The sequence below is a fragment of the Castanea sativa genome, chromosome 6, assembly GCF_040712315.1.
Source record: "Castanea sativa cultivar Marrone di Chiusa Pesio chromosome 6, ASM4071231v1".
NCBI classification, from domain to species: Eukaryota; Viridiplantae; Streptophyta; class Magnoliopsida; order Fagales; family Fagaceae; genus Castanea; species Castanea sativa.
Window position 1 is genome coordinate 25,600,681 of NC_134018.1, and position 72,089 is coordinate 25,672,769.

At 38.0% G+C, this 72,089-nt stretch overlaps 2 protein-coding genes across 5 annotated transcripts; one reads left to right on the top strand and one right to left on the bottom strand.

Annotated features, from left to right (window-relative positions):
* Positions 1 to 25,430: 25,430 nt before the first annotated feature.
* Positions 25,431 to 37,877, bottom strand: LOC142641505 (tubby-like F-box protein 7). The gene is made up of 4 exons (XM_075815939.1): positions 37,373 to 37,877; positions 37,183 to 37,270; positions 28,068 to 28,197; positions 25,431 to 26,205 (listed from the first exon to the last, which is right to left on the bottom strand). Exons 1-4 carry the CDS (start codon positions 37,685 to 37,687, stop codon positions 25,629 to 25,631), a joined length of 1,110 nt encoding a protein of 369 aa, XP_075672054.1. The 5' UTR covers positions 37,688 to 37,877; the 3' UTR covers positions 25,431 to 25,628.
* Positions 37,878 to 46,454: 8,577 nt separating this feature from the next.
* Positions 46,455 to 71,950, top strand: LOC142641587 (polynucleotide 3'-phosphatase ZDP). Of its 4 annotated transcripts, none has more exons than XM_075816036.1 (10): positions 46,455 to 47,015; positions 47,119 to 47,175; positions 48,036 to 48,107; positions 48,270 to 48,326; positions 49,028 to 49,104; positions 62,524 to 62,605; positions 62,776 to 62,892; positions 64,205 to 64,332; positions 67,992 to 68,061; positions 71,544 to 71,950. In XM_075816036.1, the coding sequence occupies exons 1-10, from the start codon at positions 46,701 to 46,703 to the stop codon at positions 71,589 to 71,591; spliced, it is 1,023 nt and encodes a 340-aa protein (XP_075672151.1). In that variant the 5' UTR covers positions 46,455 to 46,700; the 3' UTR covers positions 71,592 to 71,950. The 4 variants fall into 4 exon arrangements, 3 of the variants coding, with proteins under 3 accessions (XP_075672151.1, XP_075672150.1, XP_075672152.1); XR_012845428.1 differs by having other exon boundaries at positions 46,522 to 47,015; positions 62,524 to 62,629; positions 67,976 to 68,061; XM_075816035.1 differs by having other exon boundaries at positions 46,522 to 47,015; positions 62,524 to 62,629.
* Positions 71,951 to 72,089: the final 139 nt, after the last annotated feature.

The window sequence follows — 72,089 nt, forward strand, 5'->3', positions numbered from 1 at the left end:
GTATCCCTTGTTAGCCCAGTTGAGCCTATTGAATTCTTTTCTTGTTTAACCCAGTCAAGGATTACCCCCCCACACTGGGCTAGTTAGATGGTTACAAGGACCTCATGCTAGGTGACTTCCAATATTTGAGTCCATCAAATGAGTCTCTAATTGAAAAAAAAAATGATGAGAAAAAAGCCCAAATCAAATGACAAAAGTCATGGGAAATCAAGTCAAATAAAGCCCCAAGTGAAGACAGGACAAAAGAAAAAATTCAGCCCAAAACAATCAAGAAACACGGGCCAAAGAAAATCAAAATGAAAGCCCCAAAAATGAAATGGGAAAAATTCAAAAGATTGACACAAATTGAGGATTTAGTCAAGCATGAGAGGCACCCTAAAATGGTTCTCAATGAAGTGTAATCCTTGACTTTAGGACCCTTCAATGAATTTCACAGCCAAAATATCCTCCCGTAAACCTGGGAAACCCATATCCTTACATTACGGTCCTGAGAAAGTCCTTCCTGATTGAGGGCAACTACTTAGTCTACAGAGCTTATGCCAAATAATCACCCATGTGTGAAAGTTTTGAGCCTGATATCCTTCATTTCAAGCACCCAACTAACCACAAGGCCACGTTACAACCTAACGAAAGACTTCACTGATCATTGAGGATCGGTTGGTTGTGGGACATTGGACATTTGGTCAATCATTGATAATAGAATCATCCTCATATGCCAAGGCGTCACGCGTCAAAAAGGGTAAGGCCCTCTCCCAACCCACCTGAAGAGTTCAAAAAGCCAAACACATCATTCCAGTTCTCCCTACATAAGCATAAAAAGGGACACCCACTCATTTGATAAGCATAAGCACTTTGCTAAAAATCCTTGCTTGTAAGCATGTTCCCTATTCAGGGTAAATGATAGCCATCGAGCACATACACTCATAAACCACATAGGCAACATAGCCTTAGCAAGCTCCTCTTGTGGTACATGCATTCAAATAGATTTTCATGATCATGAATGAATTTCCAAAATTTGTGAACCTGGTTTTCAAAACCAATCGAAACAGAAGGGAAAAATGATTATCCTTAAAGATTTCAAATAACAAGGATTTCAAATCCTCCCAAACCTTTCAAGTCCAAAAAAATCCTTGAGGGTTATTCGTTTCTTCCCAAGGAATTTCTAGAAAAATGAGGTTTTAAGATTGCAACAACTTATGCAAGTCTCCCTTCATCATTACCAGGCATCTTCAAAAAAGACCTGAACTCAAAAGATTCAAATGCTTAACCCTAGGTTTTAAATACTAGGTAAGCATCATTGCCCTAAACACTTTTTGAGCTTCTCGAACTCATCCCAATAAAGGATGCCTGAGTCATACTCCAAAAATGACTCCCAATGCCAAAAGGTTGGCCCAGTCTCAATCCTGATACTGGGGCAATTTTATTTTTGATATTTTCAAACCATGGACAGTATTCCCTGTATCTAGTGCAATTCAAGATATCCACTAGGAGAAGGAGAAATCTCTCCCCGCGAGAGCTTGAATAGGTGCCTAGTTCGCATAGTACATCAAGACCACACAAAACTCAACATCCAAGCAGTCTCGGTGTAGATATGACCAAGAGTGTCAACATTTCCAAGAGGGGATCTTGCTCGAAACTTTGAATTTAGAAGTCAGTAGATCAAGTAACCCATTGTGGTATAATCGTCCAGCACGAGCTTAAACCCATGTCAAGCCGATTTGTTGATCTAGAACCACGCAAAACCCTACACTGGGGCAATTTATTTTACGCGATTCCATCCACTTTATGCTAATCAATATGTAAGAACAGGTCCGTCCCGCCAGGAACTTTTCCTTTCATGTCAAGAACCGCACAAAACCTACACTAGGGTAGTTTTATCTTGTGTAATCTCTCCCTTTGCTGTCTCCCTCAGTGGATTGATCACTATCAGATTGAATCAGTAAACCCGTGAGAATATAGTGCAGTGCAAGTTCTACCAATATCACACGTGTAAAGCTCGTTGAAAGGCGATTTTCAGAATTATACATGTTAAGTCCTACCTAGAGGCATTGTTTCACACATACAGTAGCAGCCTTTTGAAAGGCGATTTCCAGAATTATACATGTAAGTCCTACCTAGAGGCATTGTTTCTTGCATATAGTAGCAGCCCTTTGAAAGGCGATATCCAGAATCATGCATGTAAGTCCTACCTAGAGGCATTGTTTTGTACACACATCAGTAGCCTACTTGGAGGCAATGTTTAACACATACAGCAACAGCCCTTTGAAAGGCGATTTTCAGGATTATACATGTAAGTCCTTCCTAGTGGCATTGTTTAACGCATACAACAGCAGTCCTTTGAAAGGCGATATCCAGAATTATACATGTAAGTCTTTCCTAGAGGCATTGTTTTGTACACACATCAGTAGCCTACTTAGAGGCATTGTTTCACACATACAACAGCAGCCCTTTGAAAGGTGATTTCCAGAATTATACATGTAAGTCCTACTTAGAGGCATTGTTTCACCCATATAGCAGCAGCCCTTTGAAAGGCGATTTTTAGAATAATACATGTAAGTCCTACCTAGAGGCATTGTTTCATGCATACAGCAGCAGCCCTTCTAAAAACGACATCTAGAATTGTACATGTAAGTCCTACCTAGAGGCATTGTTTTATGCATACAATAGCAGCCCTTTGAAAGGCGACATCTAGAATTGTACATGTAAGTCCTACCTAGAGGCATTGTTTCTTGCACACATCAGCAGCCCTCTTAAAGGCAATTTCCATAATCACACGTTAGCATCCCTCTCAAAGGCGATTTTTCTATGATGATACATTAGCCCTCTCAAAGGTGATTTCCCAGAATTATGCATGTAAACACTACCAAAAGGCATTGCTCCTCACATATGTCTACGCCCCCTCAAAAGCGATTTATCTATAGTTATACATATAAGTCCTAACCAAAGGCATTGCCTTTCATATACATCAGCAACCCTCTTAAAGGCAATTTCCCAGAACTATGCATGTAAGTCCTAATCATAGGCATTATTTTTCACATATATCAGCAGCCCTCTCAAAGGCACTTTTCCTAAAGTCATACATCAGCCCTCTTAAAGGCAGTTTCCAAAATCATTATGGTGCTTGATATCCAACAACAGATCAGCACAATCTTCTATGCTTCCACGTTGTAGGACCCTTTCCACACTTCCACAGTGTAGGAACTTCTCCTCTCTTGTTCTAGGAATCATTATGGTGCTTGATACCCAGCAACGGATCAGCACAATCTTCTATGCTTCCATGGTGTGGGACCCTTTCCACACTTCCACGGTGTAAGAACTTCTCTTCTCTTGTTCTAGGAATCATTGTGGTGCTTGATACCCAACAACGGATCAGCAAAATCTTCTATGCTTCCACGGTGTAGGACACTTTCCACACTTCTACGGTGTAGGAACTTCTCCTCTCTTGTTCTAAGAATCATTATGGTGCTTGATACCCAACAACGGATCAGCACAATTTTCTATGCTTCCACGGTGTGGGACCCTTTCCACACTTCTTCGGTGTAGGAACTTCTCATCTCTTGTTCTAGGAATCATTATGGTGCTTGATACCCAACAAGGGATCAGCACAATCTTTTATGCTTCCACAATGTAGGAACTTCTCCATGCTTCCACAGCGTAGGAATCATTATGGCCCTTGATACCCAACAACGGATCAGCACAATCTTCCATGCTTCCAAGGTATAGGACCCTTTCCACACTTCGACGATGTACGAACTTCTCCACGCTTCCACGGCGTAGGAGTCATTTATCAAGCGTGCTATTCAGATATCCTTTATCTTCGCCTAATCCTATTTTGAGGCTAGCTAGCGGCGGTGTCATACGTCTCACCATCCCACAATCACCAAGTTCCTAAAGAATCCTAAGTTCCCAATCACCAAGTAAGTCCCCTTACTTTTGCCTAGCATTTTATTTTCTGCATCCATAGCATCCAACATTTGCATGTTTTTCTACCTAGCCCAAAAAAAAAAAAAGTCTAGCATGCGTTTCTAGTTGCATTGCTACTAACATATTTGCAGAAAAAGAATGAAGTTTTTGCCTAGTATCAAGAAACAGACAAGTCCAGAAAATATTTTAGAAGTAGTTGTAGCAGGTCGGTCCAACCAGGTAAAAACCGGTCTTGATCCATGAGTAGCCTCCGCACGCAATTTGGGGGCTACAAGATTCGAAATCACGTTCTTTATCTGACACCTCTCATTGCACTCAAGCTGTCAAATAAAGAAGGGGCAGCTATTGATACCGTATTTTGTCCACCCTCGATTTGCATGTAGGACTCCGAAAAATCCAAAATATTATTTTCTCTCCATGGGGCCGCAAGAACATCCAGAATGACGTGGCGCAACCCGTTCGGACACCGGAGCACTCAAAATGCCTCATTCAGCCAAAATGATCAAAACGCCCCTAGTCAACCCTAGGTTGACCGAAAGTCAAACAAGTCCAAAATCCTCACAAAACAACATTTTTCATGATTTTACATCAAACCCAAGCTTCTCGGAGATTTTCGGCAACTTTGACCAAGTTTGACCCGTAGTTAAATCCTGGTGGGCCCCAGAAATCCTAATCTTTTTCCGATCATCAAAACAGGTTAAGACCAATGCCATTGCAAAGATAATCAAATTCTCATTCCAATGACTATTCATGGGTCGAAATTGGAGTGAAAACATTTGAGATATTGAGAAAACTGTGAAAAGCGCATCAGCACACTTCCTGAGGTCATAAATTTTGATCCAAATTTTGGAATTTTAATTTCTTTAGTTTTCTAAAAACTAAACATCCAGAGCTTTCCAGGGATACCAAATTCGCCTCAATCAGAGTTCGGGAAGACGTCCAAATGCGCGTCCGAAGTTGTAACAAAAAAGTGCAACAGGACAAATTTGCCGATGTCACATGGCATCAGCCCGGCACACCTTGTTGGGCCGCGGGGCCCAACCGGCGCACCAACAAGGTGCGCCGTGCCTCGGAAAACATGCCAAGGGCTATAAATAGTCCCTGGCACCCCAGGTTAGACCAGAATTGAAAATTTGGGTTTTTAGGAGCTGTTTGGGCTTTTTTTGGGCTCTTTTCCTCTCTTCCCAACACATTTCTTCACCAAAAACACACAAAAAATACATCAAAGTTTCTTGATTCTTCTCTCTTCACCAAAAACACAAGGTATTGTTCTTACCCCTAATCTTCCTCTACTTGGTTCCATACCTTGGATTTGAGGTTTAGGGTGTGGATGTAGCTTTTTAACTACAATCCACAACCCTTTCTTTCCAAAGCTTTTTTCAAGCTTTTTCTAGCTCTTTTTTTCCTTAATAACATGATTTATTACTTTATCTAGCGTGTTTCTTGCTTTATCTTGCACCTAGAATGTTCTTAGTTTAGATCCAAGTTCTTCCATGCTTGTTTATATGTTATTTGTCTTGATCTACATGCTTTATGCTTTATGCCATGCTTTTCTATGCTTAGATCTTCTCTTTCCTATGTTTTTGATGTTTATATCCACATGCTTCCATGTCTCATACCATGTGTTTGTGCCTAGATCTATCTTTCCCATGTGTTGTTTAGCTAGATCCATATGTTTCTATGCTTGTTTACATGTTATTTGTCTTTCCTACATGCTTTACGCTTTATGCCATATTTTCCTATGCTTTGTCCCTCTTTTTGTTCTATGTTGATATTAGGGTTACATGCTCACATGCTTGTATGATGTTGTTGGCTATGCCTTGCTTGGATCTATGTGTTTATGTGTGTATTTCCATGCTATATGGTTAGATCCTTGTCTTCACATGCTTATATGTTTGGATTCATGTTCTTCCATGTTTATGTGCTAGGCTTGTACATGTTGATGTGTATGTTTCTATGCCTACTTGTCTTGACGTATGTCTTCACATACCTATATGCTTGGATCTACGTTTTCTACATGCTTTATACTATCTTCCATGTGCTTATGCGCTCCATGCCATGTTTGTGTGCCTAGACCTAGGCCATGTTTGTCATGCCATGTGCTATTATGGCCCTTTTGTCGCTTTTGTCTCTCTTTCTTGTGTTTTTGGCCTATTGGTTCGAACCCAATCAAGACCCTATGGTCTTTGTCATCGTCCATACACCAAGGCCCACATCAAAGGGTTTGGTTCATCCTATTTGCATATCTATGCTTGCTTGCTTGCTTGCTTCTATGCTTTATGCCTGTGTTAGCCTCTCTAGTTCTAGGCTTTGCCACACTTAACGCCCTTATCAGGTTTGTGGTTGTATGGTTACATCTAATGCCTATGAGGCCTTGTTTGGATGTAACCATTTGGGATGCATCACCATGACGCCGATTGTTTCGTGCATACCTTTCCCCTTTTCTGCTCTGTGCGATGATATGCTTACCATGCTTGTTTGTGCCACCCGTTGGCTTTCTATGCATCTTTACACGCTTGCTCACATGTCCTTGCATGAGTCTTGCTTGCTAGTGTGTCGTCCATACTTCAACGCAATAAAGTTATGGCATTCGATCCAAACCCACATTTGTCCCTCGCGGACACCACCTTTTTGCTTGCTTTCTTGTTTCTTTGCTTGTCATGTCTATCATGCTTATCTGCTTTATGCCTCTTTCATATGCTCTTTGCATCTTTTCTTTCCATTGCTTGTCTGCTGGTTTCTTGTCTTTGCCTTTGCATGTACACACATGGAGTGAGGACGCATAAAGTTAGGGCACAGTCTCTCAGGCGCAAGCAAAAAGGGCGCGGATGCAAGCATGTAAATATGAACCAAGCGGCTATGTTCAGTAGGTTTAGGGGTCTAGCCTCTCCCATTTGGTTATGTACTCTTTTAAACCCCCTTCCTTCCTCCATCATTTCTCTCTTAGATGGGTTTTATTAGGTATATCATGCCATGTATCATTCGTCCTCATCTCTAGAGTATGGCGACCCTTGTTTACTTTCCTACACTTATATTTTAGGCCATGCTCTAGGGATGTAGGCATTTACTTTCCTGCTCTGTGTGCTAGCATTTTGCATGATGTATGTATATGTATACCTGCTCACCCCTTCTGGTGTGATTGTCACAGTCCATGTCACCTAAGGCACAGCGATGCCTAATTTTCTCCGCGAAAGTAAGGTGACACGTCGTCGAATTTTCACAATGAAATCTAGTACTTTGCCCAAATGCCTTAGGAAAGCATAGATTGGGACCACACCCTTTCAAAAGCCAAATCTCAAAGCCCCTATGCAAGAAAAGCCCCGAAAGCCAATGCCAAAATCATGTTTTTTACTGTCAATCTTTGAAAATTAAGGTTTTATCAAAACAAAGGACTGTCCTTGGACAGGCGTTGTGGGGTGCCTAACACCTTCCCCACATGTAACCAAACTTCCGGACTCAAGAATCAAGATTTTTTGCCATCCGCATTAGATTAGGATAAATGACTTTTTCTTAGCCTAGGATCGGTAATAAAATCAACTAGAAACAAGTGACTAATCACACCTTAGAAAAACTCAATGATTGGTAGCGACTTCACTTACCTTTGGTAATCACCTAAAATTTCGCCAAGATTCCTGCCACACCTCCAAAAGTAGACAAATACCTTCCTTCACCAAGAGAGAGAAAGCACCCGAAGCACCGCGCGAAACCGCACAGACCATCATTTAGAGCGAGGCCTCCAACAGGCCCCGCACGCACGCGAGCCTCACCATGGCGGGTGGTCAGACAAAGGCACGATAGTTATCCATCTCGAGCCAGGCGTCAACATATGGTTCAATCATTGCAGCTCAACAACATGAGCAGTCTGCAGAAAGTTGCCTCATGCACATTTACAACAAGGAAAAACAATTTGTATTTAGCTCTACTTTACCTTCAGTCTGTACTAAGTTTGTACTTGTGAGGGACTATTTTGCAATGATTCAGTATACTTAGTTAAAAGAAGTTTCCCCTCAAACCAAGAGAAGAGGTGGGTGGTGAAGAAGTTTCCACATCTATGATACAATTGAAATAGAAGCATCTGAGCTACTAATTCTTGATTAGTTCTTTGCCAAAAATACTTTTCCCAAAAAAAAAAAGAGCATAGTGTATAGATCCAAAACTAGAAATAACTTTGATAAGCCAAGAATGTATTGACCCTTTGTGATAAATTAACCAATTGATTTAGCCAAGTTAATTAATTAATTCTATTAACATGCAAAACGCGTGGTAGCACAAACAAATCACCAACTAAGTTAATATGCAGCAGAAAATAAAGTTAACACGGTCATTTGTTTACGAATAGGAAAAACCTCCAAGGCAAAAACCCCACTGGGTGAATTTAAGATCACCACTCCTAAGAATCTACTATTATCATAACAAGCGGTTACAAGTAAAGGAATCCTAGTACCTTATACCTATGGTTGAACCCTTACCCCCAATACACAATTGGACTTGTTCTATAGTGATAATCTCTCATTTTCAGTGCACGGCTCCCAGTACGTGACTAACCAATTGATGCGTGAATCCTAGTACGTGGCTTACTCACCAACTTTAGCTAGATGTTGGCTGCAAAGTTCTTCAGTTCATCAACACGATGAAGATCATGAAACTCCTTAGTTACAAAACCCAATGACGTACAAACACAGCAGCTTCTTCAAGAGAAAGATGAACTATGGCAAATTCTGTCTCCGGTCATAGTGTGCATGAACAAAACTTTGCCTCACACTTGTGCAACCTTTGACGGCCCTTAAAATAATCCTTATATATGTTTAGAGTTATGAGAGAAAAAAGCCTAAACATGTATACACTGATTGGTGTGAAATCAGATCTAAAAAACTAATTTTCATAAATCTCGATAGATAGGTTATCTATTGAGCAGCTGTCGAGCATCGGGCTAAATCTGCCTTTTAAACCTCGATAGATGCTATTTGTCAAGCTAGCTATCGAGCTTTAAAATCCAACACTTCTTCACTTATTTCTTGGACAAATTTGCATGTTCAATACTTAGACTCGAACTCTTGTTCCTTGTAGTTTTTAAACACATCCTAGATCTACCCAATTACAAGTAAAGTGTGTTTTGTCAAAAGATTAGCCAATTTTAAAATGACGTATGTTCTTAACATGATTCACATATGTCCTAACAATCTCCCCCTTTCGCAATCCATGACTATCTCTCCTTTTCAATGCACGGCTCTTAGTACATGACTAACCAATCGATGCGCGAATCCTAGTACGCAGCTTATTCACCAACTTTAGATAGATGTTGGCTGCAAAGTTCTTCAGTTCATCAACACGATGAAGATCACGAAACTCCTTGGTTACAAAACCCAACGGCGTACAAACGCAGTAGCTTCTTTAAGAAAAAGATGAACTAGGGCAAATTCTATCTCTAGTCATAGTTTGCATGAACAAAACTTTGCCTCACACTTGCGCAACCTTTAACGGCCCTTAAAATAATCTTTATATATGTTTAAGATTGTGAGAAAAAAAAATCCTAAACATGTATACACGGATTGGTGTGAAATCAGATTTGAAAAACTGATTTTTATAAATCTCGATAGATAGGTTATCTATCGAGCAACTGTCGAGCATTAGGCTAAATCAGCCTTTTAAACCTCAATAGATGCTAGCTGTCGAGCTTTAAAATCCAGCACTTCTTCACTTGTTTCTTGGACAGATTTGCATGGTTCAATACTTGGACTTGAAATCTTGTTCCTTGAAGTATTTAAACACATCCTAGATCTACCCAATTACAAGTAAAATGTGTTTTGTCAAAGGATTAGCCAATTCTAAAATGACATATGTTCTTAACATGATTCACATATGTCCTAACAAACTTAAACTTACTTAAGCTCAAAATTTTAGCAATGCCATACGATTTAATAACTTCATACACTGTAGCATAACTTGTATTTGAAACCAAAACTAAAATCAACTAATTTATCTTCCTTCCTTTCTTTCCCACTAGTTTCTTAGCAACCAAACAAAAACCAATACAATAAGAATAGATTTAGAGCTAAGAATTTACTTCATACACTGAAATCATCCCCGTTTTCTTCTCATCGCCGATTCCTTGACTGGTCTAAAAGGAACACGAGCAAATACTAATATGCAAATCATTTAACTATGAAGAGATGTATATGTAATCGGTATTGAATCAAAGTATAGTACCATCTCCAGTCCTACAGTTAGGAGGATGTGTTCATGTCTGTTGCGACCTTCACGGCCGATCCTCAATGTGTGAAGCCTCTTGTGAGGGGTGGGTATCTCTGTCTGGATGAACTCCGTATGCACAAACTCAGGGGGGACATCACCAAGGGTAGGTCGCCCAGGGGTGGGCATGAATCTCATCTCATCTTTACCATGTCCATCTGTGGGGGCAGTGCCAGTGGTTGGTGGGGGAGACGTACGGGTGGTAGGCAACGGAGATGCAGTAGAGGATGTGGGTGAGCAAGTATCATCACGAACCATGGATGAGGACTAAGATGTGTCCCCATGGGCAAACCTATGGGATGGACTCGCATCATCATGTGCTATGGATGGCAGTGGACTAGCCGCATCGTAGCCCATGTCATAACCAATGTCCAAACACATCTCATCTACTAACTGACTTGCCTCCTCCATAGTGTGGTCATGCACGGGTGTGCGACACCGACCAAATTGACGGCCTCTATGCCCTCGACATCCACCTACTCGCCGACCATGTCCTGCAGCCAGTGCAGCCGATTCACTCGTATTGCCTGCAGCGCATGCATCGTCCAAGCAACCGACCAATCTCTTCAACAGCTTTCAAGGCACCAATACAGTCAATGTAGATCTCGAAACCTGGTTCTCACTTTGACAGAATCTTCAACAGTGATTCAACCTATCACAAGTATACAAGATTAGTGTTAGTAGGTTGAACTAAACTATGCGAAGTGAGGTAAGCCTTTGTAAACTTACCAAAGTGTCCCAGTACGAGGTCTCTTTTGTAATATGGCGTCGAGTACGGGCGGAAACCACACCATATACTCATCATTGTAGCTCATCTCCCCATGAAAGAGTGGTGCATCTGCAATTGTGGCATGCGCAGCCCATTTAGCAATATGCGTGGCATGTTCTTCAGCCCAGTTTTTGTCTTGCTTGCCCTGGAGTGTTATCTTGTGAAGTTCAGGTGAAGTATTGACATCGACCGATATGCCTTGCTTCATCCCAAACTGTCGGAGAACACGTTCGGGGTGATGGCCTTCAACCACCCAAAAATGTAGGAGCGGCACGATAGATCTCCATATGTGTTGGCCTGTAGTACAATATGCGAGCAGGGAACCTAACACATACTTGTATGGATCCCAGACAATCTGTAATGATCCAACAAATGCAAACAACCGTATTAACAATATAATTAGAAAAAATGTGTAACGAATGTGAACAATACATGCCAAAAATGTTTAACTCCAAAATAAAAAAAATGTTTATTCATTCCAAAGTGAATTGTAAGTAGAACAACTACATGCCAAAGTTGTCCCCAACAAAGGCACGATACCTGATTTGGTTGTAGCGAAGCAAGCGACATACGATAGGTGTGTAGGACGTGCATTAGATGTTCAGTTGTGCACTTAGCCCCTTTCCATCTAGCAAACAACACAAACATAACCTTCATATTAGTTACTTACATAATTCCCATGCGAAAAAGTTAATGCAGAAATGTAAAACGGTAACTATGTAAGATCCTACATACCTAACAGCAAGTGGACCTAGGGGCAGTGCCTGGTGTGGATGCCTCATCACACGATATATGTGTGGAAACTTGGCCCATGCCCACAACTACACCAATAGCAGTGCACCGCCAATCTTCTTGGCTGTCTTCTCTAATGCGTTACAGAGGTGTCTATATAGCCAACTTAATACTACACTACCCCAGCTAAAATTCTTTCCATTGTTGATTGGATTGAAAAAAATGTAGATACATGACTGAGAGTTGTTCGCAAAACTTGTCCATAAACAGCATACCACCCAACATCTCCAGTATGTGAAATTGAGCATACTGCTGCACAAGCAAGTCAGTGACGTTAGCTAGGAAAGGGTTGCTAAACTGTGACTCGAGCCAACACGCTTTTAACCTTGACCTACACAGCACTGCAGTGTTCTCACTAGCACCAACGTCTCTGCCTAACGGCCTATGGCCTAGCAAATCGGCGCAGAGGTCACCCCAATCGTCCATACTGGTAAATCCTACCACCAGCAAGCCATCTACAGGTACCCCCATTATAACCTCCATGTCTTGTAGCGTGATGGTCATCTCACCGTGGGGAAAGTGGAATGAGTGTGTCTCCAGCCACCATCTCTCCACCAATGTCATGATCAATGCATGGTCAAGGTCTATATTTGGGACCCGAAGTAGCCTATCTAACCCCGCATCTATGATATAAGCAGCAATCCGTGGATCTAACCCACCTTCGAGCACACCACTAAATCGGTAACAACAAGTCAGTACACCTGGCACTTCTTGCAAACAGAGCAGCATTGTATTAATCATAGCATTTTTTAAGCACGTAATAATTAAGCTTCAAACTTAAATGCCAATGCTAGGGACAAGTGCTTAGTAAGAAAAATCTTTCTAGTACATATATTGACTACGATTTTGGACAAGTGCATACCTCACCTGCCGAAGGAGCATCCCAAAGCAAACTTGAACGATGCTCAAGCTACCTCATTAAGACAGTACTCATAGAGGGTCCCGCTCGATGTGGGGCCATATCTGGCATAAATTAAAGGTGATTAATGGCCCATTAAGTGACTACTGGCCCATTTGGTCGAATGCAAAGCATAAACATTCTAATTCTTTTTTTTAGGAGCATGACACATAAGGAAAATTCACAAATTGAGTTCCTACTTTTTCTTTCTTTTTCTTTAATAAATTTCTTTTATAAGCTTGAATTTCATTCAAAAGAGAGTGGTTATATACCTTACAAGCAGATTCAATGAACTACTAGTAGATTACCCTTATTGAAACAAAAGTACTCATTACAAACATTTTACCCATTTTTTGGGTTCCTACTTTTGTATAAATAGAAATATGTGGTTTAGATTAAAGTTTGGCCATTTTTCATATAAATGGGAGGGTGACTATGTCCAGGGTATTGAAGCTCGTACATTTATAGCAATTCTTAAACAGTTCTGAGCCCCAAAATTCACAACATTCTGGACAGGGCATGTTATCCATAATCCATTTTGGATTCAAAATGGAAATCAATAACTTCTTGTACAAAAAAAGAAACACAAAGGAAAATAATCAAGAAGCAAGGTGCATTGGATAGCCATGAAAGATTTGCGGTGGCCTAGACAACTATGGTTGTGGTCCTATTCAATAAATCAATGGACCTTGCTTCTAAATTTAATCCCAATCCCAATTACCACAAATAACCCTAACCCCTAAGCCGTCCTAAACCAAATGGTCAAACAAATATAGAGAGTAAGATCATGTACCTTGTGATTCGAAATTGAAGATGCAAATCACCAATTAAAGACCTCAATATTGTCAACGTCAAGATTTGAGAGTGAAAGTACACCGAAGAGTGAGAGTGAGAGTGAGAGCGAGAGCGAGAGCGAGACTGAGGGGAGACTAACAGCGAGAAGGAGATTAAGAGCGAGAGTGAGAACAAGCTCAGTGAGAGCAAGAGGGAGACTGAGAGCGAGATTGAGAAAGTGAGAGGGAGATTGAGAGAGTAAGACTGAGTGAGAGAGAGAGAGAGAGAGAGAGATTGAGAGTTAGACGTGAGTGAAACGATGCGTATTTATGACGAGCCAAACCCAAGTTCATTGAGTATGGTGGACCTGCAACCCGAGCCAAACCCAAGTTCAATGAACTCGAGTATGGTGGGTATCAAGGAACTACAATACCCAAGTCATACTCGCGTTTAGGGAACTTGGGTACTGTGTATGTAAAATTACACGGTACTCGAGTCCTGGGAGCTCGAGTACAGGACACACAATACTCGAGTTTGAGAACCTCGAGTACCAGCTGGCATTTTTTAATGCCCAAAATCCAGCTCAGCCAATGTCATGGTGGCAGACTCACTAGGAACTCGAGTTCACTGAACTCAAGTACCAGATAGAACTCGATTGTATGAAACTCGAGTACTAGAAAAGTGGTAAATTGCTAAATACTTTCCAAACAGTGCTAGATTGCCACAAACTTTGCCAAAACGTGGTATTTGGCTATTTTCACCGTGATTTTGTATATCTGGGTTTTATGATTTGAGAAAATCTAAGAAGATCTACTACTAGATTTGTGTTCGTGTTCTTGCTAGGGATTGGTTTGTGTTTGTGCTTTTGTGTTTGGTTGACAAGAAAGGGCAAGAAAATGCGAAAAAATCTGGGCATGTGTTCTTATGTTTAAAATCTGGGTTTGTGTTCTTTAATGTTCTTGTTAAAGATGAACACAAATCTAAATTGATGTATTTTTTGAATTTTAATTTTGTTTTACCTTTTTATAAATTTTTTTAAATTGATAAATTAAAAAAAAATCAATTGGTTGTTGATGTGGCATTTTTAATACTATTTTAATGGCCATGTAGGCGTTTTGAGTGCCAATAGTGCATTCCATTAGCCATGTAGGATATTTCCATTAGGGAACTGATGATAGGAACTGAAACGGATAGTGTTTTTCAAAATAGGGACTAAATGTGGTAAAAATAAAAAGTAAGGACTAAAATGGGAATCGGGTCAAAATTTAGGGACAAAAAATGCATTTCCGCCATTTTTTTTAAGGACAAAACTTAAATACAATACTTTGGTGTTGTTCCTTAAATTCCCCTCTTAAAATTTAGCCATGTGGCTTTTTTCTCATGTGATAGATATGTATTTTTAGTTAAATATAACCACATAGGTAAATTTTAAGAGGAGAACCTAATTAACAACACTTAAATATTGTACTTAAGTTTTACCATTTTTTTTAAATCCTCTCTAGGCTCTATAATTAATTAATTATATCTTACTAGCTTGTAGCCCGTGCGCTGCACGAGATTTTTAAAGCAAACTAAATTTACTTAAAGCAATGGGAAACAAACTGTTTTCCCTTAGTTAATTATTTCAATCCTCATAAATATTTAGATTCATGATTTTTTTTTTAATTTGTACTTTCTTCAAGGCACTAAACGGCATGATGAAAAAGAAACATGAATAATAATGAAGACTATACTGCCATCAATCAAATACAATTAGTTCATATTAATCTTCTCCAGAAATTGCTAAATCCATCAACTCCTTTGGCTTTGGAACTAAACAATGTAGTCGGTGAACCATCCAAAACCCCATAAACCATGGCTACCCCTCCCTTTTTCTTGCCAGCAAACTCAAAGCAGAGTCTCTAGCAATACAAAACTCAATCTCTGGCTATATCTTATGCCCTTCCTGCTGGAACCCCATATACCATCCGAAAATCTATGTTACCATCAGTAGGAGTACAAAGGGAGTCATCTTAAACATATTCAAAGGGATTTTGAAGTGAAACTTGAAATAAAATATCCTAAACTGATTATCATAATACAATAACATGCTATAGAGATTCTATATTAATTTGAAGAAAGGCAATAAGACTTATAGCAAAACAATGACTTTTCTATCACAAAGACCCTTTCCCATCTTTATTGCAACAGTTGCTGCTACATCAGATGAAATCCCTACCTGAAACAAACGTGCTCTCACATTCACCACAGAATTTGAAAACCAAAAAGTCTAGCAAGTAGCAACTAAGAACTTTATAAATTATGTGTTTAACCAATAAAATGAGTAAGGAATTCTTTTAGTTGAGGATTGGAAAAACGGGCAACTATGGCTACCAAAACTTTTGAAATAAAACCTGAACATAATTAAATCAATGAGTTTAGCATAAAACTCGTAAAATGTAAAGAAAATAATATTATTGATAATTCGATTCTAACTCTATTTATTTAATATCATGGTGTTAACGGATGTGGTTGGTGTATTGGAATCTATTGGAGCCATTGAAATATTCACTTCCAACACAAAGCAAGTTTTTGCACAGTTGCATCGTCAAATATTGTACCTTGAAAAATTACAAAATCCATTACTAAATCTCCTTCATATCATGTTCTATTTTTTATGCATTCTGTTGGGAAATTTAGACCCCGGTTGATAGAATTAACAAGTTTTAAACCCAAGTTATTAATTAGATTTATTATGAATAAAACTTGTTAAAACAAACAAACATCAATATCATGTCACAAATAATATGCAGCGGAAAAGTAAATAAGACAAGATATGATGACTCAGGAAAACCAATGAAACTAACTAGTTTCACAATAAAAAACCTGGGGGAAATCTTCCCGAAAAGCAATCCACTATAGTAAAGAAAAGTTTTAGATCTAGTACAAAACATTTGTCTCTAGACTCTACAATCCCCATAGATGAACTCACAGCAGAAACCTTTTACCGCTTCAGAACCTCTGAACTCTTTAATATATGAACGCCACCTTTTTGATGCAAGGATCCCAGTACGTAATTCACTTCTTTGCACGAATCCTAGTACGTGACTCACTCACCAACTTTAGAAAGAAGAATGTTAGCTGCAAAGTTCTTCACTTCATTAACAATGAAGATCAAGAAGCACTTGGTTACAAAACCCTAAGGCACAAAGATGCAATAGCTTCTTTTAGAGAGAATAAGGCTCTAGTCACCTTTTTCATATATTCTCCTTGTATTCTCTTATATGACGGCCTCTAAAATAAGCCTTATATATATATCTAAGGTTGTAAGAAAAGAAACCCTACACAAATACAAAAGCAAGGGCCGAAAATCAGATCTGAAAATTCTGATTTCCGTAACCTCAATAAATACCTCGATAGATAGCAGGTGTCGAGCCTCATTAAACCTCGATAGATAGCTATTTGTCAAGCAGCTGTCCGCAGGTGTCGAGCTATCTGTCTAGCTTTAGTGAGCACCTTTTCTTCACTTGTTTCTTGATCCAATCTTCATGGCTTTAACACTAAACTTGAACAACATGTTCTTTGAAGTATAAAACACATCCTAAATCTAGCCAATTACGAGTAAAGTGCGTTTTGTCAAAGGATTAGCCAACTACATAAAATATGTCTTTAACAATCTCCCCATTTGGCAATCCATGACAAAACCACAACAAACAAATGAACATATGAGAGAAGTCATAAATCACTCAACTCTTACTCACTTATTAAATCAATAAAATTTATCCAAATATAAACTCTTGAAAAACTTTGCAAGAAGAGAGTTCATGGCATGGAAGACTTTGACAACCTGTATTTCTGAAACACTTTAAACAAAACACATCAAGGCATTTTTGTATGAAGCAGAAATAATAGATTGCATACAATTAAGAAACATGTGTATAAAGAGAGAAAAGAAACAACACATCTAGAGATAGGTGAAGAAAACATACATCATCACATATATATCAAAGATAAGCACAATGTATGTAAACATGGTCACAAGACCTAAGGTACAAGAAGAAGAAGCTAAAAGAAACTCGTATAACAGCATGGAGGTAAACACTCCCCTTAACTCGATGAAACACATCTCCCCCTTATAAGATCGTGTATTTTTCTCCCTAACTTGTAGAATCTTAAAAAGAAAGAAACCACAAATTCTCCACATTTTCTGCCCCTTTTTGTCATGATTGACAAAGGGTGCAAGAAGCTATAAAGCTTTACCCGAGAAACATAAAGATGATCAAGGGGGCACAAAGAATCCATAAAAATGCATGAATGTAATGAAACAAGATGCTATGGATGACAAGATCAAATAATTATGCAAAACATGTGAAAAACAATGCATGCAAGAGAATCTCGATGGATCGAGAGGTGTCGAGAAGCTATCGAGCATACCTCGATGGATCAAACAACTATCGAGAAGCTATCGAGGGGACAGGAATTTTCTCGATCGATCCACCTAGCTATCAAGAGGTGTCGAGATTGCAATAAAAAACCAACTGAAGATCTCAAAAAATAAGCTAGGTATTGAGAGGTGTCGAGATTGCTTAAAACAGGTTTTCAAAGAAGGGAAAAACACAAATATGAATGCAATCAAACATGCAACTCAGCCAATGATCCAACCAACATTTTAACCTCTCAAAAACATCTCTCAAACAATAAAGAATGACGCATTTAGCTCCCAAGAACACACACACACACACTAAACAAGTCTAACCAATTTTATATTTCAAAAACAAATTAAGACGATTTAGTGAGCATACATCAACACATGTAAACCTTGTGATGGCCAAATCACATTGTACCTGCACATGTATCAAGAGTAGCAAAGAATATTGCGTGTTATATGTGAAAAACATTGCAAGATTGCACAAATGTCTATATGTTTTGACGATTTGAGATATGAGAAAATCACTTTAACTCACACACAATCATAACTGTTTGATGGGGACTATCACCTTCGAGGTACATCCTATAACTCTCACATCTCCTAGAAAACATGCTTGCAATCATATTTAAAGCATTTTGTTCTTTTTGTTTTTTTTATTTTCTTATTATTAAGCAAACCATGCATGGGTATACAAAGGAGAGAAAAGAAATATCAAATTATGTTAAGCTTTTTGACATTGCACTTTTACTATGCCGAAGCATACAGATGTCATTAACATTGCACTTTTGCTATGCCGAAGCATACAGATGTCATATCATGATTGGCAAGGTAACAGTGATGAGATGGTTATTTATGCCTTTCTCTTAGGATTTTTTAGTTATTCGCGTTAAAAAAAGTGATACGAGTGTTAAGTACAAGAGATCACTTAACCTTACTCATCACAAAAAAAGAGCCACAAAGCTCACTTGCTTAGTTGTGCATAGAGATGCTCATCTAAGATACAAAAGATACAAAGTTTAGAGAACTTTGTTACAATGGCCATTTTAAGGTTCACAAGAACCAATGTACACAAACATACACTGTTTTTGTATTTTTCTGATTTTTCACTTTTTGTTTTTTTTATTTTGAAAAACCAAATAAAATAAAAACTAAACAACCAAATAAAAACAGATAAACAACATGAAGGCATGAAAGAAATATGCAAATGCATGAAGACATAATAGAAAGGTGCAGATGTATGAAAACATGATTCCAAAAGCATATAAGAATTCAAGCAAAGAGAGTCCTACTTTAGATAGAAAGAATTAAAGTAGAGGACAACAGAAAAGACAATTAAGTCTTAGGCTCCTTTCTCACTCACACAGCACGAGTCTTTAGCCGTGAAGATGAAAAGGCACATGTCCTAATATGTCTACTAAAGGACATAGAAGAATTAAGATTCTCCTGAAATTGAGTTAAAAAGCTCAAGACTTTTAATAACTCTCCAAACAAAGGTGTAGGTCCTTGAGAAGAAACCTGTGACTGTTTGGACACTTACTTTTGAGGATACAATCTAAAGCAATTAGGACAAATGTGTCCAGAAACACCACAATGGTGACAAATATGAGGTCTAACAAAGGATTTAGAATTAGCCAAAACAGTTTTGGATTTCATACCTTTATTACCTTTCTTGGATTAAGGCACAATGACAGTCTTTGATCCAGAAGCCGTGGAAGAGGAGGGGCAGGAGGAAACAGCATATCCTAAACCAATCTTATCAAGACTAGGCTTTTGATCACTCAAAACATCTTCAAGCTTTGCACTAGACATCCTCTCTATTTGAGTTCTAGCTTGACTAAGCTTAACCTCGAGATTCTTGACCTTCTCTTCTAATGAGGTATTCTCCACAATAAGAGTCTCAACTAACCTTGTAGTCTCATCTAATTTGACTAATAGATCAGTTTTTTCAATTTTTACCTCATCGAGCTCTTTTCTACAAAGATAAGAAGTCTTTTTAGATTTTATGAATTCAGTGCATAACTTATCATAGGCTTCCTAAAGGGTCAACTTCTTGAGTACTTCCTCATCAGAAGAATCCCCACTGTCACTAGCACTCTCCACAATCACCTTATCGGTTGAGGCAGCAAAGGTCATAACATGACTACATTCATCCACATACTCATCAGAAGAGTCATTCTCAATGTCACTCCAAGTAGCAACCAACCATTTATCTTCTGACTTCTTGGCATTTTCCTTTATAAGGTAGTTTGGGCACTCTATCTTCACATGACCAAAACCCTTGCACTCATGGCATTGGATAAGGGGCTTCTCATTCTTACCTTCCTAGAGGATTTAGATTTCCTATGAGGTTTGCCTTTAGCATTTTTCCTAAATTGAAGAAGCTTGATAATCTCATCAGTTATGAAGGTTAGATCCTCATCCTTCTCATCATAATCATCTTCCTCTTCATCTTCAAAGTTCTCAATCTCTTCCTTTATACCCTTAAGAGCCAAATTTTTACTCTTTCCACCTTTTTCCATTGAGCCTAATCCCATCTCATAGGTTTGAAGGTTCCCTACAAGCTCAGTCAAAGAAATTTGATCAATGTCCTTTACTTCTTCAATTGCAATAATTTTGGCATGAAATCTTTTAGGTAAGGACCTAAGGATTTTCCTAACAATTTTGGATTCTGCTATAAACTCTCCAAGATTGAAGGCAGAATTCACAATATCCTTGAGTTTAGCATAGAACTCATCAAATGTCTCATCCTCCTCCATTCTTATTTCTTCAAAACTACTAATGAGTCTTTGAAACTTCACAGTCTTTACTACCTTAGTACCTTCATAGGTGGTCTCAAGAATGGTCCATGCTTCCTTGGCAACTTCCGTGGATGATATTTTCTTGAATTCCTCATTGGTCACCCCACAAAACAAAGCATTCAAGGCCCTACTGTTGAAATTTGCCGCTATGATTGTTACATCATCCCAATCCACCGGCGCTTCCTTTGGCTTAATCCAGCGAACTTCAACAGCTTGCCATACCTGTTCACCTAGAGCCTGCAAAAAAAAAAACTTTCATACGAACTTTACAGTACGCATAATTAGTGTCATCAAATAAAGGAGGAACCAAAAGAGATTGTCTACGATCCATGACAACGAGGGTCAAGGATCACACTCAGGAAACTAATCCAATCAGAGTGTACCCGCTCTGATACCACTTGTTGGGAAATTTAGACCCCGGTTAATAGAATTAACAAATTTTAAACCCAAGTTGTTAATTAGATTTATTATGAATAAAACTTGTTAAAACAAACAAACATCAATATCATGTCACAAATAATATGCAGCGGAAATGTAAATAAGACAAGATATGATGACCTAGGAAAACTAATGAAACCAACCAATTTCACAGTAAAAACCCTAGTGGGAAACCTTCCCGAAAAGCAATCTACTATAGTAAAGAGAAGTTTCAGATCTAGTACAAAACATTTGTCCCTAGACTCTACAATCCCCGTCGATGAACTCACAGCAGAAACCTTCTACTACTTCAGAACTTCTGAACTCTTCAATATATGAACACCACCCTTTTGATGCACGGATCCCTATACGTGACTCACTCCTTTGCACGAATCTCAGTACATGACTCACTCACCAACTTGAGAAAGAAGAATGTTGGCTGCAAAGTTCTTCACTTCATTAATAATGAAGATTAAGAAGCACTTGGTTACAAAACCCTAAGGCGCAAAAACGCAGTAGCTTCTTTCAGAGAGAATAAGGCTCTGGTCACCTTTTTCATATGTTCTCCTTGTATTCTCTTATGTGAAGGCCTCTAAAATAAGTCTTCTATATGTCTAGGGTTGTGAGAAAAGAAATCATACACAAATACAAAAGCATGGGCCGAAAATCAGATCTGAAAATTCTGATTTCCGTAACCTCAATAGATACCTCGATAGATAGCAGGTGTCGAGCCTCATTAAACCTCGATAGATAGCTATCTGTCGAGCAGCTGTCCGTAGGTGTCGAGCTATCTGTCCAGCTTTAGTGAACACATTTTCTTCACTTGTTTCTTGGTCCAATCTTCATGGCTTTAATACTAGACTTGAACAACATGTTCTTTGAAGTATAAAACACATCCTAGATCTACCCAATTACAAGTAAAGTGCGTTTTGTCAAAGGATTAACCAACTACATAAAATATGTCCTTAACACATTCTATTAGAAATAGAGAGAGACTCGCCAAATTTTGTCACAAGCAAAAGAATTGTTAGTGTATACTACTGTAAGATAGATTGGTAAACAGCCTATTGGGAAGATTTTTGTTACAACCACTTGGGTATCACCATAACCAATGACCCTATGGAACAATAATAGAGAATTATGAATCAATAATCATAACAATTCATTTTGCAAGGGAAATCAAAAGGATTTTTTTTTTTTTTTTTTTGCTAATAATGCTTACTGTAACAGCATCTATTTCATTCCCTCTAATTTCTCCAACCAAGAATATGGTTGTTTTAAGTTTCTCGGCACAATCTATCAAACATTAAAGAAACAATAAAGAAAAAAAAATGTAAATAATAATTTTAACTTTGTATTAAAAGCTTAATTCAAATGATAGGCTAACCATCAGCATTGTGATAGATCCCATTGAAATATGTGGACATCCAATCCAGTTGAACATTGAGAGAGCTTCTAGTAGCTAGCTATGAAATATTCTTTTTTGCAATAAATATGCCAGTTATATTTGTTGTTTATGCAATACAATAAAATTCTAGTTGTAGAATTATTACAATTATATGTATGTAGTTTATACAATACAATTAAATTTTTGTAATGGCATATTACAAACCTTAATGAAACAAACAACACCTTAAATCTGCCAGGTTTAAAATGGTATAAAGGAATGTAAATGACACTATAGAGTTACTGGTAAATAAGAGAAAGCATCGTTGATAGTTCAAATGAACTTTAATGTACTTATAAGTGGAGTATAAGATCTTTTATATACTTAGTAGTGAGTGACCAGCAAAATCACTTTCACACTTGCTAGGGAAGCCCTCAATTGGATGTGGATGCCCAAGATTGATGTACTAATCTAAATAGATAAAAACTACATAAAATGTTAACAATTGAAATTGCCAATTAGTTATATGTAATAGAACTTTTTAAGAACACTGGTAATAAATACGCATAACAGAATGAACAACACATATTCATTACAGAACAAACAACATCAAAATTAAGTTGCTGAAAACCATAAAAGGGTGGGAAGATGAAATTTGAGATTTGATGTATATACAGGGTTGTATATAAAAAAGAAATGAACCAAAATAGATTGAATTAGAAAGAGAGTGCACCTGTATCAGACTCCACACCACACACTCACCTTTGCTGAACCTTGACAAATAAACATTTATCACCATCAGGACTTCTACCAACTTAAGCAAATATGAAACACACAACTTTTCCCATATATTTTTATTTTAACAAAAAAACACATAAAACTAACAAAGCATATCTGAAACCAATCCAATATGTATTCAATCTCTCAACAATCATCTCCTTCTGACCAAAACAATTTTTTTTTTTCCTAAACTCTGAACAAATAGAAGTCATGAAAAATAAACATTACCACTAAGCATGATAAGGCAATGCATATATTTACCATTACAAATAAACATTATCACTATTTGGATTGCATTTGATTCTACCTGGGTTTTACAGTTTTTTTGCAAATAATTTTTGAGGCTTTGGGAATGTCTTTTCTATTAATGTAGTCCTATTTGGTAAGTGCATTGCTTGTATTCATTTCTCAAAAAATATTTTTGTTAACTCTCACAGTTAGTCTCAAATGAGACTCAAATGCATGGCGCCTAGTCACACCACACTAAACCACATCCATTATAGCAAAGTAGGCACATAAGGTATATAGAGTCAATCCTCTTAAGAGTACGGATAATACACAGTTGTGGTGCATGATTAGAATACAATCTAATCGCAATATATCATGAATAGAATACACATCCTGCTCACATAATCATGATGCCACATTTGAAGATGCATTTTTTATTTTTATTTTTTCATTTTTGTATGATACCTAAGATTGTACCATGTGTAATATATTGGAAAAAAAAAATGAATTCAACAAAGTATTAAAATGGTCATACCCATAGTCTGAAGTTAACACCTAATTCTTCAAAAGAATGATACATTGAAGAAATTGAAAAGCATCCCCCAAAGAGATCCACATTACTTCTCTAAAAGACCTAAAAAAGGAAAAAGCCCAATAATCTATTGCTCTGTTTTGATCTTTAAAGTATCCAAAAGAGACCGGAACTCACTTAAGGACTTTCATTCTATTCATCTGAGTTTTAACCGGACACCATAAATAGATACCCACACATCAATTTAACCAAATACCCAAAACAAAAAACAAAAATCTAACTCAGACACCTTAATCAGAAATATAACCCAAAAAGTCAAATAAAAAACAAACCAACCAAATTATTAAAACCTGATCTAATTTAACCAAATACCCAAAAAAAAAAATTCTAACTCAAACACCTTAATCAGAAATATAACCCAAAAAGTCATATAAAAAACAATCCAGCAAAATTATAAAAACCTGATCTAATTTTATGTACAAACTGAAAAGTGAAGAGAAAAACTAACCGGTAGCAGTTCCAGAAGGACGATAGGCGTTGGGAGGAAGTAGGGCTTTATGTGTATTCTAAAGAGAAATTGAGAGCATTACGGACATATGGCAGTGGAAGTTTTTTATTTTGGTTTTTTTTTTTCTTTTTTTTGGGTTGATTGGGATTGATGCGGGGCTGAACAGACAGGTTTATCACTGATGTCAATTTTCAAACCATTTTAGGGTTTTTATGTCTTTGTTTTTTTTTTTTTGCCTTACATTGTAATGATCGGGCTCGAAACAATGTAATGATTGGGCTTTTCTACCACAATAAATCAAGGACAAAATCCCTAATGTTACTGCAAAAAAAAAAAATATATATATATATATATATAGAGAGAGAGAGAGAGAGAGAGAGAGAGAGAGAGAGGGATAATTTGAAACCAATGCATCCAAAGAAAGAGAATCAACCCATCTATTTTTTTTTTTTAAAGGATAAAAGAAGAACCTAGAAAATTAAGTAAGGGAAACTGCCGGTTTTGAATTCAAAAACACAGATATATTGAAGATTTAAAATTCTAATTCGAATAGGAAAAGCAATGGTGAGGATTTGCAATCTTTCAAACAACAAAAACAGTATTTGAAAAGGAAAGGAGTATGCTGACCTTCGGTACCCAAAAACAAAGACTACACCGGTGGAGGGTACGGTGGTCTGATGTTGGCAAAGGCCTAACTATCTTCTCAGATTTTTCTCTCCACCATCTATGACAGACCGAATCTCTCTCTATTATTCTCTCTCGGTTCTCCTTGTATTTCTACAATGTATCTCTCTCTAAACCATATTTTGGGTTTTTTTTTTTTTTCTTTTTACCTCATACGGTGTAATGAGATTTCAATCCATGTAATCGGTCTTTCCAACCTTTTAAACTGCATACATGTTAGTTTTTTAGAGAGTGTTTTTTCCTACATGGCAACGCCTCCTTAATTGCAAGAAAAGACAGATGTAAAACAATGTAAATTATATAAATAAATAAATAACCAATGCTTGCTGGCACTAAGATTGTCTACCACCAATATATAGATTACACAAAAGCCATGTCATACTCATACAATAGCAACATGTACATAATAACCTTCGCCACAAATATCCAGGACCAGGACACCACTTTCTTGCATATACAGAATAAGAGCAGAATATAATATTACTCACACGCCAGTTTTGTTCCAAAGCTGGTGAGGCAAATTGCAAATGCCTGGAAAGCTGACAAGGGCTGCCTATAATCCATGGTGAAGGTATCATCCCCTACCTTCCCAAACTGAAGGAGAACTGTTTCCTCATCTCCTTTTCCTCCTGGCTGACTTTGATCCGCTATTGCCACCAGTTGAAAATTCTTCACTGATGCTACTGTCACCCGACCATGGAAATTCAAGCACCAGCACTGCAAATGCTCATGCCACCTAGGAGCTTTATTCCTCAAAACTGTATATCCAGACATAGAATACTCTGGTTTCTTCATATTGATGTTGTCCAGAGACTTGCCATTGGAAGCTTCTCCAGGCAACGGGCACTTGAACGAGCAAACCATTCTCCTTGGACCTCTAGATTTCAGAAGGTTGAACTTGTAAGAGACCTGCCCAACCTCAAAGTTGCCAGCAGGAACTTGAGGGCTAATTTGCTTACTTGCAAAACGGCGGCTGCTTCTGCTACTTGAGGGTTTTGCACCACTGTGTGGTGGCTGGCTGTCATAGATTGTAAAATTTGTCCCAAGAAAGTCCGAGCTGCAACACATTTAGGATTAAAATGAGAATGTACACAGAAAATAGAGGCTACCACTTATTTCCTAAAGTAAATTAATTATGTAACTTAAAAGCAGAAAGTAGTTTCATTCCATTCTGACATCTAGTGAAGCACTTGATGGGAATCATAACTGGCAGCCCCCTTTGTAGATTTATATGAGGCAAGGGAAAGCTAGGTCTAGTGCTCAAGCATTAATTTGTGATGGAGAGCTCTCTTGAGACCTTGCTTAGTAGTAAGCCTAATCTTTTTAATACCAAACAACCATCAAACATATTCAAGATCCAATCTTTTGATCACATAAAATGTTTTAAGATGTGAACTGATTTTAATTGAAAATATTTCCAAGTGTTTGGTGCGACCTAAAATGGGGAAAAAAAAAACCTCATATCAGAACCCACCAACCACCACCAGATTGACACAAGAAAACCCACCCATGACCACCTACTAGATCAGCACAAGAAACCCACCCACCCATAAGAGAGGCACAATTCAACCCAACCACCCAGGAAATTGGTGCAATTCGACCTTGCCACCCACAAAATTGGCATCGCTGAGCTTGCCACCGATCACAAAGCCCTATTGCCATTGATCTTGAGTGTTGTTCTATTCACTATTTTAATACCAAATAGCCAGCCATCAAACATATTCAAGATCACTTCAAGAACCCCATCAAGAAATCTTTTTTTTTTTTTTTTTTTTGCTAATATCAAGAAATCTAATTTAGTGTTAAATGCTTAAAGACCTGACATCAAAATTAGTATCAAAGCCTATTAAAGTTTCTAGCTTCTAGCCTGTATTAGCACTCCTACAAAAATGGCCAATCTTAGTTGCCAACAAATACCATTGGCACAGATACGATTGGGGAAGCATACAGATAGGTTTACATATCAAAACACTTTGTCAACCTCTTGAGCTTTAACTCACTCTTATGAACAGTCATACAAGGGATTTCCAACGTGTTAAATAAAAATAAACCAAGATTCTACCACATTACAACCTCCGACCCACAATTTTATGTTCATCATTCCCCTTCTTTCTTGGAGGTGATGGGGAGTTTTTCAAACATAACTTTTTTATTAATTTATTTTATAGGTACATTACACACATCTAGTAGATCATGACCCAGAACCTCACTCTCCACCTTGATCTTACAAGGGGAGCGGATGGCATTTGAGATAGAGCTCATTGGCCAAACATTAACAATGAGGAAGTTCGAAATACATCAAAATAGGATGTCCAGTAAGAGCACCACCACTCTTTATTTTTGTACTACACAAATTACACATCCAGTCACCAATTTAAAAAATTCACCCAACAAAACTAACCCAGCAGATAGAAAACACAAGTTATATATTATAATAGCACAAAAGGGACTAATCTGCAAACCAGGAGATCCAGTTGAACAATAATAGAATGAACTAGTATGAGTTCCACAGTTGTTGCTAATCTCAAGTTTAGCTGCATAACATTAGCAGTTTGAGCTCTGGAAAAACAAGCAAAGTGGACAACGTTGAACCCAATGTTGGTTGTGTATTGCAAAAGACAACCTAGCATGTTTTGGATTTAAATTCTTTAAAAAATCCACAAATAGCCTCTCAAGCAGAAAAAGCTCAACCAGAAGATGCACACTTGTAGAATATCTTAATATCCCAATATTTATCTACTGAGAAACTAAGAGACTCTTTAAAAAACTGAAACTGAAAATCTAAAACTTAGCCTGCAGATAATGATAGCTGCAGTCAATAACACACACACACACACCAACATAGAAAAGGTGTCACCTTAACTCTTTAAATAAGAATTTCTTGCCCTTTTTTTGAAATAAGTAAAAAGAATATTTTACCTTAATTTTCCAACATAAGCATTACTTCCTTGAGATAGGTCATCGGCATCAAGTGATACAATAAACCCAGTGTGAGCACCGTGCCTATACCTCCGTGCTGCCAAGAGAAACTTTCCCTTATCTGTAAATGCTGAGAAGAAGAACAAAGAAATGATCAAATGAATGACAACTTCAAAATTTTGCAACTTGCAAATAGTGAAGGACCAATCACGGTGGAGCAGTATAGGTAAAAGAATTGACATAGAAAAACAACTGGTCATATCAAAACCATAGCTTTGGGACACCAATTATCGCAGTAAGAATAACGTCATAATATTTCTAACAAAAATCATGGAAATTGTGCCCATTATTAGTCATAATTTTACAATTACTACTTATAGAAGAATATATTCATAATTTTACAATCTTATAAATTATTTAAAAAATTAATCTTCCACCCATTAATAAATAGCATTTAAACATCATCACCTCTTTTTAGACACATCTTCCATTAATATAAAATTTTTTTCTATAGAATTCACTAGTACAAATTAAAAGGAGGTAAGATCTTTTTATAAGATATGTTTGGTTGCATCAAAAAGAACCGTAAAATGGGTAAAGACGGCTCCAGTTTGCATATGCAGTATAGATGCTTATTATACCAATTAGTTCACAGTTAAACCACAATAAAAAAGCCCCACATCCACAAACACAAAATTCCTATGTAAACACAATTTTAGGATTGAAAGGATTAGAATTCCAATTGTCCAATTTAAGTGCAGCTAAATGCAAATTTCCTTGTTTCCTTCCAAGAACTAGCTGCTCAAGAAATTTGGCATCTACAGTAACATTAACAAACTAATGCAGCATTATGTATTTTCACAAAAAAAAAAAAAAAAAAAAAGAGTCTAGATCTTGTCGAACCCTTATGAACATGTAGTAAAATTTCAATTTCTCATCATTCAAAAGGCCATTAAGAAAATATTTACGGTAAATCAAACTCACATGTGGTCCCACCGCTGTGAGTGTGACGCTGCATGCATCCAACAAACTAGATACCACCTCCTGAGAGGCAGCAGCTAAGATAGATCTAGACCAGAGGGAGAGAGCAGGGAAGGGATTGCTTCGAAGAAAAAATAAGAAATATAAAGGGGATTAGTTTTTATTTAAATTTAATATATTTTTCATATGTCTTTCTTATTATACGCAGGTGTGATGCAAGGCAGGTGGAAAATTAAAAACCCACCCCCACCCTGCCACTAAAACTTCATCAAAGCAGGTAAATGCCACCCAGGGCAGCAGGACATACCCATTAGTTTGGCCAAAATTGTTATCCCTAGAGCAAAAAATGACGCAACCTTTGTACATGGAAAGTATACAAGAGAAGCACCTACATAATATTTAACCTCCAAAATGTACAAGGTCAATAACAGAGAAATCGTGTCTTTAGTTTCACAACAGAGACTTCAACTCTTTTATAGTATCTAGCATTTCTCACAACAGAGACTTCAACTCTTTTATAGTATCTAGCATTTCTTTCACTCCATATACACCACATACTGCACAAAGAAATTGCATTCTAAATAACACCACTGCAATGCTTCCCAAAACACCCCTGCCAGCATGCCAATCCAAATTGTCTATTTGCATTAAGAGAAAGAGTGACGATCAAGGTCACTTCAGGTGCCACTAATCATGACAAAGCATAAGCCCTGTGTCTTTTAAGTTCATTGCTGACTTAAATAACATAATTAAGGACATGCAATAACCAAATTAAAAAAAAGACATCTTTCCAGCACCAATAGCTCCCACAGGAATTCCAATAATGGTAAAAGACATCGGATTCATCCTCCCACTCCCACCCCAACCCAAAAACAATGCTTGATAGATGCTTCTCTTCTTCTTTTTATTTTATTTTATATTTCATCAGAACAAGATGCTTCTCCTTTTGATTGCTCCTCAAAGACTAGCATTCAGGGAGGAGCTTCATCGTCCAAAATGTCATTAACTTAATGACACCTTTCTTTTCTAAAAGGGGAGCCTGAAATGGTGAGATTCCTTACAGAATTACGAACAGACATCAATGTGATCCAAAAAATCAACTATAGATCTACATGAAACCCTTCCCCCACCCCCAATCGTAGTATAATATTCAACAAAGTTCCTCAAAAAACCATTCTTAATATCCAACATTCATTTATCTTCATCTTCAAAAGTCCTACGGTTTCTCTCTCCAAATGGTCCAAATGATAAAATGAGGAGTTGCTTGCCAACAAACCAAGTTTCAATGACAACCAAACGGTTCTCTCCATGAAACAACCAATCTACATCACTCCAAAGGCTATATGATGCAGAATACAATAGGAAATGGGAGATAAAAGGAAATAAAGGACTGTACAAATCCTAGGCATCACCACCTAAGGGCATTTGGCATCAGCACTAAACACAGAGAACAAAGGAGGAGACATATTTGCAACTCATCATAAAATTATTCTTATTCAAAATCATCTCCCTTTCACCATTACAGGAGTACCAATTAAATAGGTTTTAGGGATTATACTTTTTTTTTATAGGTAATCAGAGAACTATTATCAATGAAAAAATAAGGAAGAGTACAAGTTGTTCATGATGATGAACAACAAGAAAAAGATAAAACAAACAGCCAAAAAAGAGGGTAATCAAAAATCTAATCTAAGAGAAAACATAAACTCAAAGAGAGAAGAATAATCAGTAAAACCCCAATAATGAGACCACTCAAAAGACTACGCTGGCATAAAACCTTTAACTCATCCAACATCTTCTTAGTGTCCTCAAAGAAACGACGATTTTGTTCCAACCAAACAATCCACATTAAGCACCCTAGAATCAAATTCCAAATATTCGAATTATGCTTCCCAAGCCACTGATGCCAACAAGATAACAATCCCGCCACCAAACCTGGCATAACCCAATGTATATCAAAAGCCTGAAGCATAAAAATCCATAAGGTATGTGCAACAGGACAATGAAGAAAAAGGTGGTCCACCGACTCTCCATCACAAAAACACATACAACACCTATTTGCCAAAGGGCGACCCCTAAGCATGAGATTATCTATAAAGAGAATCCGATCATGAGCAGCTGTCCACAAAAAGAAAGCCACTCGCTTAGGGACCTTTGGTTTCCAAACACCCTTCCAAGGAAACAAAGAATTCGGAGTACCCCGAATCGCATTGTAATAAGATCGGGTATCAAACTTACCATCACCTTTGAGCCGCCAACAAAGAGTATCTCTCCTATCACCCCAAGGAATATGAGTTTGGATAAACTGAAGTAGAGAATAAGATGCAGCTAGTTCCCAATCTTCAAAAGCTCTATAAAACCTTAAATCCCACACTCTAACAGTATCCCGTTCCGAAATCCACAAAACCTCAGAAATACAAGCATCCTTGGCAGCTGAACACACATAGAGCTTAGGATAGAGATTTTTTAAGGTATTATCACCAATCCACCTATCATGCTAGGGTTTTCTCTCTGAAAAACACTTTTTACATTCTGTGGATAATGAGGGTATATATAGTATGGGTAAAGAATTTGGTAAAGCACTTTTTCTTTTTGCCAAACAGAGAATTTTACGGGTATCTCACGAGATGGTCTTTCTCGTGAAGCACTCACAAATTTGATAGCCTGGCATGATTCTTCAGCTTCTAGTCATGTGCTTCACACATGGCCTTTCGCAGGTTGCTTTACTCGCGAGCTAGTCGCGAAATTCTTCTTTTGAAACTTGATTCTTTACCAATCTCTCACACTCATCCCTTACAAATAAACCCACATAAATACAGGGAAATGATTGAAGAAATTACAATCAAATTTGGCACGGAAGTAAAGTCAACAAAGGCTAGTTAGAAATCACAACTTTACAAAAATAAAGATCAAATAACTAAGAACTTGAACTAGAATTGCCTTAGAATTAAGAATTAAAGCTGGAACTACAGAGAAACTGAAGAAACAGAGTTTCTGTCCTGGTCTGAAACTAAGTTAAAGTTACATAAAAAATAAAATAAAATAAAAAACTGATTCTACTCTTACATAACAAGCCTATTTATAATCTTTTACTACTAGGAAATAAACTAACTAATAGTTACATCTAGGTAGGCTATCACAACATAAGTCAAAGCTGAAATTAATGAAAATATATGGCAGATCTGAGAAGTCAAAATAAGGGGCTGCCTGCCTACCCTAAGAGATCAAAAATGGTGGCTGGTTGTTTTGGCTAAAGGGGGGGTTGGTTGGCTGGCCTAAGGTAGAAGGTGACTACATCATACTCCCCTCCATAAAGGAAACTTGCCCTCAAGTTTCAGCTGGAAAATAAGGCTTCAAGTGCTTCACATTGAAGGCATTAGAAATGTTTAGACGATGGGGTAATTGGACTATGTAGGTATTGTCATTGATTTTAGTCAACCCTCTACATGGACCTACTTTCCTTTCTCCCAACTTGGAATAGAAGCCACGAGGACACCTTTCCTTAGTTAAAATCACCCATACGAGGTCCCCTTCCTTGAAAATTAGTTTCCTTCAATGAATATCAGCAGCAACCTCGTAGTTTGCATTGGAATGTTCAATTCTTTCCTTGACTTGTGCATGGACAGATTGCATAAACTCTGTCATTTCTGTTGCTCTTACATTTTCCTTCTTAGAAAGTGCAATGGTGCCAGGTCTAAGACACTCAAAGGTTTGTTGCCATAAACACTCAAAGGAGATGTTTTAATAGTCCGATTAAGAGAAGAGTTGTAAGCCAATTCAGCCAAGGAAGCAAATTCCAACACATTCCACAATGATTAAAGGCTAAGGACATCTTGGATGGATGGCTTCAATCCACTCAAGTACCTTGCAACCATTTGTTCTTCACTATCATTCAAATCTACCCTTACAACAAGTTGGTGAAACCCTTCCATATACTCCTCTACACTACCTTCTTGCTTAAGGTTGTGTAGGTCTTTGTAGAGTGATTGGGTGTAGTTGAAAGGAAGAAATTGCTCATGGAGCTTTTTCTTTATCTTCTCCCAACTCTTGATCTTTATTTTACCGCTTTGTTGGCGAGAAATTTGCAATTGTTCCCACCAAGCGGAAGCTCTCCCCTTAAGGCAGATAGCGACTAGCTTCAACGGTGTTAAGCCAAATCTACAAAGTCTTCCGGTTTAAGACTCCCTTAAAATTATGGAATTTCAACCTTGAAGTTATAGTCAAGTTTTGGCTCATTTCTTTCTACATAAGACCTACCCCCTTGGAGGAACTCCAAAAGGGTTCTCAAAATGTGAATGAGAGTCATCGGACTCATCATTAGCCTCATAAGGAGGCTGCATACGCTGCACTACCTCCAGAAGTGACACAATTTGTCTCCTTAATTCAGCAATCTCATCTCCTCTCTCTCTATATTTTGATTTCGTCCACCATTCCTCCCCACTGGAATGTTGGCTTCAACTCCTTCCCCAACATCCATTTGATTTCATCTTGTTCCACCTCTCCTTCCTCTCCTTCTTTGGGCCATTAGAAGCTTCACAATCTTCAAAAAAATTGTAAATAGTAGCAGCAGCACAAAGTGATCAAATCTGTGATATTTTGCAGCAACAGAGATTTGATTGGCACAAGGAACCTAGATCTGAATTCTAGGATCTTGTATGAAAAAAAAAAAAAACACAAGGAAATCTAGGGCTCAAATGATCAAATTAGTAGGGAAAAGAGGACCAGATTTGTGCTCTGATACCAAATGATGGAAATCGAGATCAAATAACCAAGAACTTGAACTAGAATTGCCTTAGAATTAAGAATTAAAGCTGGAATTACAGAGAAACTGGAGAAATAGAGTTTTTGTCCTGGTCTGAAACTAAGTTAAAGTTACATAAAAAATAAAACTGATTCTACTTTTATATAACAAGCCTATTTATAATCTTTATCTACTAAGAAATAAACTAGCTAATAGTTACATCTAGGCAAGCTATCACAACATAAGTCAAAGCTGAAATTAATGAGAATATATGGCAGATCTGAGAAGTCAATATAAGGGGCTGGCTCCCTGCCCTAAGAGGTCAGAAATGGTGGCTGGTTGTTTTGGCTTAAGAGTTGGGGGGGGGGGGGGGGCAATGGTTGGCTAGCCTAAGGTAGAGGGTGACTACATCACTTTGCCTCCACCCTCTCAATATGCTAAAAAGCTCAATAGATACACAAAAGGCTATCCACTTCCTCCACATCTCCCTAAAACCTTAACAATCTAACATATACAAAAAGAAACCCCAATTTACATGGTCACAGGCCTTCTCAATATCTACTTCTACAACCACTCCAGGTATCATGTCCCTTGATCTATTGTCAAGAAATTCATTAGCTATGAGAACCAAGCTTAAGATTTAACTACCTTGTATAAATGCATAATGAAACTTGGTTACTACAAAAGAAGCATTTAAATATTTCTCAAAGCTACAATAAGCATAAACCTCCTGAAAGAATACTAGAACCTTTCTCCATAATATCCCAGCATTTTTGAAAGAGAACAATGTAAAGCCATCAGGCCCTAATGCTTTATTCCCTCTCATACCTTTTATAGCATAAAGAAATCTCCTCTATCAAACTCCCTCTCCAACCAACCCTTTCTACTAATCGTGAAAACCAGGATATGAAGGCATAGACAAGGCTTGGTTACCTTGAATCAGCCATAAAGTTTCTTCAATCTCTTCTGTTTCTTTTATTACTTTGTCATGGGTGGTTCTTTCTTTTTCTTCATTGAGTCAAAATCTTTTGAATTTTCTGTTGAAGAAGGGGGTACTTTTTTCTTATTACGTATTTTTGAGAGAGGCAGAGATTCATTAAGATCAATGTTCATGGGCAAAGAGAGTGCAAAGAGATTGTTATCTATGATGGAAGACTTTATTTCCTCTGAGCCCCTTGGACACTTTGCGCGAACTGTTAGAGATGGAGAGACGGTCTTTATTCTACAATTGGGTTCCAATGCACATGGCTCTTTTCTTATGATTTCAAAACTTTTACATGGCCGTCGGAAAGGTTTCATAGTAATACTGGAAGGAAAATTGGGTAGTGGTTGGAGAGGATTTGGTTTTCACTTGAGGAAGGCTATTGCTCCGGGGACTCTTGCCATTAAACTGCCCCCAAAGAATTTACCTAGGCTTGAATATAAAGCCTCCAAATCTTTTGCGGCAGCAGTGGTGCAAGGCCGACGAGTTGAATCCAAAACACACAGGCAAGCAGCGGCAGAGAGCAGCCAGAACGATGGCAGTGGAGGACACAAAGGAAAGCATTTAATGCTGGATTTTCGAAATTCAAACTTAGCAAATCCTAGTATTCAGACCCAGGATTCTCGCGAGAGCAACCTTGGGAAGGAGAATGCGAAGATCAGGGCGAAGATCTCGCCTGTCTTTTCAGATGGTACTGAAGGTGGGGTGAATTTGGACCTCTATATTAGGTTGGAACGTGGGCCTTATGGTAAGTGGGGGATTAGCTAGTCCAAAGTTATTGAGGTGGACCCTTCGGTTGGCCAAGTTCCAAACCCAAAGCCCATTGACTACAATAAGCCCAGACAAAAACATGTTTTTAAATGGAAGCCCAAACCTTCCCAGCCCACTATTCCTCTCACCTTGGCACAATATCAGACCCACCCACACTCTAAGTACTCCTCGCAAGTTCCTCCCTCTCACCTAATCACTTCGGCATCAACAAAAGCTGGTAGCGATAAGACTAAGACTAAGCTAACTCCGACCCACATGGAACCAACATGCATCGAGAAGTTTCTCTCAGTAATCGACAATTTTGATGCCTTCGTGACTGAGCCTCTGTGTTCCGATGCTTCCATGGATGAGTCCCTGTGTTCTGATGGTGATGTGGCCTTGCAACGTGACATCCAACGGATCATCCATGAGCACATAGACAACGTCATCAAGAAATGGGGGAATTCCGAGTAGTGGGTTCTTGAATTACAAGATGAGAAGAGGGTGGCAGTCCCGATTCAAATTTCTTTGCCACCGGGAGATGTCGTTGTCAGAGTGGATGACTCGAATCAGTTGGTGATGGTACCGGGGGTGTCATCGGAATCTAAGGAGATAAATTCAGAACGGGAAAAAGGGGATGATGTTATTGGGGAGGATTGGGTTTCAGATATTTGTTCCGATGATGCTTTTCAGTTTACTAAATCTTCGCCACCTCTAAATGTTGAACCACTGGCTTTCTCTTTGCCTATGGGTGTCATGGATAATTATGAAGGGTCAATAACTCTGGATGTGGAGAAATTGCTGGGTAAGGACAATTAGTCAGAATGGTTTCAGGAAAAATTCAGTAGTTTTGATGATTTTCTTGGGACATCCCTAAAAGGTTTGGAAGAGCCAGCAACCAAATTCCTGTTGGCTGTTGAAGCTGAGTTACAGCAGAGAGCTATTAAGGAAAAAACTGAAAAAGCCGTGAAGAGCTCAGGGAGGAAAGGAATAAGGGAATTGAGGGGTTTATTTTGCTCTGTCAAATATAGTTCAGCTTCTTCAAGGCGCATTGGTAATGGTAAGGGAAGGGCTCTAATTATTTCCCAATGAATTTGAAGACTTTATCTTGGAATGTTAGAGGTTTGAATAAGAAGGAAAAACGGCTCAAGGTTTGTAATTTTTTACGTTCTTGGAGGGGTGAAGGAGAGAGTATGTATAATGAATAAATATAAATTGTTCATTGCTCCTAGTCCATCCAAAAGCATTAAGCTTAATCTATCTCAACATGCAAATTTCCCTGACAACACCTCCAATTGACACACTCCAAATCAAAAGGCCTTGTGCATTCACGTAAAAAATGCCTAACATCACCGTCAAATATTGATCACAAATGAAACAATCTAAAGAAACGTTGTGACCAGTTAGACTTTCTGACATGCCCGCGGTCCCACTACCACTAGCAGCTATTTTTGAAATGTGAAATAAGTCACTAAAAGACCAATAAACAGAAGAAAGCAAGTTTGTAACCAATGAGTCAAGTCAAGTATGCATTTATGTATGTCCTACTAGCTGAAAATCAATTTACATGTTTGAATTATAGGGCTTAATAACAAAAAAGAAGAAGTAAAGAAAAGGGGATCCAGAAATTTGATTTAACTTTTGTCCAAATAAATACTTACAGGGAGTGAGGGCAAGATAAAGGTAAAAGGTTGAGGTCTTCTTGTTACGTTTAATAAGACATTGATGAGGAATGTGGCGGGGTCCCGGCTGCATTTAATTTAAAATTGAAATGATAATAATAAGAATAAAGAACAATTGTGATGGTTGAGATATTATTAAAATTAAAATTGTGAAGAGAAGAGATGAGACCTGTTTGAGGCAAGAAGGGAAAGTGATTTTGGGAACAGCAGAGATGTGGGAAGGGGAAGGGGAGCGAACCACTTGTCTGGTGATTTCTCTCCAACGCTTACAGACGCAACCGCAAGCCACCACGTTTTGGCGGTTCGGCCACTGTTCCTCGCTCCTCTCCACCCGCTTTATTATCTCTCCAAGAAGCTCTGCTACCATGCCCGCCCACATTCCTTCTGCTTCCTCCTTCACTTCCTCCTCCACTTCCTCCTCCTTCAAACTCAAAAGCCACTTTCCCTTTCCCTTTCCCTTACCCTTTCCCTTTCGAAGAGACATCGTTCCAATCCAATTAATATCCCCCACCCAGACACACAGATAAAAGAACACAACTCAAATTAGAACGAACGCACGGACGCACGCAGTCGTCAGATGGAATATGATTCTGATTTCTCACCCCTGATCCTGAGAGAAAAGAAAAGAGAGAATTTCGGACTCCCGAAATGGGAAATGGGATCAGAAGAAATGAATTAAATGTTGAATATATATATATATATATATATATAAATGATATATATATACAATACTTTCACAACAAATCTTAGGTGGCAGGTTGTTACTAGTTATTATTGTTGGGTAAAAAAGTAATCTTAGTATTAGTTTCAAATTTGAACCAATAACAACTAACTACCAATAATTTATTATAAAAATGTTATGGACGTAGCATCTCATATATATATATATACACACACACAATGGAAAAGGACTAGAAAATCCTAAGAGAAAAGTATAAATAACCATCTCACCACTGTTGTCCGTCAATTATAAAATGACATTTGTATGTTTCAGCATAGTAAAAGTGCAATGTCAAAAACTTAACATAATTGGTATTTCTTTTCTCTATCTTATATGCCCATGCATGATATGCTTAAAAAAATATATGCAAAGATAAATTAAAGCAAAAAAAATCAAAATGTTTTAAAATATGATTGCAAGCGTGTCTTCTAGAAGATGTGGGAGTTATAAGATGTACCTCGAATGTGATAATCTCCATCAAGCAGTTATGATCGTGTATGAGTTAAATTGATTTGCTTATATCTCAAATCGTCATAATATGCAGACACTTATGCAATCTTGCGATATTTTTCACACACAACACGTAATATTCTTGGCTACTTTTGATACATGTGTAAGTACAATGTGATTTGGCCATCACAAGAAATACATGTGTCAATGTATACCCACTAAACTATCTTGACTTGTTTTTGAAATATAAAATTGGTTACACTTGTTGTGTGTGTGTGTTTTGGATTTAATTGCTTGACATTTTTCTTGATTGAGAGATGTTTTTTAGAGCTAGAATTGGTGTTTGGATCTTTGGACGAGTAGCATGCTTGATTGCATTCATATCTATGTTTTTCTTTTCTTGAAAAACTATTTTAAGCAATCTTGACGGCTTCTTGATACCTCTCTACAGCTAGGCTATCTATTGAGTTTTTCAGCTTCTTTTTATCGCAATCTCAATAGCTTCTCGATAGCTCCTCGATCCATCAAGAAAGTTTATGTCTCCTCGATAACTTCTTGATCCATCGAGCCCCTTTGCTGTGGAAACATCTGGATAGCTTCTCGATAGCTGTATCTGTTGAACTTTAAAGCTTGACACCTCTCGATCTGTCAAGAATTATGAACTTCAATTTAAAGGGTCAGCGCGATTTTAGCTTCACTTTTCTTGATCTCTCTTGATCCTTTCTGACCTCTCACATTTTCAAGCACCTCTCTCTCACTCCAAACCTCTTTCCTAGTTGATTTTTGGCCTAGATCAAGCTTTTCTTCTCTGGTAAAGGTCTTTAATCCTTCATTCTTCATGTATTTCATACATTAGACCTAGGTTTTTGGGTTTTTAGAAAAATTGTGGGGTTTTTCAAAATTGATAAGATTTTTGCACATTTTTGGGGTGGGTTTTGTATAATTGATCATGCATTGCATCACATTTGCATTATAACAATGTTTCGTGCATTTTAGATGTGTGTTTACTTTGTTGCAAACTTGCATGCTAGTAGGTTTGGATTGGGCAAAGCCCATGATGCTTTTAAGTTTGCATGTCACATGTTTATGCATTTTTCATGCATACGTACCTTCATTTCTTTATATTCATATATTGAATTGTTTTGGTGCTCTTCTGCTTGTCTCCCTCTCTCTTTCTCCTTCTTTCAGTCTGCATCATAGCACCTAAGCTTAAGTCAACTCTGTCTCGGAACCCTCTTTGTTCCGGGGCATCTTCCTCTGATCCTACTCCTTCTCATCTTCGGTTCCGTGATGAGAAAGCCCGTTAGGACTTCTCGGAAAACTTCTCTCAACGAGGCATTCATTCGGAACGCCAAGTCATTTTCTCGGATTTCTCCGATACTGACCTACCCACTATCATCTACAGTAGGGATTGGGAGTCACTGTGTGGCGTTCCAGTCAAGTGCACTTCCGTGATCATACAGGAGTTTTACTCCAATATGCACGAATTCGATTATTCAGTAACTCATTTTTCTACTCACGTTTGAGGTACGTGCATTGTGGTCACTCCGGATATTGTATCTGAGATGCTGCATGTCCCGAGGGTGGCGCATCCTAACTACCCCAGATGTAAGCGTCTTAAGACTGTGTCTAAAGACGAGCTTATGTCTCTGTTCCGTGAGACTCCTTCCTCTTGGGGTGATAATCAGAACACCCATTGCTCGGCTTTTGCTAAAAGTCCGAGGTTTTTTAATATGGTGATGACTTTTGTTCTACATCATTTGTCTCACTATAACTCTATCACAGAGCCTCGTGCTCGAATTTTGCTATCCCTCCTAAAGCATCTTACTATAAACTTCCCTTCTCACTTCATCATCTCCCTCATAGATGTATATAGGGATATGACGACCTGTGATAAGCTCATCTTTCCTTCAGCTATCACGAGGATTCTTTGCCATTTTTCTGTCTCATTTCCTATTTTCGATCATTTCCCTGTCATGTGTGCCATCGATGTGGCGACTGTCAGACGGAGTAAGGCCCAGCTTTGACCTAAGCGACCACAGACTGAGACGACGACACCTCCAGCTTCTTCAACTCCATCCACATCCGCTCCTTCTTATTCTACGGGCGGTGTGACTTTTGATGCGATCATAGCGCAGCTTCAGCGCATGGATGCTCGCCTTGACACTCTCAGCGATGAGTTGTGTCAGGTGAACACCCGTGTCGGTCGTATTGCATGATGACAAGCTCGCCTTTGTGGCTTCGTTGAGTCTTCCACTCCTTCTCTAGAGACTTCTGAGGATGAGGACAATGATGGTGGCTCTAATGGTGGTGGTGATGAGGATGATGGTGCTAGCTCCTCCAGCGACTTCTGTGTTAGGGTATTTTATTTTATTAAATAAATAAATTCGAGCTTAAAGCCCATGTTTAAAAATCTAATGTGATTTTATCATTTTTAAGATAAAAAACAAAAAAACAAAATCCGTTTAACATTAATGAAGGTTCAAGTGAGACTTTCTTTACGAGGGCTATGTAATATACAACTCTTACTATACATTTGTTTTATTCTCTCCTTCCAACTTAGGGTGTGTTTGTCAACATGTAAAATAATTTCCAATTGTAAAATATTTTTAGTTGAAAATATTTTACAGAAAGGAAAAAATTTTCATCTGTTTGGTTGTGTTCTAAAAAAATACCCTAGAAAAGTATTTCCTATGTTTGGTTTTGCATGTAAAACATTTTTCAGAAAAATTGTCAAAAACTTACCTAATACAAGCAAATCCAAGCAAAAACAAATCAATTGCAACCCAATAACAAATCATTGTTATTACCTCAACCAAATCATGTAAAAAAAAAAACTATAAAGCAACCTCAACCCCATAAAAACCCAGATCTTAATTTGAGGAAGTGGGTCTTGAGGGAAAAGGAAGGAGGAGGGTGGGTCAATGGAGGTGGGTCGGGGAGGAAGAAGGATGGGTCGTTGGAGTAAAAAGAGAGAGGAGGAAGAGAGAAGTGTGAAACTACCTTCATCGGTGGAGTGGCTTGCATGCACGATGGCAGGGCCATGGGTCGAGGGTTGGTTTTGGGCTTCACCGGCGATACCCTCTCCTTCCTTCTCGGCTTGGGCTTGGTGTGAGTGATGAGAGTGTCTTATTCGGGTTTACTCTTTGAGCGCTCTCTCTTTCTCTCTCTCTCTCTCTCTTTGGGTGTGTGAGTCCAGAAAATGATTTGAAGGTATCCATTTTACCGATCAAGGGGCGAATTTTACAGTCAAAGTTTACTGTTTTCAGTTTGAGTTTATTTTTCTTGAGCACCTAAACACACATCATGGTGTAAAATATTTTCCCAATTCCATTTACACTCGAAGCAAACGCAACCTTAATTTTCTCATAAAGGTTTTCCAATTAAAAAATTAATGCACCTTCATGAATTCATATTCCTATTGCAACTGTGTTTATGTTTTCGAATAAATGGACTCCATTTGAAAGCTATCTCTGAGTTGTTTTAAGACAACGCATGAAACTTGTTTTCGCACCAAATTCTTGACCTTTTATTTTAGGTCATGCAAAAAACTTGACCCAAAGGTGTGGTATTCTTGCGCGAAATAAGCCCGACTTGTTTTTGCATGTAAGTTGCCCAAGGTGTTTTGGTCCTTCTAGGCCTTAAAGCTTTGCACCAACCTCATTTTCATAATAAAACTCTCCTCTTAGCTTTCGTGCAACAAGCTTGACCCATCATACTCATATCATCCACACTTACAACTCGTTTAGGAGGAGAGAAATTAATGAAAAGAATAATTGTAAAATATTATTCCATTCCATTGTTTAAGAGTTTTATTGGAGAGAGTGGAAAGTCCATTCCCTTGTTTGAGAATTTTATTATTAAAACTCCGAAAATTCCCCTATATATTTAGTCATTTATTTTAAAATAGGGAGTTAATAGTAATATTATCATAAAATAATATAATTTATTTTCTTTTATATTACTCCCAAACATAATTACTTATCTTCTATTTTTTTTTCATTCCCTTATTTTAAAATATCCAAATAAAATTACTCAATTCAATTACATTCCATTAATTTCTTTTCCATTATTTTGTAATCATTCCATTCTATTCCCTAATGTAACTCCCAAACAAAGCCTTTAGGTCTCAATCCACTCATTTAGGCCTCATTTGGGAAGATGGAATGGAATGGATGTTGGAAATAAATAGTTTGTATCGCATACAAAACATACGCAGTGAAAAATTAACAGATCTACTTCATTCACAATTGATAACATGTACAATTTCATAATTTAAGAACAAGAAAGCGTACCTTGATGCGGTGAAATTCAAAACCAAAAATTAGAAGTACTTGGAAACACTTTTAATCTTCACTCCAATTCCACTTTCGCCTAAGAAGTGTGGTCTCTCAATCAGTTTACACGTATGTGTTCAAGGGAGAATAAGAGAGTGGCTTACACTCACATACACACCATTTTCATGAATTACCATTCATTTCAAAATTCTGTATGTTTCTCTCTTTATATATAAAACTGATTATCTAATTGGGTTAGCCTTTTGGGCTATTCTAATTGGGCTTTAGTATGTGACTTGCAGTGGGACCCAAAGGGAACAAATAAGACACTAGTTCCAATGGGTTTTGGACCTTTCTGTCAACTCTTGACAAGCCCAAAATTATTATTAATTATATTTAATACCACTATATGAATATTGATGATGCGAAGAAAATCAGTAGGCTAGATGCTTCGGACTTCAAAGGTTAGCGACTGTTTTGAAGGCCTGAAAAAGAAAGAACAAAAGATCAAAGGTGACCGGGGTGGACCGGCCAATAACCCTTCGATGCTAAATTAGTTTCTCTCCTCAACACTGGAGTTCCAACCTTTTTGGAATTGTAAAGACGTACCTTTATCTGGTCTGAATGAGTGTTTATATAGTGCGCTCTAGAAACGGTTATTAGATTTGTAACTTTCCCTATATTTTAGGAGGTCAGAACGTTCAAAGATAACTTCCACAACCGCCATATAAGTTATACTTTTTTGTGTAACCGTTATTGGAAGTTAAGTATTCAATAAGGAGTTGTAGCAATGAACTTGGATCTCACCCATGCCTTGGAATAATAGCATGTGGTTCCGTCGCCAACTCTTGTAGGCAAATCCATACTTGGGAATTTCCCAAGTGTTAGGGAGTTGTCCAAGAGCCTTCCTGATAGACGACCCTCATTCCCACGGACGGTCATCCTGCTATGGATGACCTTCTTATGTGGGATGTCCTTTCTGCCCTGGACGCTTTTTATGGACGAATTGGAGTTAGGTTTAATTTTTTAGTTCACCATCAGTTGCCCACTTGTCCAAGGAGCGTCCAGAGCACTGGAGGATCTACTATTGCTCTTTGGACGTGTGTCCCCATATTAGTAGTCAGATGTCGTCCCATGTGTCACAATTTCAATGGTTGAATTTTATTGTCTCGGATTGTGCCACGTGTCATAGTTTCATTGGCAACTTGTCGCGTCGATTTAAGTTTTCAAGGAAAATGCCACGTGGTGTTTCCTGGTTGGTCACGTTGTTTCAGATACCAATTTTCAACGCCTATAAATAGTGGAATTCCTCTTGTACCCTTTACATTTCTCAAATTTTCTTCTTTGACATTCTTCGTCCATTGCCTCATTTAGAAGTATTCCAGCGTCCTTAGTATTTCTTCTTCCAGAGCCAGGTAATCTCCTCATCCCCCTTCTTAGACTTTCCTTCAAATTTCGGTATGTCTGAGGTGGTTAGTCATATGAACTTCCACAGGTATGACTGCTTCACTTCTGTAAGCTAGCTTGAAAGGGGTTTCTCCTGTTGGAGTCCTCACAGTCGTCCTGTAAGCCTAAAGAACACCTAGCAGCACATCTGGCTATACCCCCTTCACCCCCTAAAGTCGAGTCTTGATTATTTTTTAGCAATGATCAGTTTGCTACTTCTGCTTGGCCGTTCGCTTGTGGGTGGGAGGGTGAGGAATAGTGATTCTTGATTCCAAATTGCTCACGAAAGTCTCTGAAAGGTGCGTTATCAAACTGTTATTGTTCCAAGGCATGTGTGAGATCCAAGTTCATTGCTATAACTCTTTATTGAACACTTAACTTCCAAGGACGTTTACACAAAAAAGTATAACTCCTATGATGGTTGTGGAAGTTTTCATTGAACCGTCTGATCTCCTAAAATACAGGGGAAATTACAAATCTAATAACCGTTTCTAGGGCGCTTTATATAAATACCCATTCAGACCAAATAAATGTATGTTTTTACAATTCCAAAAAGGTTGGAACTCTAGAGTTGATGAGAGAAACTAACTTTGGCATCGAAGGGATATTGGCCGGTCCACCCCGGTCACCTTTGATATTTTCTTTTTTCTTTTTCAGGCCTTTAAAACAATCGCTAACTTTAGAAGTCCGAAACATCCAGCCTACTGATTTTCTTCGCATCATCAAATATAATTGCACTTTAGGCCTTATTAATAAATTATATCCTAAGACTTTATTATACATACAACCCTTTCATAAAATATTTGTAGTAATACAAAATCATGAATGTTGACTGTCACTTTGAAGATTACTATATCTTAATCATTGAGTATCTAGTTTAATCCTTTAAGTTATTCATCATATATTTATGATATCCAATTTCATTAATATCTACTTTAGTAACTTCTTACTAAAGTGGTTAGGCCTAACACTCTAAATAACCAAACCTATTAAACTTATCTCAAGAGAATATTTTATATCTCCATTAAGAAATTATGAATTCCATTTTAAGAATATATGTTCCATTAACATAAAATGCAGCTGCCTAACGTACTGAAATTTTGATTATAACTTTAGATTTCACTCTTGATATATCAAAGCAACCTACGCTTCATGATCAAGTTCATTATTCTCTTAGGATTAAGAGTTCATGTAAATAGAAGTCGTTAGATTTATTATTCATTTGACAGCCATTAGTAGAATAATAAATCTTCCAGCGGTTTAGTTCAGTATGTTTTAACTCTTAAAACATATCAACATATCAACTAGAAGTCTTTACTTCCATCATCAAGACAAATCATCTTAGTTGATATGTTATATTCTTCGCAGATGAAATGCCTAATTTCATCATCGACTACGAACTAAAATTCTGAATTTACAAAGAATTTGTTATTTATATTTTTTGTGACTAAATCACATAAATCACATACTATGCATCTCATGGACTATATGATAATATCAAAATATTCATATTACCATTATTTTAGATAATAATAAAACAATTTTATTAATCACAACATAATATCATACATAATGTCATACATAGCATCTTACAATAAGATTTAAAGGGCACATATCCTAATAAATGAACGAAAATAATACTTTTATAATATTCTTCCCTTCCCTTATTTAAGAGTTTTAACGAAGAGAATGGAAAACTCATTTCCTTGTTTGGAAGTTTAAGTAGGAGGGAATGAAATGGATAGGAGGGAACACTCATTCTTTTCTATTCCCTTAAAACCTCAAATTTTCATTCTCCCGAAATTGGGAGGAATAGGAGGGAATGAAATTAGATTTAATGATTTTTTTACTAAAACTCCCAAAATACCCCTATGTATTCAATCATTTATTTTAAAATAGGGGTCTAATACTAATATTGTCATAAAATGATTCCATTTCATTCATTCCATGTTACTCCCAAATAAGATTGCTTATACATTTCATTCATTTTCATTTCTTAATATTAAAACATCCAATCAAGGTTACTTGTTCCTCGACACTAACTGCTGACATGCAGTTTTGGTGTTAGTATGTGAGTGTATCCTCTTATCTCATCCCCTTCCCTTATATGTGTGTGTTTATCAAATAAAAAAATAGTTACTTAATTCCATTCCATTCTTTTCCCTTACTTAAATACATTCCATTCTATTTCTCATGATCATTTCATTTCATTCTTTTATGAACTCCGAAATGAAGACATAAGAAATAATTATATTTTAGTCCCACATATTCATCTTCTCACAGGCTGATAATTTTACCCTAAAACGTTTTCGAATTTACATTGTGATCCAACTTGACCCGCTTCTTTCAACAATTACACATTGCGCCGGACAAACTAAAAAGCTTCTAAAATTATATCTTGACCAATCATTCTCTGGCTGTCAAAAATAAAAATTGAAAAAAGAGTTTAGTTGTAAGGGCATAAGTAACAGCTCTGCTTCACCGCCGGAAAGGGTAAACGCATATGATATTGATATTGATATTGATATTGGTATCTACTAGCTACCTGTGGCAACTGGCAAAGGCAACCGCCGCCGAAGTGTGCTTCCATAAAAAAGCCGGCAATGGCTTCTTCTTCTTCTCAGTACCAAATCAAAATCATGGCGGAGTATGCCAAGTCGGACCGGTCGTCTTGCAAGAAGTGCGCGAAACAAATCGCCAAGAAGTCTCTCAGAGTGGGAATGGTGAGCCGAGACGCGCGAGGCTTCGACATCACCAAATGGCACCATTTGGATTGTTTCCCACTTGCCTCAGCCCAACACTCACTCTCACCCTCACCCTCTCTTTCGCTCCACTCCATTAAGGGCTTCGATTCACTGCAGACTAGTGATCAGGAAGCGCTCAAGGAACTGCTGGATAAGTCTGTAGAAGATGGAAAGGTGTAATAGAACACACACAAACTAAATAAATATAAATGTTCGTCACCATTCTACTTAATACCAAATACCTTTTTTTTTTTTTTTTTTTTTTTCCCATTAACAGGTTCGCAAAAGAGACGAGGATGAAGTAGAAGAATCCGGGAATTCGAAAAAAGCCAAGGTAGCCAAATCTGTTTCATTCTCTCAACTGGTTTTATGATAATAATATAATTTACTAATTAATAGGTTCTTTAAGAAATTGAGCGTTTCAGGATTGTGCAGCAATCCTATCAAGTATTGATTACTGGTATGGGACCTGGGTAAAGATACAATACTTTTTTTTTTGCGTGGAATTTATGTTTTTTTTTTTTTTAAAATTTTTAAAACTTGACGTCTAATAGTTGAACCAAGGAACTTTAAACAACTATTCTAGTTTGCAGTTTTCATAATTATTGAAGTAATTTAGGTACCGAACATTAGAATATGCCCAAGCCCGATGATCTTAGAATCAATATGTTTTACTATTTCTCAACATTATTTAGTTTCATAAGAATATGGTCATGCTATCAATGTGTATTCAAGTTGAAAGTGTGGATTGAAATGAGTTCACCTGTGCATTTATCTGTCTTGTTGTAACCCATGCACAACAATGCATTATATATACATCTCATGAGTACATTAATAACAATTTTGACATGGATCTCGATGTTCTATGGAATAAGTTTAGTGCACCATTTACAATTCTACTACAGCCATTCCATATTTTCTTCTGGTGGGTGTGGGTATGATTCTACCCATGAAAGCTGTCGCTTGCTGGGTCATATGTATTGCACTTAATTCCTGGCGAATGTGGCCACATGTAAAAAGCATTTAATCACATAGGTTGTTGCTTTAACTTTAGGTGGATTATTGACAATTATGGATCATTTCTTTTAGTACAGTTCATCTTGTACACTGTTTCTCTACCTTCTTTAATTACCCTTTAATTGTTCAGTTGTATTTAAGTTTGTTGATCTTTACTTTTCACACAATTGCTTGTAGTTATCAACATCTCATGGGGAACCCAACCTAGAAATAGCCTTCTCTCTTTCTGACATCAAGGACAAGTACAAAGTATGATTCATTCCCATTGTTGCTTTTCTCTGTCTAACAATTCAATGGTTTTTGCACATCTATTGTTGGTCATAGTAGATATTGATTGTAATACTGATCTATATTTGAAAACTATGTAGCATCATACTAATTGCCTATTTCTTGCATACTTTCCTGACGCAGGATGCTACACTTCAACCTAAATGGAAGGCGTTCAAGACAATAATATTTCTTGAACAGGTGAGAATATAGTATTATATAAAGTTTTTTTAGGTTGCTTGTTTGGTCTCGGATACAGAATATGCGGTATAATATTATTATTAAATATATTTTTTATTTATGATTAAAAATCTGCACTGACTTACTCCAATCCGCTGTTTTCTCATTAGAGGAAACTTTTCTCCAATGAATAAATATGACGCCAAAATTGTATTTTTTTACTTTTCAAAATTCTATTGGACATATTCAGCCTAAACCCTAAAGATTGCTCAAACAACACTGGTTCCTGCATTTTTTACTGTTTACTGGCATGTATTTATTTTACAGCTGTTATTGGCAATATGATTGCTTATCAAGAGGAAAAAATTACTTTGTTTCACATACTTACAAGTCTTAAGTTGCACTTGTGAACTTGTGCCCACTAATATATTTGGTCTACAATAACAATGCTCAGCAGAAAAAGCTTTAAGTTTTTATTCTTCACATTCCTAGGTTGTCCACTCTCTCCACGGTTTCTCTGATGGATTTCCTAGATACTCTACTTTTGTTCCATTAATTATACGGCTGGTTTCGTTGTGTTTTATTTTCTAGTCATGTTTTGCTTTGCTGCTTTTCTTTGATTTGTACACTTCCTGATACACTTTTTGTTTTTTAATAAATTACAATTACCTATAAAAAAAGTTTTTATTCGTCACAAGGTCTATATGATTCACTTTTTGCAGGATGATGGTCTTCACAATTCAAATAAAATTGCAGCATTTGATTTTGATGGATGCCTGGTAAAAACATCTTTAAAGAGGTATGGCTTTTTCTTATGTTTGAGCAATTAAATTAAAAAAAAAAAATTTATTATGATTTTTTTTTTAAAATCATTTATTTTTGCCTACTTAGATTACCTTTGGCTACCAGACATATAATTATAAAAAATTATACAAAATTATATAATTTTTTGTAATGTTTATGTGCTATATATATTGATAATTTGAGAGTTACAATAGGAAGAGGATTGAATTATGGATGTTTTCGTTAGAAACACTAGGATGTGTCGATCAATTGAACTACAACACTCTTGGTTATGTACTATTTTATTTTGATTATGTAATTATTTTACACAATATACACGTTATACATGTTTTGAATTATGCAAGAAATGTAAGTGATTTTTTGTGCATACTAAACGGTAGAAAACGTTTTTAGCTCATTTTCAAGGTCAATACCAAACACAGAAAAATGAGATGGTTTTTTAGAAAATGTCTAATTTTCTAGAAAACATTTATGACGAAACAAATGGAGCAATACAAGGTATTGGCAAATAGATTTATAGTATGAAAGAAATTTCTAAAAACAAGCTGTCTCAAGTATTGGACCATAACTTGATGTGAAACATGGACATGTATTGGATTACAACTCTACGTGGGATTCATTTGACTTATTGGCATTAACTACATGTATTCTATTTTTCCATTCAGCCTGTTAACATGATTATGATGTTTGCTCAAATGATAGGCATTATGCAGTAACGTTATTGAAAGCTTACTTAAAGGTGCAAAGCACATAGCTCAACAGCCACAGTGCTTTAGACAGTTAAAGCGTGCAAAGAACTACACTTTTTATTTTTTTTATAAGTAATAAGATTTATTGATGTCAAAAAAGGGACACCCTAGTACACATGGAGTATACAGTGGTTAACAAATCAAGTACCAAAATTACATAAATCAAGAAAATCAAGAAAAGAAGTAAAGGGTTGGTTTTGCAAAGCCGACAACCAATCCAATAAGGTTCTAAAGAAAGATAACTTAAGGTCTGCAAAGATCTCTCATTATCTTCAAATCACGTGCTATTCTTTTCCTTTTTTTTTTTTTTTTGATAAGTAAGAATTATATATATACGAACGGCTACTCTATGCCTGAAAAACACAGAGCAACCCAGAAAATACAAGAAGAAAAAACAAAGAGAATCTATTCTTTTCCTTCTAAAGACACCACATTAAACAATGGGGAACAATTATCCATATATGTCCATTTCGTTGGCGACCAAACTGACCTTGCCAGCTAGCTAGGAGCCCAACAACTGACTTAGGCTTAACCTCACTTACTCCAAATAATCCCAAAACCATAGACCGCAGATTTATAGCAACCGGACAATGAAGGAAAATGTGGTCAACTGATTCACCATTACACTTGCACATATAACACCAGTCCAAAATTCAAACCTTCTTTTTTCTTAAATTGTCAATCGTCAAACATTTCCCCAAAGGAACAGTTTAAAAAAAGAAGGCCACTCGAGAAGGGATCTTCTACTTCCATATGCTTTTCCAAGGGATCTTTTACTTCCATATGCTTTTCCAAGGGAAAAATAAATCATTATTGCCAACTAAAAGAGAGTAATAAGCACTAACCATAAACCCCTTGTTTCTATCTAGTTTCCAACACATTTTATCCTCCCCAATCCCCCTTATAGAAGAGCCATATATGGTAATTATGAAGCTCAAGTAAGCCACCAATTCCCAATTGTTGGCATCCCTAAAAACACTTACATTCCAAAAGCATTTTGTGAAGTTGAAATGATATTGCCCACGACCGTGCGTAGTCAAGTAGCCAAAACTTTAGCAATAATTTTCTAAACACCCCCCAACAAGACTGATAGGGTGAAAATCCCTGACTTCTATTCTGTATTTTTTTTTTTTTTGGGGATGAGAGTAATGGAGGTAGCATTCAAACTTTTTTCAAACTGACCTTTAGCATAAAAGTGGTGAAACACAGTCATAAGATCTGGTTTGAGAATCTCCTAATAAGATTGGAAAATGCTATAGGAAAACCAACAGGTCTAGGCGATTTGTCACCATTAAAATCCTTAATGACCTCAAAAGTCTTTGTCTTGTCAAAAGGTCTCTCTACTCAGTCTGCTTTTTCTCCGAATATCGTTGGAAATTCCAACACATCTAGAAATGGCCGATCATCTTGTTGCTCAGAGTATAAATTCATAAAGAATTGAGTAATACAATCAGCAATCATATCCTAATTGGAAGAAAAACTCTCATTAACCATAAGATTCTCAATATTGTTATTTCTTCTATTCGAATTGGCCATTCTGTGAAAAAATATTGTATTGGAATCCCCCTCCTTCAAGTGCAGCACCTTAGACTTTTGCCTCCAACTAATCTTTTTTTTTTGATAGGTAATAACAAACTTTATTGATAACAAAAGTACAATGAATTTACAATAGTAAACTCACTGCACTGAAAGGAATACAAACCAATCAAAAAGAGAGGCTAACAGAATTAAGGAATTCAAACAAAGAATGACAATGCGTAAACCCCCAAATACGGGACCAATCAAACAAAGTCCTAAGTAGCAAAGACTTCACAGAGTCTACAAGTCTCTCAGTTTCCTCAAAAATTCGGGCATTGTGCTCCTTCCAAATTAACCACATAAGACATGCTGGAACCATATTCCACATATCTGAACTGTGACTCCCTAACCAATTCCACCATGTAGAGAGAAGAGAAACAACATTGTTTGGCATCACCCACTGAACCCCAAACAAACGAAGGACAACACCCCACAAGGTATGAGCAAACTTACAATGGATCAATAAGTGATCCACAGTTTCCTCTTCACATCGACAAAGGCAGCACCAATTAACAAGAGGTAAATTCTTCTTAATGAGGTTGTCTATAGTAAGAATCCCACTCCTAGCAGCTGTCCATAAGAAGAAAGCCACTCTTTTAGGTACCTTAACACACCAAATGCTCTTCCAAGGAAAAGACACCAACGGGACTGCTAGCAATGAGAAATAAAAGGAGTGCACATCAAAAACACCACTAAGATTCAATTGCCATATCATGGTATCATCACCCCCTCTAGGTAACTTGGATGATATATGCGCAAAAAAATCATAAAAGATCCCTGTCTCCCTATCTTGAAAAGCACGACGGAAGCGTAAATTCCAACTTCTACCACCCCCATCCGGTGCAAACTCAATCAAATCAGAAATCATAGCTGTCTTATCCACAGCAGTAGCAAACATTGCCGGATATAAATCTTTCAAGGCAGTAGGGCTACTCCAAGGATCATACCAAAATCTGATACGAAAACCCTCACCCGCCGCATACAACACATGGCCAAAGAAGCTCTCAGCCCCCTTCCTAATGTTCTTCCACATACCACATCCATGCGTCCCTCTAACAACTCTAGTACACCATCCCCCATTGGCCTCCCCATATTTGGAAGCTATAACTTGCCTCCATAAACGTGAGACCTCATTCCCAAATTGCCATAGCCACTTCCCAAGCAAAGCTTGGTTAAACAACCCAATTTTCCGGATCCCCAAGCCACCTACCTCCACTGGCCACACAACTTTCTCCCAAGCAACAAGTGAGAATTTAAAAACATCATTAGATCTCTCCCAAAGGAAATTCCTCTGAATCCTCTCTAATCTGTCCGCCACATGTTGTGGGATAGTGAACAAAGATAAAAAATAAGTAGGGAGACTTGATAAGGTACTCTTCGATAAAGTAAGTCTACCCCCTTTTGACAAATATAACTGCTTCCAACCTGCAAGCTTCTTTTCCATCCGTTCAATAATCGGGTTCCATATTGAGGAATCCTTATAGTGTTCCCCCAAAGGCATACCCAAATAAGACATGGGTAAACAGCCTACCTTACAACATAAAATACGAGCTAAGGCATCCAAATTCCCAACCTCACCAACCGGCACAATCTCACTCTTACCAACATTTATTTTCAATCCTGTGATAGCTTCAAAGAAAATTAGAACCATACGAATATGTAATAATTGTTCCTCGGATGCATCACAAAAGAGAATAGTATCATCAACAAACAAAAGGTGAGAGATATGCAAACCTCCACTTGCATTGGGATTTGCTTGGAATCCACTGAGGAAGCCTCCATCTTCTGTCCTTTTCAACATTTTACTCAACACCTCCATTACCAATAAGAATAGGAGTGGAGATAAAAGATCCCCTTGGCGAAGACCACAAGAGCTGCCAAAGAAACTAGCTGGAGACCCATTAATAAGCACTGAGAAACGGGCAGTAGAAATACATATTCTCATCCATCTCCCCCACTTCTCCCCAAAACCCATCCTCTCCATAAGGTAAAATAAGGCACTCCAACTGACATAATCATAAGCCTTCTCAATATTTAATTTAATAATCACACCCGGAATACCACTCTTCAATCTACTGTCCGAGCATTCATTTGCGATAAGAACAGAATCAAGAATCTGTCTTCCCCCAACAAAAGAATTCTCGAAGTTGGAAATAAGTTTATCTAAAACACAACGTAGTCTATGTGCCAAGACCTTTGAAAGTAGCTTGTACAAACTACCCACAAGGCTTATAGGGCAAAAATCTCTAATATTGACAGCACTAAGCTTCTTGGGTATCAAACACAAAAAGGTGGCATTGAGAGATTTTTCAAAGATACATTCTTTGTGGAAGTCTGCAAAAAAAGCCAAGATCTCCTTCTCAAGAACACACCAGCATTTTTGAAAGAAAGCCATAGTAAAGCCATCTGGACCAGGAGCCTTATCACCCTTAGCCTCCCGTAGGGCTGCAATGATCTCCTCCTTCTCAAACTCCCTTTCTAAAGAAAGTCTATCGGTTTCATCCAGATTTGCAAACTCTAGACCATCAATAGTGGGCCTCCAAGATTCAGTCTCCTGGTACAAAGACTTATAAAAATCCACCACTTGATCTTTAATTGTAGACTCATCCTCATACAAAATGCCCTCAACCTCCATAGCTCTCATAGTATTTGTACGTCTATAAGAATTAGCAAGCCTATGAAAAAACCTAGTATTATTATCCCCTTCTTTTAAGTACAAAGCCTTCGATTTCTGCCTCCAAGAAATCTTCTCCAAAGAAGCTAAAAACTCAATATCAGCCTTTATCTCAACTCTTCTTGCACTATCTGCCGGTGATAGAGAGTGCATCCCTTCCCTCACGTCTAAGTCCAAAAGCTCAGACAGCAAGCATTTTTTCCTAAAAGACACATACCCAAAAACATGTTTATTCCAATGCTTCAAATCTCCCTTAAGAGCCTTCAATTTACAAGCCAAAACATAACTAGGAGACCCCACAAAATGGTATCCATTCCACCAACCTCGCACAAGGTTCACAAACCCCTCCACCTTAAGCCACATATTCTCAAATTTGAAAGAAGACTTTCCCCTCGACATTCCACCTGCCTCCACCAGAAGAGGACAGTGGTCCGAAATCACTCGAGGAAGAGGCCTTTGAGTCACATCCAAAAAGTGATCCTCCCAATCAGCAGATACCAACACTCTATCAATTCTAGACATAGAAGGGTTCTTTGAGTCATGAAACCATGTATACCCACCCCCCACCAAAGGTATATCAACTAAAAAATTCCTCTCAATAAAGTCTGAGAATTTGAACATGGCTGGACTAAAAGAAGTGCACCCAAGACGCTCTGCTAGATATCTGATGATATTAAAATCACCAAAAACACACTAAGCTGCACTCCACCTCCCTCTCACACTATCAAGTTTAGTCCACAAAGCATCCCGAAGACCATCAGCATTCGGACCATACACCCCTGTACATATCCAAGCAAAACTGTCTGCCACTCCCTTTAACAAAATAGAAACAGAAAAGCACCCAACAAGACAATCCATTTTTTGATATGCCCTCGTGTCCCAAGCCAAAATAACCCCCCCTGCTGTATGAATGGCATCCAAAACTACCCAATCAACAAAAGGGCTACTCCAAAGACTTTTCACAACAGCAGAATTAACAAAATCCAATTTAGTTTCTTGGAAACACACTACATCACACTTCCACTCCGGGAGTAAATTCTTCACCGTACCCCTCTTTTGAGGATTGTTTAATCCTCTCACATTCCAAGATAAAATTTTCAAATTCATGGACAACTAACTGAACCCACCCCACAGGAATTCTCAATCCCTCTGGTTTGTCGACCAACTTGCCCCTCATAGTTGACGGAAGAAACTAAATTCCTCAATTCCCTCATACCTTTTTTAGTTGAAGAGGTATTACGACGAAGACCACTTGCCGTAGCTTGATTTTCCCACACTTTCTCAAGCTTTTGAAAGAAGGTAATACACTGTTGCTCACATGAATCAATAGGAAATCCCACAAATTTACTAAAGCCTTTAATCTTCCTCTTCACCCACACAGAAGGTTCCAGATCCTCCCCCACAAGAAAATCATCCAGTGCATCCTCTGATACTATTTCCAAGCCCCCGTGAGGATCCCACTTAGCCAAAGGTACACAGTCCAAAGCATCCCTACCCTCCTCATCCTTACCTGACCTCGTGGGGTTAACCCAGTCCAACAACAGAAGTTCATCTTCCTTAGAGTCAAAACCCAGCTCAGAAAGGGGAGAGAAACAATTTTTACCCAGTAGCTTGTGGTGGTGGATCGTATCGGACAGTTCAAAAACCGATAGAGGCGGGGAAACAGCGGGCTCAGCTATGACTGACTGCCCATCGGAGTTTAGAACAGCCCCGGAGTTTGGGGAGTCCTCCGTTGGACTATCGGCACCCATCATAGTGTCTCCTAAACAACCCACCTCAGCCCCGCTTGATTTAGAGCCCACCGAGAGACCACCGACAGCCCCAACCTCATCACCGTACCCATCAGACCTTGGAAGGACTCCACCCATCTCGCCGGAACCTAGAAACACCATCAGAAGCTTTTCGACAGAGCCGTGGGGGTCCGATCCTTCACTATACTGTGGTCCCACTGAAAAATCGCAAGTCAGAACCTCATCCACACACCGATCAGCCCTTGACAGGTCCCCACCCAACTCGCCGGTTCTCGGTGACAACTCTGGAGCCTTCTCAGCTGAGGCATGTGACCCCGACCCTTCTAATAAAGTGATCTTCTCAATTTCAGTACGTAGATTTACTTGTTCTAATATTTCCTCAGTTGTTAGAGGGTGAGTCTTCCCTTTAACGCCTAAAGCATCCAAATTTCTCCATAGTTGTTGCTTCTTAACAGTGACATTGCCAAACCCCATTTCATTCCACTTTTTAAAATCCAATTTCAAAGCCGCTAACTTATTAGCCAAAACATAGCTAGGAGATCCCTGAAACAAATAAGATGCCCACCAAACCTGCACTTTGTCTACAAACTTCTCTGTCCACAACCACATATTTTCAAAATGAAAAGGAGTTCTCCCTCTCTGTTGACTCCCACCCTCTAGCAAAATTGGAAAGTGATCCGATAAGACTCTAGGCATCCTTTCTTGGGACAAGTGAGTGAAATAATTTGCCTATAGTAGAGAGAAGAGAAACCAATCTATTCTAGATGCAGAGGAAGAATTGGACCATGTGTAAGTGCCCCCTTCCAAAGGAATATCCATTAGCCCATGAAGAGAGATAAAGTTAGAAAAGTCATACATAGCACGAGTAACTTACTGCCCCTAATCTCTCTGATGGAAAGCAGATTATATTAAAATTGCCTCTTAGACAGCATGGCACATTCCACCAATTGATAAGACCTACCAATTCTTCCCACAAAATTCGATGTTTCTTGTTTAAATTTGGACCGTAGACACATGAAAGCCCATTCAAACTGATTGCCAACATTTTTAAATTTGCAAGACTCTGAAATTGTCCCACTGCTTCCTCCACTTTTTCCATAATCCTACGATCCCACATAAGAAATAAATAACCCTAGAAGCACCTTCAGAACCTAGATACAACCGATCGATATAAGGAAAACTCCAAATACTTCGATCGATACCTCTTGTAATCTACTCCAATTTAGTCTCCTACAAACAAACAATATTAGCCCTCCAAGAACGCAGCAAATTACGTATTTAGAGCTGCTTTTCCAACTCATTCAAACCTCTAACATTCCAGGATAATAGCTTCAACGTCATAGGGAAACAAGCAAAGCCCTATCCCAACTAGTACCACTACGCCTTGCTGATGTAGTGCATAATTAATGGAGCTGAATAGACCCCTCATCTCCCCTAGTCCTGCCACTCCTGAACTCTTCAAATTTCTTGCATTATTTTCCTTAGCAACCCTCTGAAGTAACTCAGCTTCAACAGCCAACTAAAATTGGTTGCTTGCTCTTCCAAACCATTTAGAGATGTCCCTAGGAAATCATCAAACTCATTGAATCTACTTTGGAACCAATCTGAGTAAAGTTCTTTCTCCATGGACTTCTCCACACCCACTTCTACTTGTCCTTCACAATAATTATCCATGGCACCCAATGGCATGGAGAAAGCTAGTGGTCCAATAGATAGAGGCAACAAGCGACTCTCATTCGTTTGATAGCATCCACTGAATAGGTATCCAAGACCCAATTCTCCACTACAACTTCATCCTCTTTAACCTGAACATTTGACATCTCCATGTAGTCTGAAGACTTCAACGAAACCACCACCAACTAGTTTTGCTCAACTGAACCAATTATGGCATCACCCAATGGCAAAGAGATCTGAATCGGAATTGCCACCCTTCTCCCATTACGTAATTCAAGAATCCATTGCTTAGAATTACCCCATTTCTTGTTGACATTGCCAGAATGCTCTTGAAGGATCAATCGAAGGTTGCGTTGCAAGGCCTCATCACAATTGGGTGTGGGTATCGGCCCCTTTAGAGTCTCCATAGACTCATCGAAGCCAAGAAACTTAGCTGCAGCACCATCGAAGAGTAGTTCACTACTGGGGTTAGTATTGCAGTGCTTGTTGTTTTGAATTGTAATTGAATCGGCCTAGTCACCGCTGCATCGGAACTGAAGGACACTGGGGGACTCATCTTGGTGCTTGTTGGGACCCATCTTGCTACATCGGTTCTCCTAGACACCAGACTCCCCATCTTGGTGCTTGCCGAGACCCATATTGCTGCATCCGAACTCGAAGACACCAAAGGACCCAACTCTGTGCTTGCCAGGACACATAACTTAGAGCTCGACTTCTGAGGGAGAGATTGATGGCGAATGGAAACATGGTTATGGGTGCGCAACAAGGGTGCTGTACCGTTTGGGCCTCCACTCTGAAATGGGTTTGGGGTTGGGCTTATAAGGATATGCATTGGTGGGCTTAAAGTGGGGAGCCATGGGTTTCAAAAGAGTTGGGCCCACTTGATGGACTCTAGACCATTTGACCTTCCACTTACCATCCAGATCACGTTCCATACTAAAAGAGACATCCAAAATCAATCCTTCTTCCGTGCCATTAGAAACAATGCCATTTATAACCGACAAAATTTTCGCCCCAATATTTGCTTTTTCCTTCTTAGCATTCCTCTCACGAAAATCCTGGTTTTGACTACTTAGGATATTTTTCAAATTTTGAAAGTTTGGAATTAATTGCTTTCCTTTATTACCTCCACCATCTTCCCTCCGACAGCCTTCTGCCACTGCTAACATGTGAGTTTTGGTATCTCTTTGTTGGCACTTCTCCACTATTGTTGGTTTCAAGACAGACTGGGATGGCAGTTTGATTGCAAGAGTCTCAGGAGCGATAGCCTTCCGTAGATGAAATCCAAACCCTCTCCAACCACTACCCAATTTTCCTTTCGGCACCACAATGAAACCTTTTCGGCGGCTATGAATAAGTTCTGAGATCATAAAAAAACTACCATATGCATTGGAGCCCAATTGCAGGATAAAAACTTTATCTCCAACCCTAAAGGTACGCGCTAAATTTCTAGCAGATACATTGGACATGAGATCCTTCACAATAGCTAGCAAAAGCCTCACACTCTCTTTAGCCATGACAACAACGTATAGAGTAAATACATAACATGTAAAAAGTATCTCCTCTTCAATTGAGAATTCTAATGTTTTTGACTCAACTAAAACGAAAATGGAACCTCCCATGACAACAGGAAAAACAAAAGAAAAACAAAAATTTGTTGACTAATCCGAGGTAGCCAAGCCTCCTCTCATGGGGAAACTCCTACTAAGAGAAGATGCTCCCAAACAGTACCAAACAGTATGAGGACCTCAGATGTCTTATTGCACTTTTCTAATAAGTGCAAGTGTTCTTTTTAGTGCTTTTTATTTTTTGTATAAAAAAGATATGTATTATTGAATTTAACTGTTGGATCTCCCTTGATTGTTATACAGATACCAAATATTGTGGTGTGATACACTAGACATAAGCGAATCTATTATTACTTCTCAACTCAATTAATTTTAGAAGAAGAGAGAAATAAATCAAACAAACCGCTTAGCACCAGTAATAGCCAATCAAGAAGATGACAAGGGTTATAAACGTTGTGATGACAATGATGACAGTCCTTTGCTTTGTTCTTTACATCTGGGTCTAGAGACCTTTGCGCTTAACTGCGCATCACACTTTCACAAACACTACTAGGCAGTTTTAGCCACAGATCAAGGCCCCAAGCATTCTTAAGGTTTATGGCTTTGCCAAAGGGAACAGGTTTGTATCTCTGTTGTGGTGTGTGTGGGTTGGAGGATGGGGTGGGTGGAGGTTCTCATGCTTCTTTGTTCGAGTACTAAATACCCTAACCGCTTTACATGTTTTCACCGCCACAAACACAACAGCCCAGAAAAACCCAAAACCCACCAAGACCACCACCAGTTGAAAAATAAAACCATAAAACTTCAACTACCAACACAACACCACCATTACCACCGTTACCCAAAATCAACCACAGCCACCAGCCATCTCACAACCACAGCCACCAGCCATTTCACAACCACAACCACCAACCATTGCACAATCCAGAAAATCCTATCAAACGGATACCCACCACAAACCGTACCCACCCACCATCAACAATGGCAAAACAACGTCGTCCACCTCAATAAGCCATGACCTCATTCTCTCACTCGTCTCGCATCTCCAATCCCTCAAATCCGACTAGGATAATTATCCAATTCGGCGTCATTTTCCTCTGAATAATTCTCCGATCCCTTAATCTTCTCTGCTATCTCCTTCAGGTCCTGCCGATTTGTTGATTTCGATACCCAATTGGATTGGACTAGTTTCGCTATGGACCCCATTTCGCTTTTTTTTTTTTTTTGATAAGTAATAAAGAAAATTTCATTGATATGAAAAAGAGAGAGTCACCCAAGTACACAGGGAGTATACAAGGGAGAACAAATCAAAGACGAACATTACAAAAGTCAAGAAAATCCAAAATAGAAAGAAAAGGATGGCTTCTCCACACAGAGAACCAATCAAGTAAGGTTCGAAAAAAAAGAGACTTAAGATCAAGCATGGAACTCTCGATGTCTTCAAAACATCTACTATTTCTCTCCTTCCAAATACACCACAACAAGCAATGAGGAACGGCCTTCCAAATATCTCTATTACGATGGCGACCAAAACGACCTTGCCAGCAAGGCAAAAGCCCAACAACAGACCTTGGCATAACCCAGCAAACTCCAAATAAACCGAATACCATATCCCACAACTCCATGGCAACCGGGCAATGAAGGAAAAGATGGTCAACACTTTCACAATTGCACTTGCACATATAACACCAATCTAGAATGCAAACTTTTCTTTTTCTTAAATTGTCAACAGTCAGACATTTCCCCAAAGTTGCAGTCCAAACAAGGAAAGCGACTCTAGAGGGGATCTTCTGCAGAAGAAGAAGAGCCCTTAGCTTTAAGAGCGGCGAATCTGGCAGATGGATCGGAGTTGTTGTCGTTGGTTGATTTGTGTGATTGAGATTGAGATTGAGATTGAGATTGAGATTGAGATTGAGGAACAACGGATGAGGAGGAAGGTTGAGATTTTTTGAGTGATTGGAAGCAAAGGTCGAGATCAGAGTCTATGTAGTTGGGAGAGACTTGGGACATGTGAGAATCGAGAGGTAGAAGATGAGAACGAGAGAGAGAGAGAGAAGCAAACTGCAATAGACAAAGGAAAGGGAAAGAGGGGCACGTGTGATGGGAAAATAAAATTGTATTATTTTATTATAACATTCAGCTATAGTGAGCTGCTAGAGATGACAACTCATTGTACCTTAGTGTAGAAAATTATAGCATTTGACATGTTTGATGTAGTGTCTTTTTTGTGTGTTGGTTGTTATTAATAGCATTTTAGCATTCTTGATGTGAATGCTTTAAGAGCATTCTCATCAACAATTGTAAAAATTTTAGCATTTACAATTTTAAAACACTACTTTTATAATTTTAACACCTCATTTTATAATATACCAGACATCAAACATTCTATTTTTTTTACAATTTCATTTAAATATTTTTTCTTTAATATTTTTATTCATTTTTTTACAACTTCATTTAATTTTTATTCTTTCTTTTAAAGAAAGCGGGCCCATCTGAATAAAAAAAAATATAAGTTTTACAATTTGTGAACAGTGCGGTCTCAAATTTGAGATTGCACTGTTCATCAATGCTAAATATTATAGCATTTAAAACACTTGATGAAAGTGGTTTTTTAGAGTTTGGTGTGTCAAATGCCAAATATTTGGCATTTGACACACTTGATAAGAATACTCTAAGAGTATTTCACTAGGAATGCTGTTCCTAAAACAAGTGCTTGAGCAAAATATTAAATTTTGCTTGACGTAATCCTGTAATCCCTCACACAAACATCCCAAATCACTATTCAATTTACCAAGCTTTTTTTTTTTGGGGGGGGGGGGGGTGGTGGTTCCTATGAATGTAATTTGCTTGACAAGTTTGTTCATTTCCTAAGAGTGATTTTTGCCCTCTGGAGCTCTTACTATACATAATGATCTGTTTATTTTTATTTGTCAAGTTTTTAACTTCATTTTGTGACTGGTGGTAAGCAATGTTATTTATACCTGGTGGATTCCTTCTCTATAGTGCAATTTGGCCAGCTTATTAATTGATCGAGCTGTTTATGTTATTGCTGAGAAAGATTCCAAAACCAAATTTGGCAGTTTATCAGAATTGTTGAATCAGCCATACAATGTTAAACTGTTGGATCTCTAACATTATCTGACTTCTCCATTCGTGATTATCTTAGTTTTTTTTTTGATAAGTTATTTGTCTCAGTTTGATTACTTGATTAAAATGAATGCTCTGGGAATTTAACCTGTATTGATTGCTTAGCTAGCTTATACTGTTAATGATCACGGTCAAAGTCTATGTAAACTATTTCTCTCCTGATTGGTTGTCCTGTTTAATTCCGGAAACATTTTTCATGTGTAAAATTCATCTCACTAAGATTATTGGAATAAATTGATTAACAACCTGATATTCTGCTCTACTTTCTTTCAGAGTAGGTGCAGATGCATGGTCCCTTATGTATCCTTCAGTTCCTGATAAACTACAGGGTTTGTACAATGATGGCTTCAAGCTGGTTTGTTTCCCTTCTTCATTGAAAGTTAGTTGAAATTTTAATAATTGTGCTGTAGTTCCCACATTTTTTTTACAGTACTTCTTTCTTTCTTAATTTGTAAGTGTTACTTTAGCATGGCAGTTTTGGTTCAATAGTTTTTTGTAGCTTTCTATTGTAACCATCATCATCAGGTAATCTTCACCAATGAATCAAATATTGAGCGCTGGAAGAAAAAGAGACAGGTAGCGGTGGACTCAAAAATAGGACGCCTCAACAATTTTATCAAGCGAGTAAATGTCCCAATTCAGGTAGTCTTTGTGTGTCTTTGTGATGTTATTTACAATCACAAGCCAATTGTAGTGAAATCATCTTTTGGTTAAGTAGGTACTTTTTTGGAAATCGAGGCATTTGGTAGATGGATTAAAATAATTTAGTTACTTTTGGTTCATAAGCTTTTAATTTTATTAGTAATATATGTTAAGAAGTTGATAACCAAATCCTTTTGACAATCACAAGCCAATTTTAGTGAAATCTTTTTTTGGTTAAGTCTGTACTTTTTTGGAAATCAGGGGATTTGGTAGATGGATTAAAATAATTTAGTTATTTTTGGTTCATAAGCTCATAATTTTATTACCAATATATGTTAAGAAGTTGACAATCAAATCTTTTTGCCATGACATCAAGTTTCAAATTATTCTGGTTCTCTAGTTCTTCGGACCTGAATTTCGAATTTTTCAGTAAGGCAGTTGGCGTAAGATAGATGCAGGAAATCTTTCTATGTGCTTGCCATGAGTTTAGGATTAGGAGAATTTGTGAATCTAGGGTCAAAAGTTGTAGGAGAAATGGTTAGGGCTTAAAATTTACTAGAGTTTAATAAGATGGGGAAAACAAAAGGCAAGAGCAAACGAGGGTCTAGAAATTTATTTATTTTTGGATAAGAAATGAAAATTTTGTTGATCAAAAAAGGAAGCACCCGTGTACGCCGGGGATGTACTTGGGGAGTAGTACAAGTAATCTTTCAAATTACAGTGCTCAAGCATTTCTAGAAAATTAGAACAGGGAAAAGGTTTAAAAGCAACACTCCAATCCAGTAAAATATGAAAAAAAAAGAGATTTATGGCCCGTTTGGTAGAGGAGTTTGAGTAATGTTTTTTTGAGTCTTTTTGAAATACATGTGGGTGAAAAAGTAGGTGAAAATGCGTGTAATGTTGTTTAAAAACTGAAAAAGTTTGTTTAAGATACTCTACCAAACGGGGCCTTAATCTCAAAAAAAGAATAGACCGTTCACATCCCTTAAAGCATCTCACATTCCATTCCCGTCAAGACACCACATATTGCAATGCGGCACAATCCTTCAAAAGCTATATTTCAGTGTCTACCAAAGGTACCTTGCCAAACTTCTGACAAATCAAGGGCCTCTATTGTAGGGCCGAGTATCTAGAAATTTATAGGAAAATTATAGGCAATAATACTATTTTTCAAAAAGAAATGGAATATATGGTTTAGGGCCTCTATTGTATCACTTGTCCTATCAAATTTATTCAATGAAATAATAGCTCGCATTGATGTGAAAAATATCCAGTAAAATATGCAAGTTGAATTGCAATTATCTTTGTGCAGGTTTTTATAGCTTGTGGGTTAGGTGAATCTTCCATCCAGGCAGCAGACCCCTTTCGTAAACCCAAACCAGGGATGTGGCATGTTATGGAGAAGCACTTCAACTCTGGCATTTCCATTGATATGGATCAGTTAACTTTCCATTCCCTTTGTTTCTTTGCTTTGTTTCTATGACAGATTTTCTCAACATTGAGCAAAATTTTCAGTGCTATCTTGTCCATTCTTCTATAGGAATTTATTTGTGTTGTTTACGGTGAAGGTGTATAGGGTTTGATTAGTAAACCCTAATACAAAATATTATTTATATATAAAGTACATGATATTACTGTTTTGCCCCTATTACTCATAACACTCCACCTCAAGCTGGAGAGTATAACTGCCTGGATGTGTTTTAGGATACCTCACAATTTGAATAACTGCCTCCCAATGTGGAAGGCGAGGATCTTTCATAAACTGGCTCAGAACACTAACTGAAATTGTTATATCTGGGTGAGCAATTGTGAGATAATTCAGTTTACCAACCAGATAATGATATCTCTCAGCATTAGATAACAACTCCCCCTGATCTTCATACAATTTGACATTAGGATCCATAGGAGTCTCCACTAGTTTAGATCCTAACAAGCCAGTTTCTTCCAAAATAGCCAACACATACTTCCTTTGTTATAAAATGATACCTTCTTTAGATCGTGCTACCTCAATACTCAAGAAATAACGAAGTTTACCCAGATACTTAGTTCGAAAGGAGTTTTGAAGGTATCTTTTCAAATCATCAATACCTTGTTTGTCATCTCTAGTGATTATAATATCATCAACATATACTATCAACAAAATCTTTCCTCTGTCAGAGGTATGAGAAAACACAGAGTGATCAAAGTGGCAACGTCGCAATCCAAACTTTTAACACCACTTCACTGAATTTACCAAACCAAGCTCTGGGAGATTGTTTAAGACCATAGATGGCCTTATGCAACCGACACACTTTTCCAGACTCCCCCTGAGCAACAAGCCCAGGTGGTTGCTCCATATACACCTCTTCCTTCAAATCACCATTCAAGAAGGCATTTTTAACATTTAACTGGAATAATGGCCAGCCCAAATTAGCAGCCAAGGAGATCAAAATCCGGACAGAAGAAATTTTAGCAACAGGTGAGAATGTCTCGGCATAGTCAACACCGTATGTCTGGGTATACCCTTTGGCAACCAAGCGAGCCTTCAAACGCTCAATAGAACCATCAGACAAATACTTCATAGTATACACCCAACGACAGTCAGCAGTAATTTTCTCTGGAGGACGAGTAACTAAAGACCAAGTAGCATTTTCAGATAGGGACGACATTTCTGCCTCCATAGCAGACTTCCAACTAGAGATGGACATAGCCTCCTGGACAGACTTAGGAACAACAGTAGAATTTAAGGATGTGGTAAAGGCATGAAGAGATGGAGACAAGTGACCATAAGAGACAAACTGAGAGATAGGGTGAGAGGTACAAGAATGCTAACCTTTGCGCAAAGCAATTGGAAGAGATGTAGGATCAGGAGTCGGATCACTAGGCGGGGTAGAAGTCTCTGTTGGAGGTTTCTGCCGACGACAATATACCTGGAGTGGTTTTGGAGGAGATTTAATAGGAGACACAGGTGGTAGGAGAGGAAGACAAGGAGGAGAATTGTCACTAGTAACCGAAGGAGAGAAATAGGACTGAGATTCATCAAATGTGACATCGGCACTAATGAAACGACGCCGAAGAGTAGGTGAGTAATATTGGTATCCCTTTTGAGTACGAGAATACCAAGAAAAACACATTTAATGGATCTAGGATCAAGTTGTCACTCCCTGGACCTAAGATATGAACATAGCACACACAACCAAAGATCTTAGGAGGTAGATGAAACAAAGGTGCATCAGGAGAAAGCACAGTATAAGGGTGACTACCTAGAACAGTGGAAGGCATACGATTAATTAGGTGACAGACAGTGAGAACAGCGTCACTCCAATATGATTTGGGAACATGCATATGAATCTTTAAGGCATGAGTGACCTCTAACAAATGACGCATTTTGCGTCTAGCAACACCATTTTGTTGTGGAGTATGGGGGCATGAAGATTGGTGAATTATACCATGATCATCAAAAAATTGAGACAAAGATGTATGAAAATATTCACAAGCATTATCAGACCGAAAAATACGAAGTGAAGCATTAAACTGAGTCTTTATTTCCATATAAAATGATTTGAAAATTGAGTACAATTCAGACCGTTCTTTCATAAGATAAAGATAGGCAACTTTAGAATAATAATCAACAAAAATGACAAAATATCTAAATCCCAACAATGAGGAAGTGTTTATTGGACCCCAAATATCAGAATGAACTAAATGAAAAGGACTGCTAACACTACTCTCACTCCTAGAGGCAAAAGGCAACCTATGGTGTTTACTTAACTGACATGCTTCACATTGTAAAGACTCAATTTGACGACACGACGGAACTAACGACTTCAAATTCTTGAGAGATGGATGACCAAGGCGACAATGATGCTGAACAGGCGAGATAGACAAATGATAAGCCGCTAAACGGGAAGAACCACATCGATCCAGGTAATAAAGTCCACCGGCTTCATGCCCTCCACCAATAATCTTCCTCGTCATGAGATCCTGAAAGATACAATGAGTGGATAAAAAAATGGCAGCACAATTCAAAATTTTAGTAACCTTACTAATTGATAAAAGGTTAAAAGGAAAATCAAGAATATATAAGATAGAAGAGAGAGAAAGATTAGGACTAAGATTGGCAGTGTCCAATCCAGAAACTATAGTGGCTGAGCCATCTGCCAATGTAACATTGGGAAGACTACTAGATTGCTCAAGGTCAGAGAGTAAACTTGAGGTATTTGTCATATGATCAGTAGCACCTGAGTCAATGACCCAAGGGTCCTGAGTGGCAAGACAAGCAGCGGAAGTACCATGTTGAGCCAAAGTAGCAGTAGAATCAGACCCAACAAAGTTGGAATGCAGAGATAAGAGGCGATTGTACTCTTCCTCAGGAATAGAGACTACTCTGGATGTTGGTGGAAGTGACTGTGAAGGCTGTTCTTGAACTTGAAAACTAGCTTGATGAGCCGAGGGTTTACCATACAACTCCCAACAAAAGTCTATTGTATGATTCTCAAATCAACAAATCAGAGAACGTATTGAAGAAGAGAAGAAAATCAGACCATGGTTGAAACCCCCAGAGTCTAGTCCAACAAATCAACCCAAGGCTGCCTGAACAGATAATCAGAGAACGTATTGAAGAAGAGAAGAAAATCAGACCATGGTTGAAACCCCCACTTGAAAAACTCTAGTGGCGGCGCGTGGATTAGCGAGTGGGCTACGATGGCTTGCCGGAGGAGGGCGAGTAAAACCATGCCTCTCTCGCAGTTAGGCGACATCGATTTGGTGTCGCGAGACCCGAGAGAGGGTCATTGGCGCCGGACAACTCCTTCAGCCACTAAATCGATATCGTCAGAGGTCTCTGTTAGGGTTGTCGGAGCTAGCGAGGTGCTGTTATGGTTGCCGGCGACAATAGTATCGGTGGGTGGTGGTTGGAGGATTAACAGCAACGGTGGGTTGGTGGCTTTGATACCATGTTTACAGTGAAGGTGTATAGGGTTTGATAAGTCAACTCTAACACATAAAATATTATTTATATATAAAGTACATGATATTATTGTTTTGCCCCTACTACTCATAGCAATTTGGATACTTAATTTTATAATATTTAATTCTCCAAAAGAATCTCTGCATTGTAGATCCTTTTACGTTGGTGATGCAGCTGGGAGAGAGAATGATCACAGTGATGCTGATATTAAATTTGCGGAGGTAAAATTTTGGTTTTATTGGAGCATATTTATTATTTTTATGTGGTAGTCTTGTTTCACTGTTCCACATTAAGTCTTGTGATTCAATAATTTTTCACCTCCATTCTTGTGTGATTCTTTTTCCAATCGGTTTTACCTGTATTTTTGTATTATTGTGCTTTCCTTTCTCTGTCTGCTCACACTACTTCTCAGTGATGCTTGATCCAGACAAGTGAAACTTTTGCCTCTGGAACATGATATTTTTTATAATTTTTTCCTTTTTAAAATTTTTAATAAGGTTTTCAGATGGCAATCTTGCTAGAGTTTCTTAATAGTTTAGAACAGAAAATATCTCTTTTTTTTTTTTTTTTTTTTTTTTTTTTTTGAACGAAAGATAGACAATTTTATTGAAACATACTCTGGTGTTTACAAGTAAGGCCAAACTAAAACAGAATGGCATAAGGGGGTGCAGACTACATCTCAGTCATAACCCCAGATAGGGTGACATACAAAGCCTAACCAAGGATAGGCAGAACTGAAATATCTAGCTCTAACATCACACCTGCTGTGCTGCCAAAAGGTTTTGGTACTCGGTCAACAAACTAGCTGCACTTTCCATGATCCATCGTGGCTGTAACTGAACGTGCTTGAAGTAGTATTTATTTCGTGCATTCTAGATGCTCCAAGCCGTGATTGCCCACCTGTCCAGCTCCGATGCCTCCAGCACGTTCTGCATGTGTTTGAAAAGCAGGAAGAAATCAGCTGCATCGTTACTACATTTCTATACTTGACCTCTGACCAACGTCCACACGTTTCTCGCAAACGGACATGTGCCCAAGCCGAGGAGTGTTTAGCCAAGGCAGCGGATTTCAGTTGAAGAGCTACTCTATATGCTGTCTTCACAGAGAACGTTTTTTGCTTTATTCTCAGTCCAAATTAGCGTGTCCTGGAATCAAGATGGTTGAGGGGAAGAGTTGAAATTTCTTCACGTGTTCTTGGGGTGAATGTTGCTGATAGTTTACCCCTATCCCACTGCCGTGAGCTCTGGTCTATCAAATCACATACCTTCATCTCTTCATTGGGCTCATGTAAGAACACTGGTGCGTTAGGGAGCCATTTGTGTGTGGTAACCCCGATTCTGCTACCGTCCCCAACCTGCCATGTAGACCCCTCCCTTAACACATCTCTTGCAGTTAACAGTGACCTACAAACAAAAGAAGGATTAGAGCCCAATTCTGCCATCAAGAAGTTGCAGTTAGGAAAATACCTCACCTTATACACCCTATAGAAGAGTGATTGTTCATTATGAATGAGCCTCCAAGCTTGCTTAGCCAGCATTGCCAAATTGAAAGCCGAGATGTCACGAAACCCCATGCCTCCCTTCTTTTTTTCTTTACACAATTTTTGCCAATTAATCCAATGGATCTTCCTTTCATCCTTGGTTTGACCTCGCCAGTAATTTGATAGAAGGGAGTTAATTTTGTCACAAATGGCTTTTGGAAGTTTGAATAGACACATGGAGCAGGTGGGTATGGCTGGGGCGATCGTCTTAATTAGGATCTCACGACCTGCTTTGGATATAAGCTTTTCCTTCCACCCCATCACCCTTTTTGTGATTTTTTCTTGAAGCTCCTTGAAGGTATTGACCTTTGATTTTCCACTCACCATTGGTAGTCCCAGATATTTTTCACAATCCGCCATAGTTCTTGCCCCCATCATCTGTTGGATAGCCCTTCTCACCTCTGGTTTGGTATTTGTGCTAAAAAACAAAGATGATAGCTTGGCCGGATGCAGCTTCATAAGTCCCCAAGAGATCAAGTAATCTTTGACACTCCTCCACAGTGGCATGACAAAATAAGAGGCTATCATCAGTAAACAAAAGGTGAGAAATGCACACCCCTTGTTGGCTAGATTTTATACCTCTCAAATTATGGCACTTTTTGGCTTTTCTTAACATGACAGACAAACCTTTAGCACAAAGCAGGAGCAAGTATGGGGATAGTGGGTCACCCTGTTTTAGTCCTCTTGATGGTTTAATGATACCACATGGCTTCCCATTGATTATGATTGAATATGAGGCTGTTGTGATTGCCTTCATAGCCAACTGTACCCATCTAGTGTCAAAACCCAGTTTTACCATTATTTGGCGTCAAAAGCCCCACTCCACTTGGTCATAAGCCTTGCTAATATCTAGCTTGACTGCCATTTGTCCCATCTGTCCTTTTCTTCGATTCGTCATCCTGTGTAACAACTCATATGCTATAGTAGTATTATCAGTGACAAGCCTATTAGGGACAAAAGCACTTTGTGCATCAGAGATCACCATAGGGAGGACATGTTTCAAATGGTTAGCTATAACCTTAGAAACAATTTTGGATATTACATTAAACTTATGGGCCTATAATCAGACATGTGTTTCAATTCATTGTTCTTTGGGATTAGTACAATATGTGTAAAATTCATTTTATGCAACATGTGGCCAGAATTTAAAACTGAAAGAACTACTATTGTCACATCTTGACCCACTATATGCCAATACTTTTGAAAGAAGAAAGGGGACATACCATCTGGTCTGGAGGATTTTGAGGGGTGCATCTGAAACAATGCTTGCTTGACTTCCTCAAACCTGTACCTTTGGAGTAAGGTTGTATTCATTGCTGGAGTGACTAGGTGATCCACTGAGTTCAATACCCGGCTAAAATCTGCCGGGTTGGAGGATGTGAATAATTCCTGGAAATAATTGGTGGCTGTCTCGGCAATTTGGTCATTGGATGTGCACCATACCCTGGTTTGAGAAGTGATTCCAGAAATATGGTTTTTCCTACGTTGTTAGCTGGCCCTTTGGCAGAAGAACTTTGTGTTTTTGTCGCCCGCTGGTAACCAAATGGATCTTGATCTCTGACGCTAGAAGAATTCATCCTGATGGAGGAGTGCATTGATCTCAATTTTCAATGCTTTGATTGTTGGCTGGTTTGCGGGATCATTTTGTAGTGATAATTCCAGAAAATATCTCTTTCAAGTACTCTATAAATGACTTAAATTTGGGATGATATAACTAGGATTGTCCTGGAAACTTTACGTTATGAAACTGTCAAATAGCATTTCATAATGTCGACTTATAGTGGTCTAAGACTCTAAGCTGGTCCTGCAGTCTGAGGCTTCATAGCTTCCTCTTTGTCTGAAGTTTTGATGCCAACTTATAGTGGTCTAAGCTGGTCTTGCAGTCTGAGGCTTCTTAGCTTCTCTTTAGCTGAAGTTTTGTATTTTATTTTTGAAGTTCAATTAGATGATTAGCCCAACAATAGCCCTTCTTTAATATATATAATTTTTTGTATATCTGAAAATGCTTTTTAGTATTTGGACATCAGCAAGGCTGGTAAAACCATTACTTTTCCAGTGTGCTGTGGCAGTCAGCATTATATATGACGTTGTTTGATGCACATAAATATCCTGGGTTAAAGAAGGTTTATTATTTTCTGCACAAAATTTTCTTTGTGATCGCAGGCCATTGGTTTGAAATTTTATGTCCCTGAGGAATACTTTGGTGCCTGAGGGGAATTTAGTGGTCATTGGCTTCTCAAGGATTGACATCAGTGTCACTTTGGCAGTTAATATTGCACTGACTAGCGAGTGATCGTTTACTGAAAATTATCCTAATTACTAATTAGTCATGTTTGCATTGGGATCTCTGTGGAAACTTTTGTATAAAGCTGAAAGCTCAAGTAGAATAGAATTTTCCCTTGATTGGGTTTTCTTTTCTATACAGCTTAAGTAGAATAGTATTTTGACTAAATTTTCTTACTTGGGTCCTCTGTGTGTGTGTGTGTGTGTGTGTGGTGAGTTTAGAACTGGAATACTTTGTACCCTGATTATTGATCAGTTAATCGTTGTTTTGGAGAATTTGGATTTAACTGGAAATTTTTTCATATATATATATATATATATATATATATATATATATATATATATATATATATATATATAAAACAAGGGTTATCTTAAGAAAGGATCCTAAATAATTAGTTGTCACCGACTCACCATGACAACAAT

Coding starts and splice junctions, on each gene's coding strand:
- LOC142641505 (XM_075815939.1), bottom strand. CDS start 37,687: ATGTCTCTTCGAAAGGGAAAGGGTAAGGGAAAGGGAAAGGGAAAGTGG. Junction 37,271..37,372: donor TCCCTTCTTGCCTCAAACAG/GTCTCATCTCTT, acceptor AATTAAATGCAG/CCGGGACCCCGCCACATTCC. Junction 26,206..28,067: donor GCTTATGTTGGAAAATTAAG/GTAAAATATTCT, acceptor AATGTGTTGCAG/CTCGGACTTTCTTGGGACAA.
- LOC142641587 (XM_075816035.1), top strand. CDS start 46,701: ATGGCTTCTTCTTCTTCTCAGTACCAAATCAAAATCATGGCGGAGTAT. Junction 48,108..48,269: donor ACATCAAGGACAAGTACAAA/GTATGATTCATT, acceptor TTCCTGACGCAG/GATGCTACACTTCAACCTAA. Junction 62,893..64,204: donor GAGTAAATGTCCCAATTCAG/GTAGTCTTTGTG, acceptor ATCTTTGTGCAG/GTTTTTATAGCTTGTGGGTT.